The sequence below is a fragment of the Vigna unguiculata genome, chromosome 7 (assembly GCF_004118075.2).
Source record: "Vigna unguiculata cultivar IT97K-499-35 chromosome 7, ASM411807v1, whole genome shotgun sequence".
Classification (NCBI taxonomy): domain Eukaryota; kingdom Viridiplantae; phylum Streptophyta; class Magnoliopsida; order Fabales; family Fabaceae; genus Vigna; species Vigna unguiculata.
Genome location: NC_040285.1, coordinates 13,377,767 through 13,449,855, shown reverse-complemented (window position 1 = coordinate 13,449,855; position 72,089 = coordinate 13,377,767). Strand labels below are relative to the sequence as shown.

Here is a 72,089-nt window from a genome sequence, read left to right as displayed (position 1 = left end):
TATTCTGTTATAATAATATTAGTTTTTTTTGTAGAAAGTTTTTTTGTTTGAGGTGAAATAAATTTTCTTAGTTAACTAATTTCCTCATTTAATTATGGGCAACCGTCTTAGGACTGGTGTAGTGGGGTGCTAATATCTTCCATACACGTAACTGATTTACGAATCCATTTTGGCTTTTAGGACCATTTCTCTTTTAATAGGTTTTTCTAATATTTCCCTTGAATAAATATTGGTGGCAACTCCATTAAACTCGTTTTTTAAAAGATGGATCATGATCTCGTTGTGATCTTGGTTGCGACATTTGCCTTTTTTCTTAACTAGATTTTTAGGTCTCTTCTTTGTTTTCTTCTTCTTTATAATCCTTCTTGCTATAAGAACTAGAGTGAGCTTGATTTGTTTATGAAAAGATTTTCTTAAGCATTGTTGTTCTACCTTTATACACATCTAAACTAGATCATTCATATATTTATAAGGTAATAGCCCAACTCTATCTCTTATTTCAAGGTTTAAACCACCTAGAAATCTACATAATGCAATGTCCCCCTCTTCTACTATCCTTGCCCTCATCATGTACAACTCCATTTTTTTGAATATACTCTTCTATAACTAAATATATTGGAGCCTTTGGAGTTTGTCCATGAACTCCCTATTGTAGTAGGAGGAAATATGTCTCATCCTAAGGGAATATGTTTAGGTCTCTTGATGGCTTTATATGCTCCATGAAATGCACAGTTGAAAGTGGATTAGCAGAAGAAATGAAGAATTGGTTTGGTCTTGGTGATGGAAATGGTGTATGGTGAAGGTTCTTTAGAAAGGTTAGGGCAATTCTAGAGGAAGGAGGCTAGAAGAAGCTCTTGGAGAAGCTCTAGCTAGGTGGCTCTCAAGAAGATGAAATTCTATAGCAATCTCAACATAGTAACTTTACTAAGCTCAAGAGTAATTTACAAATGGGTGGAGACCTCTATTTGTAGGATATGAGGTCTCCAAATTCAAGATGAAAAAGGGAGGGATAGTTCAAATGAATCCCCTCATGTGCTCCTAGAAAGGTGGCAAAATTTATTGATCAAGTGTCATGTGGCACTCACACTTTCCATGCTTTTGCAATATGTGCAAAATGAGGTTAATGTGAAAGCTCTTTAGTTTATGACCGACCTATAGTTTTAATTGGGTCAATTGAAACCTTAGGTGTCCTTTTATCATTCATACTCAAACCCAATCCCAAATACATCGCCCAAGTGAAATCTAGTCTACTCTATTATCCACTAAAACTGAACCTCTTCAAAGATGATCTTAAGCCCAAAAAGACTGTTGAAGGCCCAATGGAACCCAAACGTTCTCTAAGCTCTTGATCTAAAACCCTAGCTCTTGCATAGCTCTTATTTACTATATGGCATGGTTGGGTGTATGTCATCAAATATCATGTGACATATGACTCAAAACAAAGGTTATGCACATTTAAAAGACTCACATGACATAAAAATTGTAGTTATCATGTGAACAAAACAAGAAGCATTTGGTCATGAAAAGGCTAGATCAAAATCAACATGGCCATAACTTGGCATTTCATTAAACACTTAGAAAATGAGATTATGATACTCTAACCTCTTGGCCAAGACAAATTTGGGCTCCAACGACACGTTCCAAGCCAAAACCGAAGCTCCAACAAGACAATAAAAAATCCAAACTCAAGGTTAGCACAAGGAAAACGTTGTATAACATATATATCCCAAGCTATGAATACCAAATGATGAAGATCCATTTTAGTTCTTTAGAGATATGGTGTTAATGGTGAAAAAACCCCATGGAAGATCCCCACTAGACATTAAGATAACCAAAAGGTTATGTAGATGTGAAGGATCACTTCCAAGAATTCACAAGAAGAAGAAAGGTTCAATTAAGCAAAACTAACAACACAAATGAAAGAAGAGCATTATAATTGAGTAGAATAAGGGATATATGAACCAAAATAAGAAAGAAGATGGAGCAAAAGATGAAAGACTAGAAAAGGGAGGGGGTTTATGGTGATGGTACGCCACTTGAGGGGGCATAATGACTCACCAACTCAAGATAAGTGGTTATTGTTGTCACTTGAGTCCTAGACTCAAGATATGAGTAAAGGGTGATAACACTTTCAAGAGAGCTCTCACAAAGGGTGGTCAAATATATTTTCAAAATATTCAACCTTTTAACAAGTCTAAGAGACCTCCTTTTATAGGTGGTGGAAGAGGTATCTTAGGAAAAACATAAACACAAGGACACAAAAACAAATACAAGGGAAATGCTGATATAAACTAGGTCATCTTAAAAGGAGACAACTTGGTGTGAGGCATGACCTAGCTTGCCCACCAAGTCTCTCATAGGTGCCTTTGACCTTCTAGATTGGAAGGTCAACTCCAAGCTCTACAAAAAGGGGGCTACATGTGTGTGGATCCAAGCCCAAGTCTCTCCTCCTTTCCAAGTTATTTTATCTCCCTCCAAGATGGTCATAGTCAATCCTACAAAACAAACATAAGAGTCAACAAATCAACTCAAGCAAAGTCAACAAGTCAAAACATAAGTCAACATAAAGAAATGTTAAATAAACTAATAGATGATGAATTAGAGGTCTTCCTGCTTATCATGTTGTTAGTAATCCTCCTAGGAAGATCCTCTCCACTCTCATGAGGAGTCATGGACTCATCAGGAAAGGGTTGAGATCATAGAGGAAGAAAGACAAAAAAATAGACATTGTAATAATTTTTAGAATGATTTATGATGCTTTGATATATGTATATCTTTCTTGGTTGGTATTCCTTATCAACATAGAGTACACTTATATGTCACAGTTCAGTCTACTTGGAATGGCTCTACTCGCAATATTCTTCGCTAAATTTATGAACTTATTAATATCTCTAATTTAATTCTTACAAATGGCTTTGATGTTCCTAATTGAAAGTTGGATAATATTGGAATGCTGACTCAAAATGGTCAGATAGTTTTATTTTTCTACTTATGATACAAGTGATGAATGGGTCAATTCTATATGGTCTTCTATTGTTCCCTGTCTAAAACTTTTTTGCTTTGAAACATAATAGATTTCCTACATATGATGCACTTCAACAAAGAGGTATTATTTTAATCTCTAAATGTAGTTTATGTCAATCAGTGAGACACTTGTTTCTAATGTTCCTCAATAATGAAAATTTGAACTTGGTTACAATGTCTTTATGTTGATCTTTTTATTGGAGGTCCATTTGTGCTAGTGCAGTTTATTAAAAGTCTTGTTAAACCTTTAGTCAAATTGTTGATGTTAGTTTTTTTCCATTTGGATACACATGCGAAGTTATGGACGATTTCAACAATTTATACACATTGACTTTGTTATATGAATGTTAAAGAATTTGTATATGTCGTTGGGAATACATCTAAAAAATCTATGCATAACAATATGGATGATTTTGTGGTATTGGATTTTTTTATGTTGTCACTCGACCTGATAAATCCACTTCCACTATTCAATTTATATGGCATCCTCCTATGGTTAATTGGGTCAAAGTTAATACACATGGTGTTGCAAAGGGTGTTCAGGATTGGTCCAAGAAACAAGGTGTAAAAAGAAAAATGGGTACATATTAAAAGTGGCCTTGAGCTATTAGCCCAACACGCAAATGAGGTGTGAAAAAAGAAAGTTTGTGGGATTGGATATTAAAAAAAGACTTGGGCTATTAGCTCAACATGCAAATGGAATGTAAAAGGAAAACAATGTGGTGTGGATAGAAAATTTGACTTGGACTATTAATCCAACGTGAAAATTAGGTGTAAAAAGGAAACGCAATGGATGAACGAACGTATTAAAACATGGATTGAGCTCTCTCCTTTATTTACTATCTTTCTTTTCTTTTCTTTTTTTTCTCTTTCTGTTCTTTAGTTTGTTTTTCTTTTTATATGAATATTTCTATTATTTATTTTTCATCATTTTTTTAAAAATGGAAATTTTCTATTTTTAATTTTTTTAATAAATTTCTTTTTGAAAAAATTTATCTCATCCATTTCTATATGCGTTTTTGAGATAAATTAACACCTATTTTTGTACATTTTTGAAGATATATTTCACTTACCAAACAAAATTGGGTATTTACAAATATGATTCTACTTTGGTATGTTTGGCTTTTTCATTTTTTTTTTCTTAGGTCTTGCAAGGAAGATAGAGGAAATGTTTACACTTGTATAAAACTATGAAGATTTACGTCTCTCATATTTTTTATATTTTTTATAATAAGTTTTATATACCCACTTTCACGGACGAATCTTATAGGGGTTGTAGGAGAGCTATGGTCCCTTTAAATTTTATAAATTTTTTAAAAAATATATGTTAAAATTTGTTTAATTTTTTTTAATTTAATTTTGTAGATAGATTTTTAATTCTTTTATAAAATATGATATTTATGTTAATAAATAAGATAATATAAAATTAAATATAAGAAGAATAATAAATTTAATTGAGATATTTTTCTTGTTCTTTCTCATTATTTTTCAAGTTTCTCACATATTGTATTCATCTTTTACCCTTGCATATCTTCTTCTATTTTTGAAAAAAAAAATTGAAAGTTAAATACAAATTCATTCTTTGTGCTCTCAATACTCATTCGTTCTCTTCCATTTTCTAAGATAAAAAGGTAACTCTATTGTCTATTGATAGTAAAATATTAGTTTGATACTTAGTATTTTTTTATCTCATGAGTTTTTTTATATTTATTTTATTAATATAGAAGGAAAAATTATGTCCTATGTGGTTTTTCATAATTTTTTAAATGTGACTTGATTATTATAGATTTTTTGTTTAGTTGTCACATCTCTCAATTTTCGATTAGATTTTGATAAATTATTTTTTAGTCTTAAGTTTTTTCAAATAAATATATTGATGAAGAATAAAATATTATATTCATTTTTTTAAGCATGATACTAAGTATCAATTATTGAATTAGATGAACCATTTCTTAAGATTTAAAAGAACTATAGGTGAGAAGTTTCATATTAATTCTTTGGAACTTATTCAAGGCAAATGTTCTCAAATATGGGAATATTCAATGAGTGAAAGAGATCAAATTAGAAAAGGTTATCTAAAATGAGTTTCATATCAAATACAACTTCAAAACTATCATGTTTCTAAAGAGAAATATACAAAGAGATATCAATAATAAATTATATAAACTTTTGTTATACTAGTGACAATGATTAAATATATAAATTTTGAGTATATTATTTTGGCCCATTTAAAATTTTTTATCAAGATCCGCTACTGTCCACATTCATTATTGTATAGTTTTATTTTTGGGAAGTTTCCTCTGTTTCATCACATTGGGTTTGGTTTGGTTCATGTTTCCTATTTCTTGTTTTTTTTTTGGTAGTTTCCTTGTTTCATCAAAATAACTCCTCAAATTGTGTTATCGTTTATCCTATAATATTCAATTGTCTTTTGTTGTTTTTCTTATGATTGTGAATGGTAATAAATAATCCTTTTTTATTTACATTTAATGTATATGTGTAGATGAAAGCTATCTTAATATATCTTTATTTATACTATATGTTCCTGCAGAGAACAAATAAGATGAGTTAGGCACGAGTGTCACCTTACCATGTAGTCCGTTATCTCTTCAATTGGTCTCTTCCCGGTTGGTACATGTCAGCTTGAACCCAGGAGGGGTTACCTGCAGAAGAGTCTCTGAAGCTCAAGTAAGTCAAAGCTCTTAGAGAGTCAAACTAGTGATTAATGAATGCGTACCTCTAATTATTGGGGTACACGTGTATTTATAAAGCATTAATGATGTCTGATTACCTCATGGGTCGGGCCTTAACTTGGGCTCTGGCTTGGGCCATGAGTGGGCTTGGGCCCTAACCCAGGCCCTTAAGACCTATTGAATGCGGGGGCTTCTATTTTCACTAAGTTTATTGGAGTTGTCGGTCTGGGCTCTAATCTTATCGGGTCTGCTGGAGTAGCCGGCTTGGACCGATTACTTACCTTGACGACTTACATTGGTTATACAAGGTGTAAGTTATTCTTCTAGATATATAGGTTGAAATCAGTACAAGTTAGGCTAACTCAGCCTAGGCTGAATACTTGGCTGCCTTGATATATGCATTGTTTGCTTATTTGGTCGAGTTTGGCGAGGTGTGGTACACCAGTCCCCTAGCCTTGTCCGATACGAGGTGTCGGTCAAGGGTGACATGTGCTGGCATGCTAGCAGAACCGACTAGGTGTGATACACTAGTCCCCCAGCCTTTAAGTGTGGTGAACAGTGTTAAGGCTAAAAAGTGGTAACCGTCAGAAGGTAGGTGAAGGGTTTGGCGTCGTCGTTTTTAAGTGTCATATCCTTCGCAATTATGTTGTCGATTGGTCTGGGGCATTATTTTGGCGGGAAGAGTTTTCGTCGTTTGGGATCGTGGACTATAAATATGGGTTTGAAAACAGGTGAGGGGTTACTTGTTTCATATGTGAGAGTTCTGAATTCAGAGATCTTGTGCGCGTCATACTGTCCGACTAGTTTCCAATTTCAACCGACATCTTCTCGTAAAAACGAAACCAGGTATGTCTAGTAGTGGTAGCGTGTCTACGTCTAGTAGTAGTGAAAGTACCGAGTCGGATAGAAGTAAGGATAGGAAACTTGGCGAAGAGGGTACGAGTTCTGGAGTTGTTACGAGCGGGATGCCAATGGAGGTTGTGAGGAAGGTTCGAGAGGATCCCCCCGAAGAGTTGGAGGAGAGCAACTGACCGGCAAAAGGCGGCTATGGGTGGGTTGTTGCTGACGTTCGTGACCAATCTTCTTTGTTCAGGTGGTCCCGTCTGTTGAACTCTTGGCTAAACTGCACACTCGTCATCTCCAAGGGTGTCAGTGGGGATATTGTTTCGCTAGAGCGGGTGAGTGCTATCGACCGGGTATGCCATGGGCAGGAGGGGGCTACCGAGAAGTTTTTCTACATGTATATGTGCCACTTTTCTCAGTTTCATGTGCGATTGCCTTTAGACGATTTTACCATGGGCGTATTGCGGGTGTTGAATGTGGCACCTACACAGCTACATCCAAATAGTTGGGCCTACTTGCAGGCTTTCCGCATTTTGTGCCAGTCTTTATACTTGGAGCCCACTCCCTATGCTTTCTTGTATTTTTACGACACCAGACCTCGGCGGCCGGCTACTTGGCTATCTTTAATTAGTCGCCCCAGCATCAGCAGACTGAATGCTTTCTCCCAGTCTTTCAAGCATTTCAAGGATGGGTACTTCAAGGTCGTCGTTAAAGAAGGAGGAAAAGCTTATTTTTTGAACACAAACGGAAGTGCCAAGTTCCCTTTTAGTTGGACAAACAATCCTTCTCGGTATAAGGACATGGGGATGGATGAATTGTCGGCTGGTGATAAGGAGGTTGTGGAGACCTTGTTGAAGTTTGTTGATAAGTTGCCCACTAAGGGCCTAGTTAGAGTTTATAATTCGGTGCACCCGATAATAGATATTGAAGGTATTTGTTTATTACTTGAGCTGTGTTAATAATACTAAGCGTTTTGATCCGAGTTGTGATGTATCATTGTAGGGCATATGGCGTAGTCTGGAAAGAAGAATTTGGTGCTTTTTCAGACGTTGAGGAAGGAAATGGCTGCTAAGGCCAAGGCGGCTGGGAAGATTGATGTTCCCAACTTACAAGAATCTGTGGTGGAGGTGCACGTGCACGGCGGAACGAAAAGGAAGGTTGAGCTTCCACCTCGACCCGGGAAGGGAAAAGATGTGAAGAAGGTAAGGGCGGCCCTGCTTGGAACAGGGTCGGCTAGCGGGGCGGGGTCGGCTAGTGGGGAGAAGGGGCCGGAAGCTGGGTTGATCGAGCTGCCGGAGATATCCGTGAGAAAGGATATTTCGATCACCCTCCCAGATACCATCGTAAATTCTATTGACAACATGGATGCAGAGCACATTATGAGAACAATGGTCGAATTTGGGAGCAAGGCTTTAGTTTTGAGCCAGCGTGTGGGGTCGCTTTATAGGAGGGAAGTGAAGGAGGGTGGCCGGGAAAAGGTGGAGGAGTTGTAGGGGAAGGTGGATAAGCTGGAGGAGGAAAAGGCTGCATTGGAGAAGGCAAAGGAAAGTTAGGAAGCGGAGAGGAAAAGGTTGGTGACATGGAGGGTTCGTTGCTTGGACTCTGAGGAAAAGTTGAATAAACGGATAGGGGAATTGGAAGAGGACTACGATGACTTGAAGGACAAGTATGATGGAGCTATTGGTGAGCTTGATGATTTGAAGAACAACATCATTTAGGAGCACATCAATGGTTTTGAGAAGGGATTGCGACAGGCGACCTTCTTTCATCAGGATGTGGACATCACGGATTCCAAGTTCGATGTGAATAAGGACGTTGTTCACGGAAAGTTGGTCAGGGAGGACGAGAGCAGTGCTGATGAGGAGGCGGAGGAGAAGGCGATAGAGGGGGAGAAAAGAGCGGACGATGTCGAGTAGGTGGCACCTGATGTAGCAGAATAGGATCTCAGTTTTAATTGATTCGAGAATATTATTTGAGCCTATGTCTGTAATATTTGGTACATTACGTTACATTGGTACATTCTTGCACTTATGTTTAAATGCAATTAAGGTTCTCTATGTTATTGTGTGTGTCGATTTTTGATGATATGTGGTGTATGTGTGACGCAATCGATTGTATGTTAAGGGTGTTCGACCCAGGCCGCTTACTTGTGGTAAGGGTGGGGAACTTAAACGAATTAAGCACAAGTTAAGGGTGTTCGACCCATGCCGCTTACTTGTGATAAAGGTGGGGAGCTTAAACGAATTAAGCACAAGTTAAGGGTGTTCGACCCAGGCCGCTTACTTGTGATAAGGGTGGGGAACTTAAACGAATTAAGCACAAGTTAAAGGTGTTCGACCCAGGCCGCTTACTTATGATAAGGGTGGGGAACTTAAACGAATTAAGCATGAGATAAGGATGTTCGACCCAGGCCGCTTACTTGTGATAAGGGTGGGGAACTTAAACGAATTAAGCACAAGTTAAGGGTGTTTGACCCAGGCCGCTTACTTGTGGTAAGGGTGGGGAACTTAAACGAATTAAGCACAAGTTAAGGGTGTTCGACCCAGGCCGCTTACTTGTGATAAGGGTGGGGAACTTAAACGAATTAAGCATGAGATAAAGATGTTTGACCCAGGCCGCTTACTTGTGATAAGGGTGGGGAACTTAAACGAATTAAGCACAAGTTAAGGGTGTTCGACCCAGGCCGCTTACTTGTGGTAAGGGTGGGGAACTTAAACGAATTAAGCACAAGTTAAGGGTGTTCGACCCAGGCCGCTTACTTGTGATAAGGGTGGGGAACTTAAACGAATTAAGCACAAGTTAAGGGTGTTTGACCCAGGCCGCTTACTTGTGATAAGGGTGGGGAACTTAAACGAATTAAAAGGAAAAACACATAGAAAGTCGTAAAGTAGGGAACCCTTCTTTTTATTTATTGAATAGGGGTGCCTCGTTAAAACCTCCCTGGCCAAAACCCTCCTTAGGGAAAAAAGACCAAGTGAGGAAAAAGAGTACACCCGGGGTTACAAGTATTGGTTCGATTACAATACACATTCAGCTGAAGTAGAACTTGAGGTGGGATACATTCCAAGTGTTGGGAATCTCTTCCCCCGATAATTGTTCTAGGCGATAAGCTCTTCCTCCTGCATCTTCTCGTATGCGGTACGGGTCGTCCCAATTGGCGGAGAACTTGCCATCCTTCTTTCTAGCACTGCTGGCCATTCTCCATACTAGGTCCCCGATGACGAATGATCGTGGATGTAGTTTTGCATTATATTTCCTGGCAGCTCGTTGTTTGATAGCTAAATTGCGTATCTGGGCTTTTTCTCTGAGTTCGGGTAGAAGGTCGAGATGTAAGGCCATGTTTTGGTAGTTGTGGGTTGGGTCGTATAGTTTTCGGCGCAGGGACGGTTCGCCAATTTCTATTGGTATCATGACGTTTGCGCCGTAGACTAAGCTGAATGGGGATTCGTTTGTTGATGATTGGGGGGTGCATCTGTAAGCCCATAGTACTTCTATTAACTCTTCGGGCCATCGGCCTTTGGCAGTGTCCAATCTTTTGCGCAGCTCTACGAGGATGACTTTGTTTGCCGCCTCTGCTTGCCCATTGGTTTGTGGATGTTCTACAAAACTTGTGATGTGCTTGATGCCTAGGCCAGTGTAGAATTTGGCTAACTCTTTGTCAATAAATTGTCGACAATTGTCTATGATGATGGTATGTGGTACGCCATATCTGCATATGATGTCTTTCCACACAAATTGTTGGACTTGCTGGGCCGTGATGGTAGTTAGGGACTTGGCTTCGATCCATTTAGTGAAATAATCAACGGCTACAATTAGGAATTTTACCTGCCCCTTGTTGGGTGAAAAGGGACTGAGGATGTCCATTCCCCATTTAGCGAATGGCCATGGGGACAGTATGTGGTGTAGTTGTTCCTGTTTCTGGTGAATAAGGTTGCCATGTTTCTGACATGGCTTGCATTTCCTGACATGATCTTGGCAATCTGCTTCTATGGTCGGCCAGAAGTATCCGGCTCTGAGAACTCTGGTAGCCATGGTGCGTGCACCGGAATGGTAACCACAAATTCCTTCGTGTAGCTCTTTGATGATATATTGGGCTTGCTCTGTTGTGACACACTTAAGTAGGGGTTGGCCATATCCGCGCTTGTAGAGGTCATCGCCTATCATGGTGTACCTGGCGGCCTTAGCCAGCCAAGTTTTGTCCGCATCGAGGGGGGATTACCAGTTTTGAGGTATTGAATGTAGGGGGTGGTCCAGTTTTGGCTTTGGGAGGGGGTGACGTTGTTGGCTGGGGTGTCGGTTAAATTTTGGCAAGTGTGTGTGATGGAAGGTGTGGATAGTGTTTGCTGTAGTAAGGATCGGTTATAGTTTTTGAGCTTAGTGCTGGCCAATTTGGAAAGGATGTCGGCCCTGACGTTGTCGGTTCTTGGGATGTGTTCGACGCGGACTTATTCGAAGGCGGATTGAATAACTGCACGGACCAGATGGTAATATTGTAGAAGGATGGGGTCTTTGATCTGAAACTCGTCATTTAGATGCCTTACAGTGAGTTTGGAGTCGGTTTTGCACGTTAACTTCTTGACGCCTACTTCGTGGGCTAGGGAAAGGCCGGCGAGGATGGCTTCGTATTCGGCTTGGTTATTTGACGTTTTAAAAGCAAAGTGAAGGGATTTTTCGATGAGGATGTCGTTGGGGCCTTCTAAGACGATGCCGGCGCCGGTACCCCTTGGATTTGAGGAACCATCTACATGAAGTGTCCACTGGTCCTTAATGGGTGTTTGTTGTAGGTCGTTGACGAAGTCTAAAAGACACTGGGCTTTGATGGGGCCGTGGGGTTCATAGCAGATGTTGAATTCTGACAGTTCCACGGCCCATGATGACATGTGTCCGGCTAGATCTGGTTTTTGTAATATTTTTTGGATTGGGTAGTCGGTCTTAACAGTTATGGTATGGTTTTGGAAATATGGGCGGAGACGGCGTGCCGCGTGGACTAAAGATAGGGCCAGTTTTTCTACCATTTGATATCTGGTTTCAGGATCTTGTAGTGTTCTGCTCACAAAATACACAGGATGTTGTATGCCTTCTATTTCTTGGACAAGCGCGACGCTGACGGTATAGTCGGTAGCCGTGATGTATACCAGCAGGGGTTGACTGGTGTCCGGCTTGTGGAGGATAGGTGGGGAGGTTAAGGTTGTTTTGAGTTTTTGGAAGATTTGTTCACAATCATCAGTCCACGTGAACAGGGTGGATTTCTTTAGGAGTTGGATTATGGGTTGGGTTCGTTCGACTAGTTTGGGTAGGAAACGAGAGATGGCTGTGAGACGGTCGATGAGACGTTGGACCTCTTTAACAGTAGTGGGGCTGCGCATTTCGATGATAGCCTTGCATTTTTCAGGATTAGCCTCTATGCCGTGTTGGGTTAACATAAAACCAAGGAATTTACCCCGGTCAACACCGAATACGCATTTGTCGGGATTGAGGCGAAGGTTATATTGGCGCAGCACGGAGAACACTGCTGATAGGTCTTCAGCGTGTTGGTGATGACTTAGGGACTTGACAACCATGTCATCGACGTATACTTCGACACAGTGCCCTGTTAGGTGGCTGAACACCTTGTCCATTAGCCGTTGGTAAGTTGCCCCCGCGTTTTTGAGGCCAAAGGGCATGACCCTATAGAAGTAGTTGGCATCGTCCGTGATGAAGGCGGTTTTGTGTATATCTGCTGCGGCCATGGGGATTTGGTTATACCCTGAATACGCATCCAAAAAACTAAGCACCTTGTTTCCTGTCGCGCCGTCCACGAGTCAATCAATGCTGGGTAAGGGGTAGGCGTCGCGAGGGCAAGCCTTGTTCAAGTTCGTGTAGTCTACGCACATCCGCCATTTGCCATTGGCTTTTTTCACCAAGACAACGTTAGAAAGCCAAGTGGTGTATTGAGCTTCTTCTATAAATCTTGCGATCAGTAGCTTATCGGCTTCGACCTTGGCTGCTTGCCGACGCTCTTCACCAAGCTTGCATTTTTTCTGGGATACGTAGCGGGCTTCTTTATATATGGATAGTTTGTGGGATGCCACCTGGGGGTCTACTCCAGGGAGGTCGGCTGCCGACCAGGCGAAAAGATCTGTATTGTTGATGAGGATACGTGTGATGGTGGCACGCTCGTCAGAGTTTAAACCGATGCCTAGGTTAATAGAGTGACCATTGGGAAGCTCTAGAGGAGAGGTGTCCTCAACTGGTTCGAGGCGGACATCTCGGCCTATTCTGGGGTCAAGGTCCTCGCCGGATAAGGCTATGCTAGAACCAGGGGGTCGTTCGATGTGGTTGGTTTGTTGGATTGGGAGTTGTGATCGCAAGCTGGCCATGTAGCATTCGCGTGCCAAGCACTGGTCACAGTGTATGGTCAGGATGTCGCCGGATGGGGCAGGGAATTTCATGGCCAAGTGAGGGGTGGAGACGACTGCACCAAGGGTATTGAGGGAAGGACGGCCCAGGAGGATGTTGTAAGATGTTGGCGCATCGACAATAAGGAAGCGAATTGGGATGGTTTTGGTCTGGGTTCCATCCCGAAAGATGGTGTGGAGGTCAATGTAGCCCCGGGTGGATACCTGTTCACCGAAAAAGCCATATATTGGCTCGTCATATGGGACCATGGCGGTGTTAGGAAGTTGGAGTTTTTAGTAAGTGGCCTAGTAGAGGATATCAACAGAGCTGCCCTAATCAACAAGGACTTTCTTAACAGCATAATTTTCGATTTCGACAATGATGACCATGGGGTCATCTTGTTGGTGATCGAGGCCGTGGAAGTCATCATCTGTGAATACGATAGGAGGCATACGGCGTCTGTGGTGGGAATAGGTGATGTGGTTGATGGATTGTATATGGCGGAGGTGTCTTTTTCTGGCAGAAGAGGTGGAGCCACCGCTTGCGAAGCCACGAGAGATGGTGTTAATGGTGCCTCGTAAGGGGGGGTCGGCAGGGGTGATGTCGGTGCGGGCGGGCTCTGGTTCTTGATTGTTGGGTTGGGCGGGGTGGCTGTTGTGATGGGAGTCATTTGGTGGACGTCTGTGGTCAGGTCGAGGGGGGTGACATGATCGAGAGGAGGAGGAATGGTCGTCTCTACGGATGAAGCGGCGAAAGTGGCCAGCACAGACCAGTTCTTCTATTTTATCCTGGAGTGCTTTGCATTCTTCTGTAGTGTGGCCATGGTTGCGGTGGTAACGGCAATATTTGGTCATGTCGGCGTTGGGGGGTGTGGTTGTCTTGCGTGGTGGAAGGATTAGATCGGCTTGGAGGGCTTCGTCCAGGATGCGGGAACGGGCTACGGTAAGGGGGCGTATTTGATGAAGCGAGGTTAGTGGGTTTCGCGTGGGCGGGTATCAGGGCGTGGGTTATGTTGTGGGGTGGGGTTGGCGGTGGTGGCTGCGTAGTCGTTGCAGAATTTAGTGTGAAGTGTTTGCATTTCCTCCATGCGAACATAGTCGGCTGCACGCAACTTGAGTTCGTGCATAGAGGCAGGTGGGTGGAGATAGACGTTGTTGGCGAAGGGGCCGGGTTATAGGGTAAGGGTCATGCATTGGAGAATCATCTCCTGGTTGAGGTGTGGTGTACGAAGGGCGGCTTTACTGAAGCGATCGATGAACGCTTTGAGTGATTCGTTGTGCTCTTGTCTAATGCCCAAGAGGGATATGGTGGTGGTTTGATGGGGACGGCTGCCGGCAAAGTGGGTGGAAAACATGTGGGAGAGGACGTCGAAACTTTCGATTGAGTAGGGCAGAAAAGTGGTAAACCATTCTAGGGCAGGGCCTTTGAGGGTGGTGGGGAAAGCTTTGCAGAAAACTGCGTCTTGGGATGTGTACAAGGCGACATGGGTGATGTAGACTTTAAGGTGCTCGTCGGGGTCGGTTTCGCCAGTATAGCGATTCAGGGTGAAAGGTTCCCACTGGGCTGGAAGAGGGGTGTTGGCGATAAAGTCCGTGAATGGGTGACGGCGTATGGGATGGTGAGAAGGAAGCAGGTGAGGTGGAACGGGGTGATTGATCATAGCGGGGAAGGTGGAGGTGATGTTGTGAGGGGGAATGTGGGTTGTGGGAAGGTATTGTGGGTTATAGGGTGGAATATGTGTGATGTATAGGGTGGTGGGTATGTTGTAGGGGATCTGGGTGGTAGGAAGGGTGGCGGCGGGGGTTCGGGGTGCGGTAAGCCCCGGTTGGCCAAGTGGAAAGTGATGGGGATGGGTAGAGGTAATGGTGTCTATTGGGTGGTGGTGAAGGTGTGAGGGGTGGGATTGTATTCACTTTCTTCCTCTGTGGGCTAGAAGGCCGGAGACTTCACAGCTTCAGAAGTTTCTTTGGCTTTTCCCTTCAGATTGGGATCAGCCTCGATCCTTCGCCTGAGGCGAGAGTTCTCCTGTCTCAATGCCTCCATTTCGTCGGCGCTGCGCTTCTTCAAATCTGCGAGTTCTTGTTGCATCTTTGCTTGGCCGTCTAGGATGGTTGCCAGATCAGGGGTGATGTTAGGAGGTCCAAAGGGACCAGCATCCGCTTGCTTGTTCACTCCAGCTTTGCTACGGGTGGAAACCATCTTCATAGAAAAACGGGTACTAAAGGTGTTCGTCTCGTGCCCCACGGTGGGCGCCAATTGTTCCTGCAGAGAACAAATAAGAAGAGTTAGGCACGAGTGTCACCTTACCATGCAGTCCGCTATCTCTTCAATTGGTCTCTTCCCGGTTGGTACATGTCAGCTTGAACCCAGGAGGGGTTACCTGCAGAAGAGTCTCCAAAGCTCAAGTAAGTCAAAGCTCTCAGAGAGTCAAACTAGTGATTAATGAATGTGTACCTCTAATTATTGGGGTCCACGTGTATTTATAAAGCATTAATGATGTCTGATTACCTCATGGGCCGGGCCTTAACTTGGGCTCTGGCTTGGGCCCTAACCCAGGCCCTTAAGACCTATTGAATGCGGGGGCTTCTATTTTCACTAAGTTTATTGGAGTTGTCGGCCTGGGCTCTAATCTTATCGGGTCTGCTGGAGTAGCTGGCTTGGACCGATTACTTACCTTGACGACTGACATTGGTTATACGAGGTGTAGGTTATTCTTCTAGATATATAGGTTGAAACCGATACAAGTTAGGCTAACTCGGCCTAGGCTGAATACTTGGCTGCCTTGATATATGCATTGTTTGCTTATTTGGTCGAGTTTGGCTAGGTGTGGTACATTATATATAATATATCATAATGTTAGACAATACCAATGGTTTCTACTTGATGAGTCCATAACTCCTCATGAGAGCATAAAAAACCTTTCAAGGAAGATTAATATAAGCATGCCTACACACATAAGGCATCTCCTTTGGAGTCTTGAAAGCAAAGGTTGACCTTTTTAAAAAGCCAAAGACACATGAAAGCCTTGGAGAGAAAGGCTAGGTAACGCCTCTAGTTTCTAGAAGCCTTCTTTAGGATGAACTAGTTTCTAAAAGCCTTCTTTTTTGTTTCTGTTAGCTTGTCCTTTGTTTTTGCTAAGAGGTCCATTGCATTACCTATAAAAGGAGATCTCTTTGTCTTGTAAGAGGGTTGAATATTTTGAGCGAAAACTCATCTATTTGACCATTTATGAGTAAAGCTCTCTCTAAAGTGTTTTCTTCTCTTAGGTTGTGTTCTTTTGAGAGAAAAGATCAGATGGAAAGGGAGAGGAAGAGATCGGAAGAATTAGAAGATGAAGTTGATGTTATTCTTTTTAAGGGATTAGAATGTGATCTTAGAGTGAATTAGAGAGTGAAGTTCATGAAAGTTTGTGATTGAATTGAGTGATGTGACATATTAAAAAAAAACTTTTAATATATAAAAAAAATGAGATTACCAAAATATCCCTAATGTTAAAAGTAATATAAAATGCTATATCAATGATTTAGAATAGTTTATTTAATTTGTATTGATAGTATGAAATAATAAAAATTTTATTTATAAAAAAATGAATAATAAAATTTATTTGGAATGAAATTAAATTTGCTATTTACCAATTTAATGTTTACATGGGAAATAATTCATTTAGGTTTTGTATTTTTTATTCTTTTTAATAGTATAGTCTTTAAAGTATGAACTTTTTGGTTTATTTGGTATGAACATATTTTTAATTTGATTGTGTTTGTTAATAATGTAGGTAATGGTTTTTAAGAAATTTTTTTTATTTTCTTCAAATTTTATATAATTATATATTATCTATATATTCTTAACTTTTAGATTTTTAGATGTTTATTAATAATAAATTTTTATTTAATTTTATTAATAAATTAAAACTAAAATTACATATATTTATTTGTTAAAAAAATAAAATTGGTAAATATTTATAAACTAAATTATCTAAAAATTTCAAAACAAATAATATTTTCACATAAATAAAAAAAAACATAACAAAATTTAAAGACTATAATAAATTAAAAACATTTTTTTAATTATTTTATTAAATAATTAGCAGATATTTGAAAACAAAAAACTTTGGACAAATACACGCTGATATAAAATTTAAGAAAACATAATTTTATTGGAAAATGTATTATCAAGATTAAAAGATAAATTTAGGTACAAATTAAAAAAAATACAAATAGTTTTTGATACATTAAACATAATTAATATAAATTTTAAAATAAATTTAAACAATATTTCAATGTAGTAAAAGATAGGTGTGGTAAAAAATAAATACAATGAGGACAAAGTGATCATTTCTTACCCATTACCTCCTAATCTCTTCAATAGTAGTGGGATGAAATTTTTTAACAACCTCGTTGTTCTGCACCTGCCATTCCCTTGCATCACCCTAAAAGGAACACAGTACTCACCCTCTATGCCTCGCTCTCCACTCCCCTTGAATAGTGAATCCGCTCAAGAGAACACAACCTTAGAGTGTGTTTGGATAGAGTATTTTAATGAAGCAATTCATTTTTTTGAAGAATTTAGATTTCTTTGTAATGAAATGCTTTGTTTGGATAGAGAAATTAAAAAGCATTTCAAATGCAAGCATTTTTTTTGAAGGATTTCAATTAGCTAAATTAGTAGAAATTCAAATATCCTCAAAATAGGTGGAATTTGAAATTCTTCTCACTCAACCTCACATTCTAGACGACCCGGACGGACCCGACAACCCAAACGGACTTGATGACCCAGACAGGTCCGACGACCCAAACGAGCTCGACGATCCAAATGGGCTCGATGACCCGGATGGGCCTGACGACCCAGACAGGCCAAACAACCCGGACAAGCCCAACGACCTGAACGAGCCTGATGACCCAAACGAGCCCGACGACCCAAACGGACCCTTGCAAACCGTCGAGCCCGACGATCCAAACGGGCTTGACGACACTGACGTTCCCGATGACTAGAATGAGCCCGACGACTCAGACGACCCCGACAACCCGGACATGTAGGATGATGCTGACAGGCCGAACGACCCGAACGGGCCCGTCGACCCAGACGAGCCCAACGACTCGTACGGGCCAGACTATGCAAACAAGCCCGACGACCCAAACATACCCGACGGTTTGAAAGGCCCTGTCCGGGTCGTCAGGCCTGTCCGAGTCTCGGGCCCGTTTAGGTCGTCAGGCCAATTTGAGTCGTCAAACCCGTCCAAGTCTTTGGACCTGTCCAAGTCTTCGGGCCCGTCCAGGTCGTCATGCCCGTCAAGGTATTCAGACCCGTCCAGGTATTCGGCCCCGTCCGGATCGTTGGGCTCGTCCAGGTCGTCGGGCCCGTCTTGATCGTCAGGCTCGTTCAAGGTCGTTGGACCTGTCTGGAGCATTGGGCCAGTAACCTAGACGAGCTGGACTGGGCCATATTGACGAACTTGACGGCACAATCGTCTAGTATGGGCCGTCAGGCCTCTAGATCATCGGGTCGACCCAGCCTGTTTGGGTTTCCCAATCGGTCCAGCTCGGGTGTGTCGTCGGGTCTAACCAATCCGGTTGTGTAGTTGGGTCAGCCTGGCCCATCTGGGTTGTCGAGCATGTTTCCAAATTTATCATGAACTCAAAACATAATTAAGCGTAAAATAAATATTGTTAAAATCAAATTTTATCTCACAATAAATTCAATTTTTTTTTCAAACAAGAAATTGAAATGTAAGGTATTTTAATTTCCTTATCCAAACAAGTTATTTAAAAAATGAATAGAATTTAATTACAAGCAATTCAAATACAAAGTATTTCAATTTCTAAGCATTGTTGAAATGCTCCATCCAAACACAAGGTTAGTCTTATCTTAAGCTTGGTCTTAAGTGGAGACATCCTCACTTATCTTTAGTTAGTTATACTTTGTTCTCTCACAAGTGGTTGTTAGATTATGAATATTAAACCAATTATGAGAAGTATCAAATCATCCATATAATCAATTTTTCCCAAATATTAAGAACAATTCCTAATACAATAGTAGAATGCAGAAGCGTACCTGAACAGTGATACCTGATCTTCCAAATAGAATCGAATTAATGAAAGATTAAGAGATAAGAAATTGTTTACATATGAGGCGATACTGCTCTCTTCCTGGTAGGAGGTTATCCAAGAACGTATTTCACATATGTGTTATTACATTGTCTCATGAAACTGACTAATGGAATATCAATTTTATATCCTTACCAGCAGAGACCAGGGACCTCTCAACAAGTTCCTAAATACTTAAGTCCATCACAGACCGTTCATTGAACAATCCAACCCATCACAGATTGTTCATCAGAAACCCAATATATATTATCCATAAATTAATAACAATTGTGTAGTATAATTAATATTTACAAATAATTTAATTTATTAATTAATGTTAATCCACAATAATAATAAAATAGAGAATAATAATTTTATATAATAAAATTATATAAAATACAACAATCTCCCACTTGGATAACATTAATAAATTAATTAATTATATCAGTTACAACATAAGCACAAATACCAATTAAGAATATAAGCATGAGTCATAAAGATAATATCCGATAGGGATACATATCATATGCTTAGATTTCAGAAATAATGGATAATAAATAAAATAAAAACAAACATAATAAATATGTGATCCCAAAATGGTTTATACATTTTATATGCCAAAAGAGATGTAATGAACATGACGTTATTGATAAAATTACATCTCATGGAAACCATAACAATATAAAGGGTACATTTCAGACTCCCACTAACTTAATACATCAAAAGACTTAACCACAACCATATGAGTTACATGATTTTGAAAATCTCCAATAGCTAAGCCTTTAGTTAGTGGATTTGCTAACAGATTGACTGTAGCAGTATGTTCAATCCTAATCTGAAAATCTAAAAATTTCTCTCTAACAAACATAGATTTTATATCAAGATGCTTTGAGCATCATAACGTATGTTGTTTTGAGAGAAATGCAAGGCAGTAGTATTTCCACAATATATTATAAGTAGCCTAGAAATACTTTCAACAATTTAAAAGCCAAAAATCAAATTTTAGGCCACACAATTTGACAAGTGCTTCATAACAAGCAACATACTGCCTTCAGGAGTTGTTGTAAGAGTTTGTTTAACCCTCTTCCAAGAAATACCTTCTCCTTCGATCATAAAACCAAAACCGGAAGTAGATTTTCGATCGTCAGGGCAACCAGCAAAATCAAGATTAGAACAACCAATGACTTGATGTTAAAGTTGATCATACGTTTTATAGGTCAACATGTGATCCTTGGTTCCCTGCAAATACCTAAAGACCTTTTAACGGCTTTTCAATGACCCAAACCTAGGTCGCTCAAGTATCTCCCTAAAGCATTTACAGCAAAAACAATATCAAGACGAATACAAACTTGAGCATACTTTAAACTATCAAACAACGGAAGCATATGGACTTTTCCATTTCAACTCTATCATTGTATGTCATTTTGAGGACATTGAGATTTAGAGATTTTGTCACCTTTTTAAGAGGTGGAAGCAAGAATGCATGTTAAACCTTGAGGACTTTATCAATGTATCCTCTTTGAGACAATTCAAGAATGCCACGTGACCTGTAACAAAAAACTGAATGCCTAGAACAACAAAGCCATAGATCCATCATATCAAAGTGGCTATTTAACATAAATTTTATCTCAATAAAAAGTTCAACCCTGCTACTAGCAAGAAGAATATCATCAACAAGACAAGAATGATGAATTGCTCCCACTAGTATTCAAGTTAATGCACTAATCTGAGGCATTTTCCTTAATGCCAAAAGAAGTGACCATCCGGTCAAATTTAAAATGTCATTGTCTAGAAGCTTGTCTAAGTCATAAATAGACTTCTTCAACCTGCAAACTAAATGCTCTTTGCCTTATTTAGCAAAAGCTATCAAATTGAACCATATAGACGTCCTCATGGTATATTTCAACACCATTAAACACACTATGTTTGAGTGTTCCAATTTCTTACAAGGAGCTCTCTAGACTATAGTGGACTTAGGAGTAATCAGGAGTAAAAGCGGGAGGCTCTTCTTCTCTTAAAGAAGAGTCCATATTGGTAGTTACCAACACAAGTCCAAAGATTTTTTTTAGTCCTCAAAATTTGTATTATTCAAAGTTTTGACCGAAGTCAATTGCATGGGCAATGAAGCCGATATCAAAACGACAAGGAAACATCTAATATGCACAATTATTATGCAATAAAATTTAATGTTTCTGAATACTCAGTCAAACAGGCCTATAATACCAATTTCTCATCCATTATGATCCCGCCTAAGGGTCTCGAATCATAATAAATAAGAAATATAATTAAGAAATAAAAGACAATGCACAACTCATGTCATAAAGAAATCTAATACTGATACGGTACAAGACAAATAATTGACATGATAAAATCCAAAGTACATCATATCATCAAGAAATAAAATAACATACGAGCATGATTGACATTAATGTAATATAAAATTAATTAACACAAAATTTCATATAACTGTACTCACGATAGGTGAGTTCACAATCATATAAAATTACATCGTCCATGCTTAACAAAATATAATAAAATTATTTTATGCATGAAAAACCCCTTAAATAATAACATTTCGAAATAAGGGTAACAAATCAATTCAAATATAAACATGCTAACAAGGATAGTAGATCATACTAACACGTCACCAAAATAGTAGAGAACTTGTACAAAAATTTCATGTCAAAAAGTCGAGAATATAATATATAAACTTAAGTTTTATTCATGAGATAATTAAAATTAAATTATTTCATTCACTTAAAATCTTATACAATTGTGCCCACGATAGATGAGATCACAATCATATAAAATTATATTACTCATGCTTAACCAAATATAATAAGATTATATAATGCATGAAATAATTATATTTAAAAGAAATATCTCGGCAATTTACTCAATAGAATGACACGATTTTTCGACGATATGATCGCCATCACGCGACGGTCAAAATCCAAAACAATTGAAATTAAAATGCATGGATAAAAACACAAACATTTAACATTTTCCACAAATTATCTCCTCAAGAGAAGTCACTTTGACGAAATCTTGATTCAATTTTCTCATAAAAAAATGCTAAACAAAACCAAAATTTGAATATTTATTTATTCCAAAACCAAAATATATTTATTTTATTTATAAAAAAAATTCCAAATGTAATTATTTCATAAGTCAAAAAGACACTCATAAATGATATATAAAATATATGAATAAAATTATGACCTTTTATAATTATATATATAATTATTATAATACCATAATTTTATTTTCAAATAAATGGAATTGGAATTATGCAACCTCGTCATAAGTTATCTACTCACGTAAGAGTAAATACCATCATGCATTGTTAATGGATATAGATATTAAAATCCCAAGCAGCACACATGTCCATACAATATACTTCATTACATGTGGAAAGCCTCATGCTAAAAAAAAAGATAATGATACAATGACCTAATTTTTTAACCTCTTTCTTACTCGCCTACGTGGCATCCATTATTTTATTTTTTTAAAAGGATAATGATAGAATGCCTCACTTATTTGACCCAAATTTTATCCGCCTACATGGCATGGGTTATTTTAATGTTTTGTAAATATGAAAAGAGAATTGACGTGTGAGATTATGAATGGTTTGTAGGTCACGCGCTGCACAGGAAAACTGAGAAAAAAGAAGTGAACGCTACGGTTTTGGGAAAAGCGAGAGTGCGGTTTTGGGAAAGGAAAACAGAGGTGGACTTTCTAGCTGTTGCAGCTTCCTCCACAATCGTTGCTAATCGCTGCCGCAACTTCCTCCACATTCGCAAGCCCTAATTTTGGTGTTCTTCTCCAAATAAAAAGCCAATTTGGTATGTTTTACTACCTCGATTGCAATCCCGTATTTTTGTGTTATTCTTCCCCAAATGAAACCCTATTGTCGTATGTTCTTGTTCCTCGATTGAAATGCCATTTTTATGTGTTGTTGTTCCCCAAATTGATACTCTCTCAATCCTAAATGTTGTTGTGGATTGTTAATTTGAAATGTGAACGAGTTTGTGTAAGCAAAAATGCTTCGAATGTACGAATGCTTTTGAAGAAGAAGCGTTTCGGCAGTTAGGGTCGGGTGGGTACAAAATGCGAACTGCAATTGTGTTGTTAGATGTTAGAAAGTGAGTTTGTTGGTTTCGACATTTAGGCTTGGATGGGTACAAAAAGCAAACTGGATTTGTGTTGTTGGATGTTAGAAAGTTAGTTTGTTGGTTTTTGACTATGTTGTGTGTAATTTCATTGATCTGTGCCGAATTTGTTTAATTTAAATTTGGTTAATGCGTTTTATGATTTTGGAGAGATTATCACATTTCCGGTGATCGTGATGTCCAATTCCGCTACACGGAGATATTATCATCGTGATGTCCAATTACGCCATCCTACCACTGAGTTTCATGACACAATCTTTTGTGTGAGGTTGACCAAATATCAAAGTCGAGGGTCTCATCTAATATATGTCATTTTCAAGTTTTTTATTTTCATTAACCAAATGTTAACCTCACATTAATTGGGATACTGAATTTTTTTAAATGTTTTTTGCCAATCAGGATCTTAACACCAAATTTGCTACCTTGATCAGGAGCAAGCATATCAATGAAGTCGTTCTTAGTGGTCCAAATAGTGTTGTAGGATGCAAACTTCTAATTTCAGATTCACTCCGCTCCACCAAGTTTGGGAAGGGCTGGAAGGAATTTTGCAATGAACATCAATTGAAAGAAGGAGATCGTGTGCTCTTTGAAGTGGATCACGCTGATGCCAATGAATTCATTACAGTCTTTGTCAACAAATGTTTGTGTGACGAGTAACTATGATGTTCAAATAATTAGATGTGATGTTATGTATGTTAAAGTTTTTTGTTAAATCTGATATTTGTGTTTTGTGGTGAATGGGGTCTTACTTTAATTATAAACAGCTATATTGATGTTTTAAATTATATGTATTCCTTGTGGTATTAGAATGAAGTGTACTTTTCTAATTGAATAAGTGTCTTTTTCAAGTCCAGTTTTGGTACGAGCAGTACTAGAACTAGTTTTCAAGTGTATTTTTACATAAAAACTGGTTTGGACACAATGCAAAAGCCATCCAAATAATTCCATTAACATGAATCATCAACAAATAACTGAAAGAAGTGAGTGGAATTGAAGACAGAAAAAAAAACCAACATTTCTAGTACTATAATGAAATGTATTTTTCTAAGTGAATAAATGTCTTTTTCAAGTCCACTTTTGGTACGAGCAGTACTAGAACTGGTTTTTAAGTGTATTTTTACATAAAAACTGGTTTGGACACAATGCAAAAGTCATCCAAATAATTCCATCAACGTGAATCATCAACAAACAACTGAAAGAAGTGAGTGGAATTGAAGATAGAAAAAAAAAACCAATATTTTTTGTACTAGAATGAAGTGTACTTTTCTAAGTGAATAAGTGTCTTTTTCAAGTCCACTTTTGGTATGAGCAGTATTGGAATTGGTTTTCAAGTATATTTTTACATAAAAACTGGTTTGGACACAATGCAAAAGTCATCCAAATAATTCCATCAACGTGAATCATCAGCAAACAACTGAAAGAAGTGAGTGGAATTGAAGATAGAAAAAAAAATCAACATTTCGGGTACTAGAATGAAGTGTACTTTTCTAAGTGAATAAGAGTCTTTTTGAAGTCAAGTTTTGGTACGACCAATATTGAATTGGTTTTCAAGTTTATCTACTATATATATAAGAAAATGAACCATTAGGTAAAATACATTTTTAACCCACTCTATTTTATTGACACCTGTCCCAAACAATGGTTTTTTTGTCATTTGTGTTCTTTGTACTTAGTTTACAATTTTACCCTTCTCTTAATCTCTTCCTACCCTATTATTATGTCAATTTACTTAATTGATAGCATGAATGATTGATGGGCATAGGTTACTTAAATTTCACGCTGCATCTTCTGCTAAATTTTTTCGTTTCTCTCTTCTTCTTCTTCATTTTGCATTACTTTCTCAGCCCCTCATCTTTTTATTCAGTCACCACGACTTTGAAGTTTGGGTGTTGTTGAACCTGCATTACTTGGTCCCAACTTCTTCTTTTTCTTCTTCAAAGTTTGTTCTTCTACTTTTTTTTCGGTATCAATTTGAAGGTTAGGTCTTCTTCAACCAAAATTCTTTTCGTCCCATGGTTCTTTAAGAAGTTGTTTTGGGTTGTTATTATGTTGTTCTTCTTAGCTTCGTTTTAGGTTTCATAGTATGGGGTTTTATTTTTCTAATACCTTTGTTTTTTATTTGTTTTCTTTTAACGAAGGTTTTATTGCACAATATAGATAAAAGTTCTTTCCTTTATTATTGTCTTATTCTTATTTTATGAAGTTTGTATACTTGCTCTCTGTTTTTTACTGATCTGGATTTTTTGGATACATATATTTGTCATAATAGTTGTATTTTTCATCATCCAAGTCATCAACAACTCCATTAGAACCTATCTTGGTATTTTGGGGTTTTTGTTCAGGTTTGTAGAATAGAAGTTAAAATCTATTGGACCACTTGGATATTAAGAACTCAGATATCAAGGTAATATATTTCTATTTTACAAACAATTATTTGGGATTTTCAAATTCTCAATGTAGTAGTTTATATTGTACGATTTAGTTTGTTTTGTTATATAGTTTTCACTATTTTGTGCTCTGCATATTGTATTTGCAGTTTTTGTGGTTTGTATTTTGGGTATTGTGTTAGTTCCTTAGATGCTTATGTACTTATTTTGTTGTTTACGTTGTTTACGTGTTGCTCATTATTTGTATTTATTTTGTAGCTTGCTGGTATTATGCTTTACACAAAGATTCTAGAGTGATCTACGGGAATATTGATGACAAGAGATGCAAAGGCAATCATGTTGTTATGGGCTGACTTAGCCCCAAATTACTTATATGCATTATTTGATCAATGTAAGTTAATATTTTTCTGTATTAAAATAGACTTATTGTGATTTTATTGACTATTAAGTCCAATGAATAAAGTTGTTTTTATTCCTTGAAGTGATGCAAGACCATAAAATTGTTGCTTTTGACAAAGCTTTGAAGCATAACTATGGTAAGTCTCCTGGTATTGGTTTTTTTTTTGTGCTCTTCATTGACATTCTGGTGCAATGGTGACTGATTAAGGAGTTTGAAAATGCATCTATTTCTTTTGGCATGTGCCTTGATGACTGCCTTTATATTTGGGTTATGTTAGATTGAGATGTTATTGTAATGGTGAGGTATTTTGCTATCGATGAATGTTGGTTGATTGTTAGAGACATTTAGTTTAGAATTGTTTCCTTCCATACCCATTAGGGTCCTTAATGAACTTATTTATTTCTTATCCTTTGGCAGAACTCTTCATGTAGTTTTTGGTTATGAACCATAATGAATTTTGTCGATTGAAGTTGTTACATTAGCTGAAAACACATGTTGACACAGAGGTAGTATGAAAAGTTCAAAGTGAGGGTTAATGGATTGGTATCAATGTTTGCAAGATATTAGTAGATGCTTTTTATCTTATCAATCTTGGAATATATAAAACTTTGACATTAGTAGTTTCTCAGTGAAAAAATAAATAAACAATCATAATATACATGTGACTGTACCTAAATAAGGTGTTATTTTTTTTAAGTATATTGACCTTTAACCATTAACATATAATTGATTGTTTGAGCATGTTGTTTTTCAGGCTATAAAGGACTAGAACAAGAAGTTCGTTGGAGACCAATTTTATTTCATCTTTTTTCACCATCACTATCATGATCTTCTTTAATTCCAGTTTGAGAATTACTACTGTACAAATATTTACTAATAATTAATCAAATACTATGAGAATTTCACAACATATTATATGTCTTCATCCATTAAAATAATAAATACCTTATTGTAATAGATATTTATAGATACATTCTCTACACGAGAAATAAACATAAAGTGTTTATATCTTAAAAAAATTACATTAAAGCACCCCTAAATCATACAACACATTTGATTTACGATAATTTTTAAGACTTATATAATAACTTGCTATTATATATATATATATATATATATATATATATATATATATATATATACTTTAATATTTTATTTATAAAAATTCATACAAATATTCCGCACATAAATTATTATGAATCATGAGTGGTATAATATTCTAATAATATTAAAAAATATTATAACCTATAATATATATATATATATATATATATATATATATATATATATATATAATATCCTAACACAAGTTTATTCTTTTCTATCATTCCATATAATAATGATATTAGAATCTATAATATATATAATATCCTAACACAATTTTATTATTTTCTGTCATTCTATATAACAATTATAAAAATTAGAGCAACAAAATGCACGTTGTTGTACCAAATCATTAACATTACTCTGAATATAAAAAGAACATTATTATACTAATTACATAGAATAAATTGTTTATACAGAAGAAAACACTAACATAATAAAATTCTACGATTTCTTTATAATAGTTACGTATATCATATCATATTAATATATATATATATATATATATATATATATATATATATATATATATATATATATATAATATTAAGTATGATAAATAAAAATTACTTTTTACGTAGACATGTCAAAATTAAATAGACTTAATTAGTTGGATAAATTACATGGGTTGCAATTAGTCACCGTAAGTTATTTAGTTTTGTAGCTTATTCCTTTTTTTTATATAATGGAATGAAAAGCTATAAAAAAATGGCAATGTCAGATAAGACATGTATTTAATAATTGAAAAGACATTCATTACCAGCACTAAGGCAAAACAATTTCTTGAAAATACTACTATATGCATTCGTCAAATAAACCACACCAATTATCAACTTTGTATGAGTTGAAAAACATTTCCTAACTCAGAAATCCATTGATTGCATGACAAGTAATAAACATCTTATATGATGTTACTTTTAACAGTATTAGTACTAATATAATAATATTTACATGTTCACAAATATCATGAGATTAGACATGTCTATATTAACTAAAAAGACATGTATTTATTATCCAAAATAGTTTCCCACTCAAAAATAATTTGCAAGAATTGGCGCTCAAAATCAACATTTGCATTAAGGAAAAAGTTTAACAAAATTATTACAATTGGCGCTCATCTGCAATCTTTCCAAGGAGCCAATAGCACTACTTACCTAATAAGCTTTTATTGTCACCAAGAACACCCTTAGCTACTGATCAAAGTTTATGAAGAAATAATGTCAAACCCAATATCATGGGTTGAAGAAGAACTAATATAAACATTATTTCTTACACATTGTTCACTATTATTGGTGACAAATTGTATTAGTACTTTGTTTCCTGTTATTCTTAACATTTAAATACTTGTTACATTGGTTCCATGCAATATTTATCATGTGCTAATGCTAAACTATATTGTTTTATGTAGTGAGATGGAAGATGAAAATAGAAATTGCAGTACAAGTTTGTCAAATGCAAGAATGAAGAGGAAATTGATACTTCAAGGGAAGAGGATTAAGGCAACATGTGTACAACACAATCGCCCTCCAAAGAGAACCAAAAGTTGTACACCCCTATCTGATATAACATCTTCAATCTTCAATCAACAGCTTCCTGAAATGGAAATACCAATGCATTGTCGAAGACAACAACCAATGGAATCATTAAAAAATTCAGTACATGCAACAACTACTGAAAAGAATAAGAAATCAAATAGACAAAATCTACTTCAAAAGTTTGTAGCAACTGTTAATATGGTGATAGAAAGTAGTGGACCACACCATATTCATGGTAGTTTAGGCATTAATTCCCCTACCAGTATACAAACTGAATCAATCCATTTGGAAGATATTGATGAAAATGGACATGAAGAAGATAATGTACCAGAATTGTGTTCACCAATAACAAGTACATGTTAATTTAACTAATATCTATGTTCATATCAATGATGCAATAAGCAATCATTGTTATTGATATATTTTTCATATGATAAGATGATATGTCATTCATCAATAGCTATTGAACAATTAATCATCATGAAGATGCTTTCATAAAAATCTTCGAAGTAGGTGTATTAATTAACCATGAAGCAATGGACCTCAATTCAAGATTAAACTCACTAACTACATTTACTAAACTACAATCATATATCATACATTCAACTGACAACTATGTTTATTTCCATAGGATATGAAGATATAGGGGATCCAATATATATATATATATATATATATATATATATATATATATATATATATATGTCCACATTGCAAAGCATTTATGTGGTACCAGGAACGGATCAATAAATATCAGAACAATATCAATCCCAACTTTAACATGTGTTGTGGTAATGGAAAATTTCAATTGTCAATATTGAAAGAACCACCTCAAGAGCTACAACAACTTCTATTTAAATTTGATTCCATGGAAAAATTATCAACAACATATTAGAACATACGACATGATGTTTGCGTTCACATCTCCTGGAGCAAAAGTAGACAACAAATTCAACAATGGACGTGGACCACCTAATTTGAGAATCCAAGGACAAACATGTCATAGGATTGGTAGTCTCTTACCACCAACTCGCCAACTTCCAAAGTTTGCACAACTCTACATCTATGATACTGATAATGAAATACACAACAAAATTCAATCTTTAAGGTAAGATATTGATATTCATATATTATATATTATTGTGCAATTTTTTTACATTGTTTATTAGAATTATTGTATCAAAATCCTAACAAAAAAGTTAAACTCATTTAAATATGGCAGAATTATTTATTTTACATCCAATCCCATTACAGGAACCACAATCATATTGATATTGAAATTGTAAAGAAGCTGACAAACATGTTAGATAAATACAATGTTCATGCAAAATCATTCAGAATGACAAGAGATAGTTATAGAGAGCAACCATTTGATTATCTAAAACTAAGGCTTATAGCGGATAGGACAAAAGATGGGCGAGTATACAATATCCCAACAATGTCAGAAGTTGCTGCATTAATAGTAGGGGATGTTGATACTGCTTCTCCTAGAGATATTATAATGGAGAGTAGAATAGGAAAGCTACAAAGGATAAACGAGTTACACACAAGTTATTTGGGTTATCAATATCCTCTATTGTTTCCATATGGTGAAGATGGTTATAGGCATGACATCAATCATCGTGATTCATTGCTTTTTAAAGGCAAGAAACGAAACCAATTAACCATTAGGGAATGATTTTCGTTTAGAATTCAGACAAAGGATTGTGAGGCAGCTACTCTTTTGAGATATAGGAGACTATTTCAGCAATTTGTTGTTGATGGATATACAATGATTGAGTCTAAAAGGTTATGTTTCATCAGAAACAATCAATCTAAGCTTAGGGGTGATAAGTACATAAACCTTTCTGAATCAAGTAACTCAAGCCAGAATGAAGGTTCACAAATAGGAAAACGATTTGTGCTACCATCAACCTTTGTTGGTGGGAGAAGATTTATGAACCAACTATATTTTGACGGAATGGCTATTTGTAGTCATGTTGGATTCCCAGATCTTTTCCTCACATTTACTTGTAACCCTAAGTGGTCAGAAATTTCCAGAATATTGAACTCTATGAAGTTAACACCAACAGACCGACCAGATATAATTGCAAGAGTTTTTAGAATCAAATTTGATGAACTTCTAATAGATTTGACGAAGAAGCATGTACTCGGTAAAGTGATTGCATGTAAGTATTGCATTATAAGTCTACAAATTCAATTCATTAAATTCATTTCTTATTCTAATTGTTAAACTTCTTTCATTGTAGACATGTATAGTATCGAATTCCAAAAACGTGGTCTACCACATGCTCATTTGTTGATATTTTTGCATCCTTCTAGCAAATACCCAACACCAGTGGATATTGATAAGGTAATTTCAGCAGAAATCCCATGTGCCCAAAAAGATCCACAATTGTATCATTGTGTCACAGAACATATGATTCATGGTCCCTGTGGGATAGCTAACAACTCATCTCCTTGCATGAAGAATGGATCATGTTCACGATTTTACCCAAAGAATTTTCAAAGTGCTACTACCATTTCAGAAGATGGTTTTCCATATTACCGTCGAAGAAATAACGGTTCAATAGTTGTGAAAATGATATTACATTAGATAATCGTTTTGTTGTCCCTTATAACCCTAGGATACTGCTAAAGTACCAAACTCATATCAATGTAGAATGGTGTAACAAGAGCAATTCAATCAAGTACTTATTTAAGTACATTAACAAGGGTTATGATAGAATTACAGCAGTTATAGTTCCTAATGACAATGAAGCATCTTTTTCACAACAGACTCCAGATGAGATAAAACAATATCTAGATTGCAGGTACATATCACCATGTGAAGCATGTTGGAGAATATTTTCATTTCCTATTCATGGGAGAAATCCAGCAGTGGAATTGAAGATAGAAATAAAACCAACATTTCTGGTACTAGAATGAAGTATATTTTTCTAAGTGAATAAGTGTCTTTTTCAAGTCCACTTTTGGTACGAGCAGTACTGAAACTGGTTTTCAAGTGTACTTTTACATAAAAATTGGTTTGGACACAATGTAAAAGTCATCCAAATAATTCCATCAACGTCAATCATCAGCAAACAACTTAAAGAACTAAGTGGAATTGAAGATACAAAAAAAAAACAACATTTCGGGTACTAGAATGAAGTGTACTTTTCTAAGTGAATAAGTGTCTTTTTCAAGTCAAGTTTTGGTACCAGCAGTACTGGAACTGGTTTTCAAGTGTATTTTTACATAAAATCTGGTTTGGACACAATACAAAAGCCATCCAAATAAGCCATTCATCAGTAAACCTCTGTCAATGAATGAACTAAAATTTAATACAATCAAAAATTAACATTTGCCTTCCTAAAATTAAGTATATTGTTCACCCTGTATAACTGTCTTTTCACAACAAATTTTGTTTGCCATCAATGGCATTCACATTCAAATGGTTAGATTACCATCAAATTATCAATAAATCTGTCAATGTACAAACTACATATTAACTCCAACAAATGATTCAACAATATATATTATTGTGCCTACATAAGTGGCTTTTTCAATGACACTTTTAGTTCAAACACTGCAAAACACATTGCAAGTCAAATAACAGTTTCCAATGTATCAGTTTTTATTTCATCCAAGTTTCAAAACTAAATATACAATAAGTACATTCATTTCCTGCTTCTATTTCATTCTAACTATACATATCTACAATTATCTACATCTCATTTCTCAAAAATCTTGTTATTGCATTCCATCAAAGGTATGCCCAAATTCATAATCTTAGTCTCCAAAACAATACAGTTATAGAATTATGTTGTATGCAAAAGCACAAACTTCTACATTTACAACAGCTATTTCTTCATGAGCATATCGTAGTGTTGAATAATGTCATCATGGTGGACATTATCTTCATGTAAAACCCAATCACAAACGAATTTCTGCCTAATTAATTGCAGCTCCTCCTAAAAAGAACATCATGATAATGTTACCAAATGTAATCTTCAAAGAAACACTATAAACAATAAAACATATTATATAGGTAAACTTACAGTAGTGTAGTCAAGCAGGGCTTTACCATCAAATTTGCTTATACCATCCCACATCTCTATAAATTTCAATACCAAGATCCCACAATCATGTCCGCCTTCAAACAGGGGTTTTGGACGATAACCTATCGGGCAAAGATTCCTTGTGTGAATGGTCTTTAATGAACCAAGAACTACGCCACCAAGACTGCGACCAAGCAATGCACTGAACGGTACCCACATATTTCTGGCGAATCAGCCGCATCCAACAACCCAAACCACTCTCGAGAAGTCCGCTCTCCGCTTCGATTGCTACCTACACCAAATATCAACAACATCAACCTTTGTGGAAGAAGAGCCTTTTGGGAAAGAAAAAACTCTGTGTTTGTGTAACCTTGTGGAAGAAGAACGTTGCGGGAAAGAAGAAGAAGAAGGGAAAACCGAACCAACGCAGTTTATTTTTTTTAAATGTTTCCACAATAATACAGGTATAATTCCTAAGTCAAATGGAGCTTGTCAAAATGTGGTTCAGAATATGTTTGTTTCCACTTCCATAACTATTTTTTTTAGATGTAGTTTATTTACAACAAAGTTGCAAAAAAAAATTGATTCACGAACAAGACATTTCGTAAGCAATTTTTAATTCGTTTGAAATACACATAATCTTGAACTTAATACTCCAAAAATAATTAAAATATCGTTCCCAAGTCAAATGGAGCCCCTATAAATGTGGTTCAATACGTGTCTTTTTACAGTACCATAATTGCCTTTTTAAGATGTAGTTTATGTACAATAGAGTTGCAAAAAAATTGATTCATGAATAAGACATTTCGTAAATAATTTTTAATTCATTTGGAATACACATAATCTTGAACTTAATACTCCAACAATAATTAAAATATCGTTCCCAAGTCAAAATGGAGCCCCTATAAATGTGGTTCAGTACGTGTCTGTTTCCACTTCCGTAACTACCTTTTTTAGATGTAGTTTATGTATAATAGAGTTGCAAAAAAATTGATTCATGATAAAATTGATTCATGAACAAGACATATCATAAATAATTTTTTTATTCATTTGGAATATATATAATCTTGAACTTAATACTCCAACAATAATTAAAATATCATTCTTAAGTCAAATGGAGTCCCTATAAATGTGGTTTAGTACGTGTTTGTTTCCACTTCCATAACTACCTTTTTGAGATGTAGTTTATGTACAACAGAGTTGCAAAAAAAAATTATTCCTTTACATGACATTTCGTAAACAATTTTTAATTCATTTGGAATACACATAATCTTGAACTTAATACTCCAACAATAATTAAAATATCGTTCCCAAGTCAAATGGAACCCCTATGGTTCACTACATGTCTGTTTCCACTTCCATAATTGCCTTTTTGATATGTAGTTTATGTACAATAGAGTTGCAAAAAAATTTATTTCTTAACATGACATTTTATAAACATTTTTTAATTCATTTCAAATACATATAATATTGAACTTAATACTCAAACAACAATTAAAATATCATTCACAAGTCAAATGAAGTCCCTATAAACGTGATTCAGTACGTGTCTGTTTCCACTTCCATAACTACCTTTTTGAGATGTAATTTATGTACAACAAAGTTGTATAAAAATTGATTCCTTAACATGACATTTCGTAAATATTTTTAATTCATTTCAAATACATATAATTTTTAACTTAATACTCCAACAACAATTAAAATATAATTCTCAAGTCAAATGGAGCCCCTACAAATGATGTTCATTACATGTCTTTTTATAGTACCATAACTGCCTTTGTAAGATGTAGTTTGTGTACAACAAAGTTGCAAAAAAATTTATTCCTTAACATGACATTTTGTAAACATTTTTTTAATTCATTTCAAATACATATAATATTGAACTTAATACTCAAACAACAATTAGAATATCATTCACAAGTCAAATGGAGCCCCTATAAATGTGGTTCAGTACGTGTCTGTTTGATGAAGGATTAACTTGTTTCTTTTTAGATTATTGAATATGGTGTGAGTTGATTAAGAAATCTAAGTGAAATCCCCACTGGACATTAAGATAGCAAGCTATCTAGATGTGAAGGTTCCTTTCACAAAGCTCAAAAGAAGAAGATGATAGATTGATTCAAAACAAATAGGAAATGGAAAGCACATAAACCATAGAAACCAAGAACAATTAAAGGAAGAAGAAAACATAAAACGGAAAGGAAAGAAATGGTAAAAATGTGAGAAGCACGCCACTACAAGGCTAGGCTAGAAGCCATGGAAACCTTGAAGATGAGTGGATGTGTGTCGCCACTTGCTATTGAAGATAAGGCTTAAAAGTATTCACTCCCTAGGGAGGAAACTCTCACAAATGGTTGAGACACAAGAGTGTTTTTATTTTAAAATCTTCAACCCTTTTAAATGTCTAGGAGCACCCCTTATATAGAAGAGTTTAGGGGCCTCTAAGCAAATAAAAGATACCTAAGGATGTCTCTAAAAAAACCTAACCCTAGTTTCTAGAAACTAGGTCAAATAAGGTTACAAAAATGAGAGACAAAGGACCTAACTATGGTGTGTGCAAGACTAATTTCGTTCTAGCACAAAAGGAAACAAAAAATGTGTCTCATATGTCTCCAAAAAGTGGCCAAAGTGTGCTAAAAACAAAGAAGACCAAAGGTACATAGGTACATTTGCTTCATGCCTTTTACTTTATGCTTTACTCTCTCCTCCACATCATTTATGCTCCCCAATCACCATGCGCCACCTAGCATTGCTTTCTTACTCCTAATTAACCTACAAAGCAAATAAACATAGATTAACATGTTGGCTTAAGTCAAGTCAACTATAGTCAACAAGTCAAACCTAGTCAAAGGTCAACAAGTCAACTAAAGTTGATTCAACTAAGTCAACTTTGGGAATCAAAAATAACAAACACAAATGAAATGGATGAAGGATTAGTGAACTTCCTTTCTAAACATGCTTAGTCTTCTTAAGCATGTGCCTCCATCTTTGGTTAGGGTCAATCCTTCATCACTGTTTCCACTTCCATAACTGCCTTTTTGAGATGTAGTTTATGTACAACATAGTTGCAAAAAAGTTGATTCCTTAACATGACATTTCGTAAACATTTTTTAATTCATTTCAAATACATATAATCTTGAACTTAATACTCCAACAACAATTAAAATATAATTCCCAAGTCAAATGGAGTCCCTATAAATGTGGTTCACTACATGTCTTTTTATAGTACCATAACTGCCTTTTTAAGACTGTGTACAACAGAGTTGCAAAAAAATTGATTCCTTAACATGACATTTCGTAAACATTTTTTGATTCATTTCAAATACATATAATCTTGAACTTAATACTCCAACAATAATTAAAATATCATTCCCAAGTTGAATGGAGCCCCTATAATTGTGGTTCACTGCGTGTCTTTTTACAATAGCATAACTATATTTTTAAGATGTAGTTTGTGTACAACAGAGTTACAAAAAAATTGATTCCTTAACATGACATTTCGTAAAAAAATTTAATTCATTTCAATTTATTTTAAGTACATAACTTTAACTTGACAGTGCCAAAATAATACAAATATCAATCACATGTCAATTGGAGCTCTGAATATCTGGCACAAGATATGTCTTTTTATAGTTCAATAAGTGTCTTTCTGATATGTGGTTTCTGTACCATAGAGTTAGCATAAATATTCTTTCCTGACATATTTTCTCTGCTAAATAAGTTCATTATAGAGCAACACAAACACTTCTAAAAAGTCAATATTCATGAACTGTAACATCACAATAAAAAAAACACCCCCTTACACAACAACACAAATTCTTCACAATTACATGTTTCATACATTTGCATTACAATTAACCGTTCTTAAATTACACAACTCAAAATGATATTTCATTTTCATCAAACAAAAAAACCAGACACATATTGTTGCAACTCCAACAACTATTTTGGTATCATTTTCTTCTTTGGACCATACCCTGCGAACGGACTTTGGATTACACGACTTTTGAACCGCAAGCGTGGATGATTCCTCATACGCATGTACATATTACTGTTTTTTACATTTTTGTCTTCTGCATTATTTGAATCTTGTACTACTTCAGCTTCACCTTGTAAATGAACTTATATTACTCAAATATAAATGAACTTACAAATAAACAAAAGTTAAAATACCTGACTTATATCACTACAATCTCCAACTTCACAACCTTCACTACCTTCGCAACCTTTACTAACGTCACTCATGTCAACTGAATTGAAATTACCAAACACATTAACCAAATTAAATTAACAGAAATTAGGCACAGTTCAATCAAATTACACAACAACGTCAAAAACCCTGAAATCAATAACAAATAATCAAACTCATTGCAAAACAACTTTAATCATACAATATACAACAAACCATCAAAATAACAACTTACACACACGAACAACTAGTTGTCCCTTCACTTAATGTTAAACAAAACTATGTTCTGCGACAAATCTACTAACCGTGTTCTGCGACAGATATTCTTACGCTCCAATATATTCACTTTTTAACATCCAACAACACAAAACCACTTCACTTTTGTAGCCATCCAATCCTTCGGTGAAACACTTCTTCACAACCCTTCGCACATTCAAACATTCTTTGTTAGAGAAACCCTCTCACTTTTTCTTCATAACAATTTCAAACTCATATTTTGGGGAACAACAACATACATGTTTTTTTGGGGGGCAGATTTCACAACTAAAATTACTTACCTTTTGGAAGAGATTACGGATTAATAGTCCACAACAACGTTTTGGATTGATAGAGTGAGAGCAACGACACACCTTTTCATTTGGGGAAGAAAAAGATAAGAAAATAGCCTTTAATTTCGGGAAGAAGAAGAGAAAAAAAATGGGCTTTCAGTCAGGGAAGAAGAAGATACGAAACCTCTCTTTCAAAAGCTAAAAACTACACTCTTTCTTTCTATGTTTTCTCACTCACGCGAGTAAGCGAGTAAGAATAAAATAAAGGATGTCACGTAAGCGGGTAAGAATGAGGTCAAAAAATCATGTCATTGTATCATCATCCTAAAAAAAATTGCAAACATACATGTACCAGTGATAATTACAATGCATTCTAATGATACTTAAAGTAAATTAATTGCACAGATACATACATGAAATACTTAATAGAGAATTACTTAACTCATTCAAACACACTCTGCACAAAAAACCCAAGCCCCCCTCTCTCTCTCTCTCTCTCTCTCTCTCTCTCTCCTCTCTCGTGAGTCACCAAAACCAAAAAACACCACCGTGACACACATAAGCTGCAGCCATAGAGAACTAGTGACTCCACAAAGAGTTGTCGCACTTGTGCCGAACACGCCACCGCGAACACCGTCACAGACGTTAGCAGCTCAAGTAGACTCACCGTCGCACCAGATCATCGTAGCCATTGCCGTGAGCACCTCGCCATGGACAAAGCAGAAGTCGCGAGTCGTCGCGACGAAGCCACCACTGGCTCGAACAAGAGTGCAAGTCCATAGCGCGAGCTCTGAACGAAGCTGCCGGTGACCACCGCGACGTTGACGAATAGAACGTTGTTGCGTGAAACGCAGCCATCGCGAGCTCCATGGAAGATGAGGAACAACACCTCCTCGTGACACCAATGAAGAAAAAGTCCAAAGGGTGGCACAAAAAAAAGATTCGTAGCGTCGAAACCCATAAGAACATAAAAGATTGGTGACCTATGGGAATACCAGAGAAGAAACGAGATTAGGATTTAATCAAAACAAAATTATGGTTCTTCACAACATTTGGGAAAACGGTTATAAACCCTCGAGAAAGATTAAACGTGGAGCAGGAAGACCAGATTTTGAGATTTCGCATGATTAGGGTTCATGCAAATTGGAAACATAATTTTAATCACAAATCTAACATGCTCTGATACCAATTGTTAGATTATGAATATTAAACCAATTATGAGAAGTATCAAATCATCCATATAATCAATTAATCCCAAATATTAAGAACAGTTCCTAATACAATAGTAGAATGCAGAAGCGTACCTGAACAGTGATACCTGATCTTCCAAATAGAATTGAATCAATGAAAGATTAAGAGATAAGAAATTGTTTACGTGTGAGACGATACTGCTCTCTTCCTTGTAGGAGGTTATCCAAGAACGTATTTCACAAATGTGTTATTACGTTGTCTCATGAAACTGACTAATGGGATATCAATTTTATATCCTTACCAGCAGAGACCAAGGACCTCTCAACAAGTTCTTGAATACTTAAGTCCATCACAGACCGTTCATTGAACAATCCAACCCATCACAGATCGTTCATCAGAAACTCAATATATATTATCCATAAATTAATAACAATTGTGTAATATAATGAATATTTACAAATAATATAATTTATTAATTAATGTTAATCCACAATAATAATAAAATAGAGAACAATAATTTTATATAATAAAATTATATAAAATACAACAATAGTATGATTGCACCTCTCCCGTCTCCCCCTTCTAGTCTTTCATCTTTTGTTCCATTTTATCTCATGTTTATATTCATTTTATGTTTCTTTATATCAGGTATGCTTATCTTTAGTTATTTGTGTTTGTGTTTTTACTTTAATTGAGCTCCTTCGTTCTGATGAATCCTTGAAATTGCATTTTCACATTTAGATAACCATTGATTATTTTAATGTCCAGTGAAAATCTTCTTTGAATTTTCTTCAATCTAAACACCGCAATTTTAAGAAATAAAATGAGTTTTCATCACTACTTTTGATTATAATTTGTAATTTGATCGTGTATGACAATATGAATATCATAAAATATGAAAGCAATTAATTATTTAGTAATTAAATTTCTGATCTTAAATTCTACTATATTAATTTTTTATATAATTTAAGAATTATATTTAGTATTATCATAATAAAATTTTCAATTATTCATTCTATTAATATAAATAATTATATTCAGTTAAGTTAATTAAGATATTAAAAATAATTACAATATTAATAAACTATTTATTTATTAAATTTTCATTCTATTAATATAAATTTTATTAAAATCTTAAAAAGTAAAAAATAAAATTATAAAAAGTATTTAAAAAAATAAAAAGCGGAACTAGTACTCATATATATATATATATATATATATATATATATATATATATATATATATATATATATATATTAACTGATGTCTTCGTAGATATGATTTCAGTTTTTTTAAAATGGTCGGTATCTATGAAGATTTCACCATGTTCTGTACTATTTTAGAAGTCCCATCCTAACTAAATTAACTTCAATAATACAACACTCTTGACATAATATGTACAACTAAAAGGAGATTAGTGAATGAAGAGCTAGGTGTTTTCCTGTTTTACATTTTGTCTTTACCTTAATATAAAAATAGTAAAAAAGGTAAAAATTAAAAGCAATCCAACTCAGCAGTGAACAGTGGTATAGATGGTAAATTATAAGAAGGCGAATGGTTAATTTTGCAAGCGGAAGAAACCCATAAACATAGTTTTCAAATAATTTTCATTTCTTCTCTGAGTCATCATCTTCCACCACCACCTCCGTCAATTCCAGTCCCCACTCCTTCCCTCCACTCTCTTTCTCTCTCCTACCGCAACCACTTCTCTCAATTTCACTCCTCAATCCACCATCTCACTCTTAACTCCTAACTCCCGCATTCGCTTTCGCATTTATTTACTCTTGCATTTTCATTTCATCTGCATTTCGCAGCTTCTCGGCACCGATACTGATCTCCATGCGGTGGTGAATCCGGGAACGGTTATTTCAGATCTACACGTGGCCACGCCAGATCCGAACGCTGCGCGATGGAGGAAGCGCTTGAGCTCGCACGCGCCAAGGACGCCAAGGAGAGGATGGCCGGCGTGGAGCGCCTCCACGAGGTTCTCGAAGCTTCTAGGAGGAGCCTAAGTTCCGCCGAAGTCACCTCGCTCGTCGAATGCTGCCTGGATCTCTTGAAGGACAGCAGCTTCAAGGTCTCGCAGGGCGCGCTTCAGGCGCTCGACTCCGCCGCCGTCCGCGCTGGCGACCACTTCAAGCTCCACTTCAATGCGCTCGTTCCTGCCGTCGTTGAACGGTTAGGTGACGCCAAACAGCCCGTCCGCGACGCCGCCAGACGCCTCTTGCTCACTCTCATGGAGGTAAATAGCTTCGATTCCTGGAATTTTTATTTATGTATCTGTATCTTTCAGTGAATCGTGAGTGCGAAACCTCGGAAGGAAGAGAGTCTGGTAACTGAGGTTTTTGCTAAGTAGAGAATCTCGAATCTGTTATAAGGAAAGTGAAAAGTTAGTGCCATGAGTGAATAGAGGTGAGAGCGAATAATAATTAATTGATAAAGTTGGTTGTCGGTTGAAAAAGTGAGATCGGGGAATAAGACTTTGAGTGTACGAAGGGGAAGCACGTGGTATTTAAATCTTAGCAATTGTGCATGAACGTTTCACTCTTCATTTCTGGCAAGAAAAATCTGATGAGTGGGGATAATTGATTGCTTGGATTTGAGGTTAGTACTCGTTTATTGACTCTTCCTTGACTTCTAAATATATCACTAGATCTTTGATCAGAATTTTGCGCTTAACTGGAGGATCTCTCAAGTGTTTGTTGTGATCATATAGCGTTTTTGTTTTAGTGTCATTGGAGTCCAATGCCAGTGTCATAGCTTCCTTATGTTATCCTAGTAGGTCGTTCGATGGATGAAAGATCCTGAACATGAGATTTATAACATTCGGTTATTTTGTTAATGAGCCAAACCATATTCAAGCTTGTGGTGCTAACAGTTACATGTGAGTGAATTTCAATGACATGATAGTTGCTACTGTCAGTGATAATTTGAGTCCTGTAACTTTTGTCTATATAAACTAAAAATAGTTTATTTTGACAAGATTGAAATATAGCGTGTTGAAATAAGCTAAAATGAATAAGCTCTTCCAAACATTGACATGTTTATATGCATTGAAGTTCATTGTGCACAATATTAATTTAACACTCAACAATATTAAATGCAATAGACAAATCATACTTTTTAAAATAACCTATGCATGAGGATAGTATAACAATTAACAAGTTAAGCTGGAAGCTATTAGAGTTGGTGATTGCTATGCATTGAACATATTTCTTGACTCATTGCAAAATGTCGGTGTTGGCATTTGGTTATTATAATATATTGCCAAACAAATGGAGTCTTGCATGGCTAATCCATGTAAATTTCAAGTCAGAATATATTTATCTGTATGCCCTTATTGTACCTTGAATGTTTCTTTTGTAAATTGGAATACAATTCTGTGTTTACCCTAACAGCAAAATCTTCAGTACTTTACAATGATTCTGTTTTAAGTTTTGGTATTTATTTATATCCATTCAAATTTGAAGAAATATTAATGTTCCCATTGTCTGATTTTGTTGCAGATTTAAATTCTGTGTTTGGTTGATTTTCCTTTTATATTTTATTACTATTATTTTCAGGTTTCATCTCCCACAATAATTGTTGAAAGAGCAGGGTCCTTTGCTTGGACGTGCAAAAGCTGGAGAATCAGAGAGGAATTTGCACGAACTGTGACTTCTGCTATTGGTCTATTTTCAGCAACCGAGCTTCCTCTTCAACGTGCTATTCTTCCTCCTGTATGTTCATTGAATTTCTCTACAAGCAATATATGTGCTTTAGTTATTCAATATTTCATGAACGTGATACTAACTCCTTTTCAAAATTGATCAATATCAGATTCTGCAGTTGCTTAATGATCTGAATCCCGCTGTTAGGGAAGCTGCTATTTTGTGCATTGAGGTAAGTATGTCTTGCCATTTTATATTGCTTGAACTGGCTTACATGTTTGTATCAGATCTCAGTGTGATACTACAACAGGGACTTGGATATTATTGAGTGCCTCTGTCCTACAAATAATATCAAATGTTTGGTGGAGTGCTTAAGTGGCCTGATTCTTCCCCCATTGCATCTAGCTTTTAAGGAGGGGGGGTGTTTCAAGTGCTTGGGTTTGGATGCTTATATACTTTTCAACTCCTGCATCTTGCCAACTTTACATGGCTTAAAATTTAAGAATTGATGCAACCTTGTTCTTTGAGAGTTCGGAGTGCTGTTTTATTTCAAGTATCAACAATTATGTATAAATGGATTAGTTTTTTTTAATGTTTAATTGACTAGGAGATTGATATTGGTATCATGATAAATTAGGCCTTGAATAATATTATATGTATACTTAAGCATAGTGGTTAGCAGTTTAAAATTTAAGAAGGATCTCAGGCATTCCTTTAAAATTATGTCTCTTCTCTTACAGGAGATGTATGCACAAGCTGGGTCCCAGTTTCGTGATGAACTTCAGCGCCACAATCTCCCTTCTTCTCTGGTAGCATTAACTTTTATCTTTAATATGTTGTACTCATGAATGTCTGTGTTTCACTTCTGTAATTTAGATATTGAAGATCCTTTAACATTTTCATATCAACTACTATGAGACTTTAATTTTCTTTTTTCTTGGAATCACAATGATTTCAGGTGAAAGCTATTAATGCCAGACTTGAGGGAATTCAACCAAAAGTTCAATCTTCAGATGGTATTGCTAGTGGTTATATTGCTGGGGAAATCAAGCCTGTGGGTGTTAATCCCAAAAAAAGTAGTCCAAAGGCTAAAAGTTCATCAAGGGAGAGCTCTCTTTTTGGAGGTTAGAATATTTATAGTTTTTGGATTGCAAAATATTTATTTTGTAATTTAATATCAATGTATTTTTTTGTAGTATGGCTTATACCTTATCTATAAATTTTTCTTCTCTCCTGCATATTTGCTTTGTTATTGCCTACATGCCTTATAATTGCACTTTAATTGTTCTTTATATTCCTTTTTTACTTGATCGTATGTTTAAACTTTAGTTTGAAGTCAAGGAATAACAGATTTATGTTTTGCATAAGAAATTTTGCTTTCATTTATAATAGTTTGATGTACTTTATGTGATATTATCAAACAGAACATTTCGATCATGCTGGAATTGATAAAGTTTCAAATTTTGATTATAAAGATGCTATTCCAATCAACAATATGTGGTGATTTCCAAATTTTTTCTTTATCAGTTATCAGAACTTTTGGGATATTTTAGGTAGCATGTTTTGGGCTATTTCACATGTTTAGCTCGCATGATCATTGGGTGGAAGCAGGGAGAATAAAGACTTTGAATATTACTGTTGAATATGATAAAAAAACATAAAGTACTTACCCTTACTCTAATACTGGATTACAGCACTAGCTAAATTAGCTAAACAGGGAAACATATCACAAGATATACTCTATATTATTCTTATAATGAACATAATAATATATTTGTCATATTCTAACATAATACTCATTTTCTTGTATTAAATATAAATGACAGGAGAAGGTGATGTTACAGTGAAAGTCATAGACCCCATCAAGGTGTATTCAGAGAAGGAGTTAATCAGAGAAATCGATAAGATTGCTGCTACCCTTGTACCAGAAAAGGACTGGTCAATTCGTATTGCTGCCATGCAAAGAATTGAAGGTCTTGTTTTGGGAGGTTGGTATTTTCCATCCTCTTTTCAGGAGTAAATAATATATATGTACTTAATTTTATGTACTTAGAATCCAATCGTGAAATCTTTTATCTAATTTTGTTTCAAAGGGAAAGAACATTTGTTGTAGGTATATCTTTAACATGATGTCATTATGAAGGTTGTTTATGGTGATCTTTCTTGAATTTTGGTATAGCTTTTGCTTGTAGCGGTGAATTCAATGAGTTTGTGTTAAACTGAACTATTACATCAAATAATGGAAATAAATATCCTTGTAAACTGTTGGAAAGCCATCTTAATAACTCCCTTAGCTTGTATTAATTATGGCCTATTAGAGTTAGTTGTTAATGTCTCATAAAGGACTACTTACGGTGGGGTTGATCAGAAAACCTTAGTGAGGCATTGTACTGTGCAGCCATTGGGACATTGGCTCTCAGCTTATTTACATCCCTTAATGAATACTATTATTACTTCAAAAAAGTTTATAAAGCTTTGGACATCCTCACTTTCCAAATAAGTTTTATGGTGTTGAGTTAGACTCAAATTCTAATTTAAGTATGGATTGAAAGTTGTATTTTGGGGCCATAAAGTATAGCTCTATGAATAGCTTAAAGCTGTGAGTTTTTGAGATTCTATTTGCAGAAAGGAAGGGGGCCTTAAACAGTTGTTGCATTGTAAATTAGTAAGAGTTTAATGTTGGCATGATTACATTTCAATTATTTATTTGAAGTCTCTACTTTGTTTTATTGTTTAAAATGTTTTTTTACTGTTACTTTAGGTTGTTGTTGTATTGTAATTTTCACTGAGATGTTAAAATCCAATGCAACTTATTCTGTTTGTCTGTGGCATGAATGATCAATATCTCTTAAATATTTTGCATTCCAGGTGCTACTGATTATCCATGTTTCTTTGGACTCCTGAAGCAGCTTGTAGGGCCTTTAAGTACACAATTGTCAGATCGAAGGTCTAGCATTGTGAAGCAGGTTCGTTGACATTTTCATTGGTTATGGCTATCCATCTTACTTTAAGTGAGATGCAACTTTTATTTTCAGGAAGGACGTTAAGATGCCATATCGGCTGGGTACATGGGCAAAATACCTCTTAGGGTGTTCAAAAGAACTAAATTGAACCAAAATAATAATTAATTGAATTGAACTAAACTATAAAAAACTGATATATTTTTATTATAAACTAAACTGAACTTTTTCAGTTCAATTTTTAGAAACTTTTTTATTATAAACTAAACTGAACTTTTCAGTTCAATTTTTAGAAACTTAACTGCTGAGGGAATAGTTCAGTGTGCTACGTACATTATCATGAAATTTGAAAACAAACTTTATATAACCATTCATTACCTTTTCTTGAAGTAATCCATTCTTTTAGGTGAGTTTTTAACTATGATTTTTTTAACAGTAAAATTATCTGTTATAGAATTGATTTGTTAAAAGTTGTTTCAACATTAAGAATGTATTCTAATAGATTAATAACTACATTTCACTGTCTGGAACAAATGGCAGTACCTTCTATGCTCATATGGTGAAAACTTTACCTTTCACTAATGATTTGTTTCCTTCCATATTAAAAGACTCTGATATTTATATTACTCTATTAGATACAATTTGTCTATAAAAAGTTGGTGGCTATACATCATTAGTAAATGAATTCTTGTTATGAATTTGAGTTAAAGAAATACAGCAATAATTCTGTTTTCTCTTGTGTGTAATATAAATGCAATTCAGATGATTAAATTACTTCAATTTCTCAAGAAAAAAAGTAGTTCAGTTAAAAACATGTAGAATGTAGTCAAGCAAGCTAAAAAATATTTTAGTTTGTTTGAACTATTTTTTGGTTCAGTTAATTTAGGCAAACTGGTTTTGTAGTTTAGTTCAGTTTTTATAAAATTTAAATCTATTCAAGTCCTTTAAACACTCCTATCCCTTATAATGCTTGAGCTAACACCCTGTTCCCTACTCTGAGTTTGGCATAATATGCTTTTAGCTTGCATATGGTGCCAGGTCTTTTATGGCCAAGTTGTCAAAATTTTTCTTGTACTGGTAGAGAAATTTAAACTACGGACAAGGTAGTTGGGATTGAGAGCATTACCCACACTTAAAGCCCAGAATATTGGCTTGAAATTTTAGTTTTCCACTCATGTTTGAATGGGTAGTGTAGCTTAGATTAGAATGCTTTATTGCAAGTAAGCATGATTATTGATGCTCGATCTCTTTTAGATTTTACTACTAACACATGGATACTTTCTGTTTGCTATTTACTTTATTCTAGGCTTGCCATCTATTATGCTTTTTGTCAAAGGACCTCTTGGGTGCTTTTGAAGCATGTGCTGAATTGTTCATACCAGTAAGTTCAACTTTATGTTTATGATGATCATTTTTTGCATATTTCTAAAATCTTATTCTTTATCTGATAATCAGGTCCTTCTGAAGCTAGTTGTGATTACTGTGCTCGTAATTGCAGAATCTGCAGATAACTGCATAAAAACGGTAATTTGGTATGCTTATTAATTTTCTGCACATATATGACTTTGAGTGCTGTTGTGACTTTTATCCTCTACTTCCCAGATGTTGCGCAACTGCAAAGTTGCTCGTGTGCTTCCTCGGGTAGCTGATTGTGCAAAAAATGATCGTAGTGCTGTACTTCGTGCAAGGTATGGATTATCTACTTTGGGGATAGATGTGTGAGAGTTTTGGTTTTTAATTAACATAATTTTGCATTGTAGGTGTTGTGATTATGCTCTTTTGATACTAGAACATTGGCCTGATGAAGCAGAAATACAACGATCGGCTGATTTATACGAGGATATGATAAGGTGTTGTGTTTCAGATGCAATGAGTGAGGTAACCCCTATAATTCTAGGCTTATGTCTTTGATCAGTGTTGACTGTACATATTTCTACTCAGGCTAGCTTTTTGTAGGTTTGCTCTTTTTTCCTTAGCTATTAAGAAATTGTTGGTTGGCTTTGCCCAATAAAATTTCTGAAAGTTTGCACAATAAAACATACGGTGAAGCAAACCTGTTATGCTTATCTGTTAATTGTTGTATGAAGTTCTTTATATTTTATTTCTTGCTAATGTGATGTCAAATAATTAATTGACCAACATATCTGTACTAAAAGATGTATTCTCAAGAGCGATTTAGATGAATTGCTACCATCTTCAGTCATCTTGTTTCTTATGGACTTGGAATCAATGACTTTGGGATCCTGAATGCATATATATATATATATTATTTATCATTAGCTATGCAAATTCTATTAATTTTTAACCTTTGAAGGAACGGTGTCCAAAATGACATAATTACTACATTACTCTGTTTCAGTGGTAATCATGTTTGGTTGGATGTTCTAAAGTTCTCATGCACTTTTGATTATTTGTTGATTAAAAGTTATGTGGGTTTACTTTAAAACAGAATCTTGTCAGTGTATTTTGACTTGGCATTTTTCATTTTGGTGCCAAGCTGTGTGCATAAAGATAATTACAGTATTAAACTTTATAGGTGCGGTCAACTGCAAGGATGTGTTACAGAATGTTTGCAAAGACTTGGCCAGATCGTTCCCGCCATCTGTTTTCATCCTTTGACCCTGCTATTCAAAGGGTATATGTTTAATCGAAGGTGTTGTTTGTCCTTTATTTTGTTGCTTAGTTTGTTTCTTTAACGTGAACATAACTTGCAGTTAATTAATGAAGAGGATGGAGGAATGCATAGGAGACATGCATCACCTTCTGTACGTGATAGAGGTGCATTGATATCAATAACTAGTCAAGCTTCAGCTCCCTCTAATCTAACTGGTTATGGAACTTCTGCTATTGTTGCAATGGATAGAAGTTCAAGTTTATCATCAGGGACTTCTATTACCTCTGGCTTTCTTTCACAAGCCAAGGGTACTGAACGCAGTTTGGAAAGTGTGCTGCATGCAAGCAAACAGAAGGTCACTGCTATTGAAAGCATGCTTAGGGGATTGGATCTGTCGGATAAGCATGGTACATCAGTTCTCCGGTCTTCGAGTTTGGATCTAGGTACCAAATAAGTTTACTTGTTAAATAAATACATACTCTTTGCACTTCATTTTTATGGACTTCCAGCCATTCAACAAATGATGGTGATTAGTGGAATGGTATGTTTTTAAACTTTTGTGAGCGGCTAAATTTATCTCTTATTGCCCCTAGTGCAGGAGTTGACCCTCCCTCATCTCGTGATCCACCATTCCCTGCTGCTGTCTCAGCATCTAATCATCTGACTAGCTCTTTAATGACTGAGTCAACTGTTTCTGGTGCCAACAAAGGTAGTAACCGCAATGGTGCTTTGGGTCTGTCTGACATAATTACCCAAATTCAAGCTTCCAAAGACTCTGGTAGGTTAGCATATAGTACTAATGTTGGTATTGAGCCTTTATCAGCATATTCATCATACTCAATTAAGAGACCTTCTGAGAAATTACAAGAAAGAAGTTCTGTTGATGAAAATAGTGACATCAGGGACACTAGACGATATATGAACCCCAATGTAGATAGGCAGTATATGGATACCCATTACAGAGATGGCAACTTTAGAGATTCACAGAATAGTTATGTGCCTAATTTCCAGAGGCCACTATTGAGAAAGAATGTAGCTGGACGTGTGTCTGCTGGCAGCAGGAGGAGTTTGGATGATAGCCAATTATCTCCTGGAGAGATGTCAATTTATGCAGATGGACCAGCATCTCTTCATGAAGCTCTGAGTGAAGGACTTAGCTCAGGTTCTGATTGGTCTGCTAGGGTTGCTGCCTTTAATTATCTTCACTCTTTGTTGCAGCAAGGTCAAAAGGGAATTCAAGAAATAGTCCAGAATTTTGAGAAGGTAATGAAGTTGTTTTTTCAGCACTTGGATGATCCCCATCATAAAGTTGCGCAGGCTGCTCTCTCCACACTTGCAGATATTATTCTGGCATGTAGAAAGCCCTTTGAGGGTTACATGGAACGGATGTTACCCCATGTGTTTTCTCGGTTAATTGATCCCAAAGAGCTAGTTAGGCAAGCCTGCTCAATGAATTTGGAAGTGGTTAGCAAAACATACAGCATAGATTCTCTCTTGCCTGCACTGCTACGCTCGCTAGATGAACAAAGGTCTCCAAAGGCAAAATTGGCTGTTATTGAGTTTGCAATAAGTTCCTTTAACAAGCATTCAATGAATCCGGAAGGTGCTGCTAATATTGGCATTCTAAAATTATGGCTTTCCAAGTTAGCTCCATTGGTTCATGATAAAAATACAAAACTTAAAGAAGCTGCTATTACATGCATCATATCTGTGTACTCTCACTTTGATTCATCTGCAGTTTTGAATTTTATTCTTAGTTTGTCAGTTGACGAACAAAATTCTTTGAGACGAGCCCTTAAACAGCGCACCCCTCGTATTGAAGTAGACTTAATGAATTATCTGCAGAACAAGAAAGAGCGACGCCCCAAATCTTCCTATGATCCATCTGATGTAGTTGGAGCATCACCTGAAGAGGGATATACTGGTTTATCCAGGAAAGCTCATTACCTTGGAAGGTATTCAGGTGGTTCACTGGATAGTGATGGTGGCAGGAAGTCAAGTTCCCAAGATTCCTCTCTGATTAAAGCCAATCTTGGCCAAGCAGTTTCTGATGAATCTGAGGAACATACTGATTCTAATAGTGGTATTTTTGGTTTAAAAACTAAAGATCTTGCTTACACAGTCAATTCAATGAGTCAAAACTTTGGCTTTCAAACTAGCCAAGTTGGACATGTGGATGGTAGCATGAATTTTGAAGGTCTATCATCTGATATGGATATTAATGGTCTGATGTCATCAGAACATTTAAATATTGCTGAAGACTTTGGACTTGACAAAGAACATCCCTCTGAATTGAACCATAATCATCAGTCAGTTGAAGGTGTGAAAGAAAACTACATGACTGACACTGGACCCAGTATTCCTCAGATTCTTCATATGGTGAGTTATGCAACTAGTATATGGATTGGTACAGTAATTTTTATTTTTGAAAAAAGAAATTCATTAGAATGAAAAGCGTAGTTAATTATGTAAAGTATCATCTAAGAGCAGCAACATATACATCAGAAAAATATTTAAAGCAAAAACTTTATCAGCCTAAAAAGTCAACAAAAATCGCTTTGGGAAAAAAAGATACAAACCCCAAAACCTAGCATTATGCTGAGTTAATGATGTCACACACCAGGTTAGTGTGTACAGTACCCTATATTTTTGTGAGAAAGCAGTCAGTTTGGAAATGAAAAGCTCTCTAAGATGGTGGAGCATATCCAAAACTAAAAGATAATGGGCAAGAGCTTGTGTGAAGCTGTCAAGCTACGCCATGGTGTAAGAACAAGTGGTGTCTAGTTGATCTGTAGTGGAACCATTTTGTATGGGTGTTATGACCAAATATTGTTGCTGATTACTATGTGACCAAATATTGTTGCTGGTTCAGCCAGCCTATTTAGTGAGACAACACTATTTGGTTGTTGTAATAATCATTCTTTAAATTTATTAAGAGAGTTATGTATTTGCACTATCGTTTAAATTTTTCTGGTTCAGTCAGCCTATTTAGAGAGACAGCACTACTTGATTAATGTTATAATGATTATTCTTTAAATTTATTAAGGGTGTTATGTCTTCGATTTGTTTTCACTAAAATATAGTTTTGATTTTTGTGTAGATATGCAGTGACGGTGCTGGAAGCCCTATTTTGAGCAAGCGGACTGCACTTCAACAGCTAGTTGAAGTGTCTATAGCTAATGATCATTCGGTTTGGACTCTGGTACTTTTAATTTAACAATTGTCTCCTTCCTATCCCCAAATTATGTGATTGTCAATTGTACTTCAAATGAAAGATTTAATCTAATGAACTTCATTAAAAAACTAATATGGTTTCTTATTGTCATATCTTTTTATTTATTTGGTGATTAATATTAGTATTATAAAATGCTATTTGTCTTTATATTCTAAAATATTCAATGACATTTTCTCCAAAAAGAATCAGTTGTATAATAGTGAGTTCTTCTGATTCTTTGATTGCTATTAGCTGTGAGATCAATAGTTAGAGAAGTTTTGATTATTGAAAGAAGGAAATCACTAATTTATCAAACAACAGTGAGCGTCTGTATATTTATATAGTTAAATGGTGTAATTGCAGTACTTCAATCAGATTTTGACAGTTGTGCTTGACGTGCTGGATGATTCAGATTCCTCAATCAGAGAACTTGGTCTGTCTCTGATAGTTGAAATGCTTAAAAACCAGGTTCGTACTCCATTTTTGTGCCATCTTTTGTTGGATTATGTCCTCACTTATATATATATATATGTGTGTGTGTGTGTGTGTGTGTGTGTGTGCGTGCGCACGCGCATGCGTGTGTACTTGAAACTTTGTCTGCATGTATGTCTCTTCATATTCTTTTCGTAGCATAATAAGAGATTATTTTATTGATTTGTGTATTTTTTCCAGAAAGATGCCATGGAGACTTCTGTTGAGATCGTTGTTGAAAAGCTGCTTAATGTTACAAAGGATATTCTTCCCAAGGTAGGCAACTTTGTCTTTTTTTGTTTTTTTATATAGTTGCTTTCTTATCAGTCTCTGCAATGTCACCCCTTCTTCAGGTCTCAAATGAAGCAGAGCACTGCCTCACCAGTGTTTTATCTCAGAATGATCCGTTTAGATGTTTAAGTGTATGCATTTCTTGATTTTTTTACTTTGTCCATCCTTACTACTTGTAAAATCTTTAGTTGGATTGGAGGAGGGCGCAGGGATTTGTGTTATCAGCATAAAGTTAAAGCTGATGTTAAAATTTGAAATGTTTCAGGTTATTGTTCCTCTATTGGTTACTGAGGATGAGAAAACTCTTGTCACTTGCATAAATTGCTTAACAAAGGTATTGTCTTGAGGAATCAATTTTCAGTTTTTCTCGATGTGATGGTTTCTTTCTGCAAAACCTCATTTTTAATTAACTCTACTTTCTAATATACACACTTCTTAGAAAACCTTGTTCTGTTATGTTACTGACCTGTGAAGCCACGGTTCTTAATAAAAGGGAAATAATCCCTATTGTACTCATCCAATATTTATATTATTGCTTATAAAGCCATATCCTGGAAGTATCCTACTTATATGATTACTTTAAATTATGTATATAGCTTAGGTACCTCTTGTTTACTTCAGCAAACGTGTCATTTCTTTTAATTTTAAACTTAAATCAAAATTGTCCTGAATACAAATACCCTGATTCTTTCCTTGATGAATGGCAATTGTGATGTCATACTTTATATTGACTATATCCTAGTCTGTCATTTTCATTCTCAGGAAAAACATAATATCATATCAATTAGTGATAGTAGAAATGAATAAATCATACAACCAGAACATATTGAATTTAATTTGTATCATATTGGAGGTGTACTACTTACGAAGTTTCCATTTATGTGCAAGAATTAAATTTGCTTCATGAACATAATCATATTTAACTTCATATTATACACTTTTTCAGCTTGTGGGGCGTCTCTCTCAAGAGGAACTGATGGCTCAGTTACCCTCTTTTCTGCCTGCTTTGTTTGAAGCTTTCGGAAACCAGAGTGCTGATGTTCGCAAGGTGCTTAAGATATTCTGTTTGCATCCATGAATTAATTTCCTTCTTTTCACATATTTAATAAACATTTGCTGTTGAAAAAATTCCTAGTATATCAATGACTATGGTGATTTAGTCCCAGTTCTAATCCGCTAACCAATTTCAAAATTGCGATTGAATATAGAATGTATCTATTGGTGATCAAAAGCCATAGAAGCATTAAGAGAGAAGCAATCACATGAATTGAAAGAAATGAACTGGAATCAAGATGCAAGAGAATCTGAATTACTAGAAATATAGATTCGGAGTCATCAGCAGCCCCTGACCTTGAGAACTAATTATCCATACACATGAAGAAAGAGGCGCAATTGGGAGAATATAGAAATTGAGAATCAAGACTTGATTCCCCAAATTTCAACTCGAACCCTATCCTCACAGGAGTAAAAGTTCCTTCTTTTGATTGAATCTAGCTATTTATAATTTTTAGATAGTTGTTGGGATGGCCATGCTTATATCTAGCATGGCAATATGCAAGCTTAAACACCTCAATATTGATTACTTATCACTTTGTGTGGCCATGTTAGGTTTTGGTGTGCCCATGCACACTAAACACGATCATCTTCTCCCTATCAGGTTTGGGCATGGCCAGTGGTGGAGCTTAACCAAATATATTGTGGGGAAAAAAATAGTTAAATGGTGTACTCGAATATCTTGGGTATGGATATTTTTAGGGAGTATAAGGTGTTACTTATATATCCTTGGCTTGAACCAAACAATCTTCTCCTATTTTGTTATTGTAATCTATTTGCTCACATTCAAGTGGAAGAATGCCGAAATTAAACTCCAAACATCCCTGCAATGATGGATAAATGAAGAGTGTGAATAAAATATTACTAGGAGAGAATAATCACAAAATTACGAAATGCAAGCATCAAAACAATCTAGAATAATGAATTAAGAGAAGAATCAAGCTTGAGATCTCTTCCCAGCTGATCTAGTTAATGTAAAAAGCCATCCAAGTGTGGTATACAAAAGGTTGATAAGAAAACCTACACCCTGGGACCCTATATGATTGATGGGCGGGCTATAGCAAAAACAAAAACAAACAGCTCTACGAAGTATTCTAGAAGACAATAACAAACTTCTTCTAACTCCACTTGTTGAGTTGGAGCATTGATAAACTTTAAGTCGCCTCAAGTGTATACAAAACTGATTCTTCACTAGTGTAGTATCGTGTGAAACCAAAGATCAATCCTAGGAAAGACAAAGTGGATTTGACTGATTTTTGAGTGTGTTTTGTGTTAATGGAGGAAATCTAATTATGTAATTAAACAAACTAAAATTAATCTAAAATGCAAATTATCTCATAAAACTGGATGAATTTACGAACAGTGGTAACCAAGACTCATGCTTCTAAATGCACTAACATGTGGATTTTCATAATGCAGCTATGTAAAACCTAATCTATATGCTTAAACTAACTCTAATGCACTATATAAATTGAATTCAAACTACTGGAAATGAAAACAAGAGGTTCTAATTAGAAAATCAAAAACTGGAAAAATGTATCTGAAGGTTCATGAATGAAAGTGCAGGACAGGTACGAATATGGATGTGTAATGGATGAATTGACGATTTGGTGATTCAAAATTGTTAGAAATGATCTTAATTGACTATAGAAACTGGAATCATTCAAAACGATTAGGTAAAACTCGAAATCCCAAATCAAGAACCCTAATTAACTATAACTACTGCGAAACACAAATGGAGATTTAACTAAATTGAACACGAATTCACCATGAAAATGCATCAAACAAATCACGAATAACATTACGAAACTATCATAACTAATAAACAAAGCTCAAAAACAACTGAAAACAAAAATCGAATTGAAATTGAATAGAATAGTGTGCGTATGTGTGGTTCTGATGAAATGAACTTAATGAATTAAGTTTGAATTGCTTGTTTTTAGCTGATTCTTAATCAAAAGACATTTGACATAGGTTGAATGACTGTGCATTCTTTGAAATTCGACATGTTTCCAGGTCAAATTCAGTGTTGTATCGAATCAACAAAACTCAGTCAATTAAACATGCTTCATGAACTCAAATCAGCAAAGCAACAGGAAAACAGAAACATTAATCGGTGAAAACAAAATGAATACACAAATTTTATTGAATAGAAACATGCTTACAACCAATGGTTCGGTGGAAGTGGAATGCAAACTCACTGAGAAGGAAAATCTTTGGTGCTAAGCTTACTATGCGGTCTTAAGCTCCAAGAATGATCCAAAAAGTGTAGAAAAGTGCAGCAGAATGATAGAAGAAATGGTGTCTTTGTGGGTGATGAATGAATGGATCTCTAATGGTGTATGGATGATTGGTCCCTAGTATGAGAATGTTTCGTGCATATAACTATTGTACCAGAACCAATACAACCTATTACAAGTCATCCTAACTCCTAACTAACAAAACTAACTAATTACCTATACTAACTACTCTAACTTTGACCCTTAACCTAGGTAACCTTATTCCAACATCTGCCATTGGCTTGTGTAGGTCAGTCCTTCTATTCATTGTTGTCTAACTCGAGGATAGTAAGTGGATCGGAAAGGGAATGAAAACTCATAACTCGAGGATCGTAACTCGACTCATTAGAGTTACTACTAGATAAAAAAATTATATTATTTAAATAGATACATCGTTTAAAATAATATAAATGATAAAAACAACTCATTATGATTCATAAAATGAGTTCATAACAATTAAAATAGGAGAAGAAAGTGTTCGTGACAGGTGAAGCTCTTTGGGTATCGTATGAGTTTCTTTTTTTAAGGTGTGAAACTGGTTTTTCTTTTGAGCTGAAAAAGAGTTAACCTAACCTAAAAGAAAAGGAGGGAAACAAGTTGGGTTTTGGGCTGGGTCGGGTCTGTTTTTACCAAAACATGGAGCGGGTCTGTCTTTTACTAAAACATGAAGTGGGGGTCTGTATTTTAATAAAATATGTTGTCGTTAAACCCTAATCCCATTTTTTCTCCTTTCGAACCTATCTTCAACCTCACCATGAAAGATTGACAGGGAGCACGATCCTCTGATCTCGCGAACAAACTCAGAAGATCACTCTGATTCAGTGAACTTCCGATCCAGCTGGCATGGGGTGTGAAAACTCGCAGGATCGTGTGAGTTTGCGAGTAAAATCGCAATTTTGACAACATTGTTTCTATTCCTTTGGACTCTTCAAACTCCTGTCATGTTGTAGAGGGTAAACAAAGCCAACAGACTCATAGCAGCTTCAGCTCCACTTCTCAAATAGCTTTTCACGTGCTAGGCTTGTGTGGTATCCTTTTGACCTCTTCATCATGGTTCATCCAACTCAACAACCTCTTTTAGGTTAGGAACAACTCCAAAACCTCCGCACACACTCCCCCTTGCATGCAGAACCACAAAAATCAGATTAGAATTAGTATGCTAAAACTTAACTACACTAGTCAACTAAGCAAGTGCAAATTGGAATTAGAGATTGGAAAAAGTCAACTGTTGGTCAACTATGCTGAAAAAGTCAACTTTGCATTATTTGATGAGGCTTGACTGATTTGGTTGCTTTCAATAATCATTTCAATGCTAACTTTGCATCTTTTGGCTGCATTAGACTTACAAAACTCAAACTAAGGTTACTCAAGCTAAGGACTCTACCTAATGACACTAAACTAGGCAACCTACTATGCCATATTTCATTTAAGCACTAAAACTTCACTAGACATAATACTAACTTGCTTCAAAACTGACTCTAAACTCACAATTATTAGAATGCACACAAACACAAATCTAAACCAACTAGACTAATTAGCTAAGAACATTAATTCTACTTTATACTACATATTCTACCATATGGATCACTACTAACTCTGTCTACTCGAACTAGAATATTAACAACCTATCTAAAATACTATCCTCTAAACTAAACTCGGTATCCCTAAAAAGGCTTAATTAAGCTAATTTCACAAAACTAGTCTAAAAAACTAATGAAGCTAAATCTAAGCTAAATACTCTCGTTTACAACTTAAATCTTCCCAAAACAGTACAAAAATCCGAGAAAAATTATAAAGATAAGGGACCTTTCAAGCATATAGATTGTATTCACCAAGTTTGGAACTTATGAACTCAATTGAGGTCTCCTTATAAAGACTTGGCCAAAATATTCAATTTCTGTGTTTGATTTTCTTGGGACACAAAATTAGAGATAATTTGATGTGCTCTTTGATTATCACTATACAACTTCATTTGATGAATCCCAAAATTTCAATTCTTGGGGAAGTTGTTTGAGCCACGAGTTTGCTTGTGATTGAAGCCATGTCCTTTTACTCAACTTCAAGCCTAAATTGAGCAACTACATTTTGTTTCTTGATCTTGTAAGAAAAAAAATATTGCCTTCCAATAGATACAAATACCCAGTAGTGGAACTTTTATAGATAGAGGTCCCAGCCCAATCAAGATCACATGACCTCAAAATTTTGGTATTTTCTTTATGCTTATTGGAGATCCCATAACGAATAGAAATAATGTGAGTTTAAAGTATATAAGTGGCTGTAAACCTCATTTTACAATTCGGTTTTGTAAGGTTGAGTTAGGTTTAAAGTCCACTTTTTAACATGGTATTGAAGCCATGAGTTAGAGCCTATCCTAATGAGAGTTTGTTGGGCCTATCGTGCCACCTGCTATCAGATCATTATTGGACCATCCATTAATGTCTAGTCTTATGCTTGAGAAGTATATGCCTTGACGTGAGGTGGGGGTGTCGGAGATCCCACATACCAAAGATAAGGTGGGTTTAAAGTATATAAGTGGGTGCACATCTCACATTATAAGCCGGTTTTGTAAAGTTGAGTTAGACTTAAAATTTATTTCTTAACAATGTGCATAAAAAATCCTTGTCTTGGAGCCTTCTTTTGGTACTTGAGAATGAGTTACAATATTCAGTGATCGAAATGAGGGGCTTGCACAAATTGACTAACAACTCCAACTGAAAAAAATAGGTCAGGTCTAGTAATCATGAGTTTAATGAGCTTCTCAACACGTCTTCTATATTTCTCTTTGGATCTAGAAAAGGTTCTCCTTGTTTTGTCTGACTTATGATTAGGGTCCACATGGCTATTTATTGACCTGCATTCAATTAGTCCTATATCTTTGAAGATATCTAGATGATACCTTCCTTTAATTGAGCCACTTTAGGACACAATATTTTAAGCCACTTTAGTTTGGAAATGGTTGCATAAATGTCTTTCCACCTGAGAAATTTTAGGCAGTATGTTTTTTTTTTTTTAATAACTGTCATCATCAACATACATGATTAAGTCAAAGACATTTACTAGGAAAAGTGTGACAAAAGAAAATTGAATGATTTGCCTCACTACACTTTAGTCTGGAATTTGCACAAGGTAATTAAATTTCCCAAACCAAGCTTGTGGGATTTTTTAATCCCATAGAGAAATTGATGGGCTTTAAAGACTAAGTCACTCCCTTGTGTAATGAAGCCAATAGGTTGCTCCATATAGTCACCACGGAGATAAACATTTTCTATATTTGATTGATGAGAGGCCAATGGTGAACGACTAACAGATCCTAGAAGAATCATGCAATAGTATTCTTAACCATAGAGGAAAACGCATTTTGATAATAAGTCCATATTTTTTAGTATACACCTTGATTACATTTCTAGCCTTAAGACAATCCAGTTGGCCATTGGGCCCTACTTTGACTATGTAGACCCATTGACATCCAATTACCTTTCCGAGGGACCAACTATCATGCCACTGTTTACAAGAGCTTGCATTTCAATAATCATGGTGATGTCGCCGTTCAGGATGAACAAATGCTTCATTTATATTTCTTAGAATATGAACAAAAGACAAAAGATGGAGAAAATATACATATCAAAGGGACAATCAATGATTGCTCAAAAATTACAAATATAGTGAGGATGTCGTGTAATTTTTTGAAAAACAAACGGTCAATGCAAATCTTCATCACATATGTTTGGATAGGTCATGCATGCATGGAGAAGGGCATAAGGTAGAATCACCATACACTTGGACCAACTCCTTGTATTTTCCATTGGTAAGTAATGAGAGTTGATGAAGGTGGTAAAGGGTGTGGAGTTGGTAGGAGAATGACTCAAACTTGTGCCTAGTTGGGAATTTTAGGAGAGAAAATCAATGAATGGAATAAGACCTGTTGAACAAAAGTAACAACGTGCGTGGAAGAAGAAAAAGAGGAGTCTCTTCAAAGAAAGAGACTGTAGCAAACAAGTTATACTATTTTGTCTTTTGAGAATAGCAATAATAGCCCTTTTGATGATGAGAATAGCCGTGAGTAGCACATATGTTCGAAATAACAGGTTGATAGGAAAAGCTACACCCTAGGACCCTATATGATTAACAGGTGACAGCAAAAAAAAAAAGCTTTTTGCCGAGTATTCCAAGTATTCTTGAAGACAACAGCAAACTTCTTCTAACAAAAACCTTCGGGGTTTCTTACCTTCTACTCTTGCAATACTCTTAAGCATACAATTCGCTCTTCAATTAACTGTAGTTAAACACAAATATTGCACTTACCAATAACATTTATTTCACGTGGCAAATCTGGTCAGTAAGCTGTTTTCTTTGGTTTTCTAGGTCTGGATATTGAGCATTAGTTTAGTTGTTTTCAACATGAAAAAGTAATAATGTAAAAGAGGTGATTAACATGTTTTTAACCCTTTTCCAGTGAAAGGGTATACTTTAGAGGGTGAAGAGCAGTTATATTTTCCATTGATTAGAAAATCAACAGTGGAGTATGTGATGATATATATGCAAGTGTTTCAAGTTTTTAAATGAATAACTGAGCATGTGATAAATTATTAAGCTTTGAAAATCGCCACAATTATATTCCAATCAATGGCTATATATGTATTTTATTCTCCAAAGTACACTTGTACTTGAGAGGGACCAGATAAGATTAATATGACTTCCTTTGCAAGATAAGTTTGTTTGAATTGGAGGATTGCAAGAAGTTGTCCGCATGCTTTTGCTCTCATGTTTCTCCATTTTCATAACTGGTCTCTTTCATTATTCTCATTTATGTTAATGGTGGGTGGTACAGACGGTTGTTTTCTGTCTAGTGGACATTTATATCATGCTTGGGAAAGCATTTTTGCCATATTTGGAAGGGCTTAACAGCACACAGTTGAAGTTGGTCACCATTTATGCAAATCGAATCTCACAGGCAAGGACAGGAAAAACACTTGATACCACTCAAGTCTAGTGGTTCATTCAGATGAAAATTCGTTGGCTTTGAATGCCTTTTTTTTTTTTTTTTTATTCATTGTTGTGTATTTTGTATATTGTGTGCATTATTTTTTTTAGGTGGGTTTTCATTTTGTTTCTTTCTTTCCCCGCCTTTCTCCTATATTTTTTGTCTTCTTTTTCCCCTGCCAATGAATGTTAGTTTTGGTGAGTGCTGGTGGTGGAATACAGTGCGATTGTAATTTACATTATTTGATTATATTAAATGGTTTTCCATAAGGACTCATTGTCATTGGTTCAGTTGCTTATGTTTTATATTTAATGCGATTATTTTGGTCAGCAGCTTTTTGAGATTTTTGTCACTCCATTTCTGGGCTGACTGAGTTGTTATTTATGTCATATTGACTCCATGCTACAGTTTTTTTCTCTTAATAAAAAACTGTTCATAGAAGTGTGATGCAGTGCATTACTTTAGAAAATCTAGTACCATCGTGCATGGTTGCTTCATGGCTGCAAGCTGCACCTCTACAATTTGAGAACTATTTTTGAGTTGCACGTAATCTCAAAAGTAAGGGTCTTTCAAAGGTTATCGATTTTATTATGTTGTACCAAGGAGAAAAGAGAGGTCCTCACGCATTTTTGGCTTTACCATGGTTCATGCTAATTTTAGAGGAGTCGATATCTAAACTGAATAAGTAAATACATCAATCGAACGACAGAACGTACGTAAGGATGGATTTCTGAAATGAATTCACCAAGTCCAATACTTTTGTAAATCTATTCGCCTACTGAATTCTGCCAGCCGGGTTCTGTTTTCACATAAGGTTATAGTTAGTGATATATCTTAATTAATAATTTTGAGGTTTAAAATCATATATTTAAATTAAGTATAGTTTTAATGTTTAATCTTTATTTAAAGAGTTCATTTTTCACTGGTTGCAAGGTACTGGTTTTTCATGTTTCGTTACTTTTACTTTGTACTTGAACAAGCAATATGAAACAAATGTATTATTTTTAATCACTACTACTGATTTTGTTCTCGAAGAAAAAAGTTTGGAAAAGATAGATTTGACGATGGGGTTTAAAGTTGAGACCGAACTGATCTAGGTCAATCTTGAAAGTTTGAAGTGCATGTTAATTTTGTTGTAAGCTTGCAAGTTGAATCAATGTTCAACCACAAGCATTATAATTTGATTGCTTTAAAAGCAGTGCAGATTTCACGCCATAAATTCTTGTGGATCTATATGCATTGTGATAATATAACTTTTTCTTTTTTGCTTTCTTTTTTTCCTGTCGCTGCATTTAATGAACACATGTAATTTTCAAAAGAAAAAGGTGTTAAAGTTTAGTATTCATATAATTCAAATTCAAATTATATCAATGGAAACCATGTTATAGAACCACATAAGAATGAATAGAGATACCCTTTTTCAATATATACTACCCTGTAGCGTGACATACTAATAGTTGATAAATACATTAAAATTTCAGATTCGCAGGTTTGAGATTAGTAATACAGGGATTCATCGAATTCCTTATGCCGATTGCAACATGCCAACTTAAAAATTATGAATAATGCTAAGAGACAAGCAAGGTGCACAGAAGGAAGGAAAAGACACGTTGGAAGTGTTGAACTGTTGAGGAGCAACACAAAAAATGTTGTACACTATTCTTCCAGAAAAGAAGACAAAGAGGTGCTGGACCTATGACCTATGTAATCCAATATTTGTTCCTTTAGTAGTTGGTACCTACTACGTAGTATTGCTTTTCCTATTCTTCCCTAAAACTGCATAACATGTCCGAAGTGTGAAAATGTTTGCTATCCACATTGACTACAAGTCCACGAGTCCATGTCTATGTATGTTGGCAGAGTCGTCGGCAAGTCTCCGCTGACATTAACAACGATAGCTCCCTTCCAAAGTTTTCGCAACAAAATTACCACTCTTCAATTTTCCTCTCTTGCACAATATCATTATCAAACCTTGACATCAGAGTATCATTTGACACGATTTGTCTCTCATGAAGTGCAAAATATGATTTATATAATAAATTATTATTTTTTCTAATCAACTATGCATTATACGGAAGTAAATTCTCATTGGCATGTGTATATACACAAAAAAAAAACATTGTACATTGAATACATAGAACAAATCACACATTCACCATATAAAACAATTGTGAAACTCACATCAATACGATAACTAATTGACAGCATGACCATTGAACTCTATTTACTAAGTTAATAAAAATGTAACATTATATTTAAAAGGTTGTATATTTGTAGGTTTTATCTTATAATAGAAAAGAGTAACATTTTATCTATCTACATGACAAAAATGCTATAATAGAGTTATCAACTCATTCTTCTGAATTTTGTTAAATGAGTTGGTGATATTGAAATCAATTTCGGCACAGACATAAAAACAGGTATCGTGTGAAATGGGTATCGTGTATTCGGCTCTATTACTTTTAAATTTTAAAATCCATATCAAAATTAAGAACCCTGTCGTCACTACGCATACAATTTTGAAATATTTAGCATCGGTTAAGTTTTAATTTTTTGACATGTGATTATTTTAATCAGAAGGCCAAGTTTTATTGAATTTGATGAGCTGTGACAGTGATACATGTTTTCAACTATATGAAAAAACATCAAAGGGACAAGATCTTCAAAATACTATTTGTAGGATCAGACCTTAGTCGAATTTGTTGAAACCTAAACGTAAAATGTTAATAATAATAATAATAATAATAATAATAATAATAATAATAATAATAATGATATAATTTTGGTAGAAAAGTGTTCCAAAAGAGAAAAAAAAAGGGTTGAAAGAAGGAGACAATAAATAGCTTAGGTGAGAGAGTGAGAGTATTAAAGAAAGGAGGAGTTGGGTGGTGTGAGAATGGAAAAAGATAGAGTGAGATCTTATATGACTTTATGAGTATGGAAGTTAAGCTCTTAATGTCTCTCTACTCCCAACATCTCACGCTCTTACCTTTCCCATGCTTCTTATAATATATGCATATTCATCTACTACAACCTTTTTTTTTTTTTTTTCATTTTTCAATCTTCTTACACTTCTCCATTTTCTAAACATAACTTTAGGTTATTGTTTACACTTTTCAACTCACCGAATATAATTAAGTGATTAAATTAAAATAATTATTACAACCTTATTTCATTATCATTCATACCTATTCCTAGACAATCCATCTTTGATTATAAACAATTAATGAAGACTTTTACCTAATCAAAGTCACATTATTTTGTTTTTATATTAACACAAACTTAACATATTTTCGAGTTCATATTTTTTATTGGTTTTTTGGTATTATTCTCTATTGAGCATTGAAAATACACTGTATTGGTATTTTAAATATTTTTTTAATATATTTTAAAAACGTCAAAATTAATGGTAATCAATGTATTATAGAGACACAGTAGAGAAACAATACAAAAAAAAAACAGCAAAAAATCTAAATTCCATATTTTCATATAAAGAAACAAATTATTCTAGCAATGTTAACAATATTCAAAAACTCCATAAGAAATAAATTGATCTTAAAGTCAATTAAAACACACGAGAAAGTTATATAGAAATATGATTAAGATAATTCATTTGTCATGAATTCTTGCATTATTTATTAGTTTTATAATTTGAAGACTAAAAGAAAACTTACCTTCCATGAAAAAGACTCTCATCACATGAATGATGAAAATGAATGATACATTTTGTTCAAAAGTGGAAAGACTACAATATCAAACACACAGATTTTGAATGTGTTCGATTTGTTTACTTACTAATTTATAAACTAGATTGACTAACTCAAAATGTTTAGTAAGTACCTTATTGTAGGAATTTCTAACTTGTAAGCTACAAGCTGGTTCAACTAACTTATAGTCTGTATTGTAACTTGTAACTTATTTAATTTTATTTTATTACCATCCTTTGTATTTTGATACATTTTCTTATTATTCTTTATTTCCTTTTTATCTAATATTATTTATTTCAATTTTATAGAGACAAAAAAAAGATTTAATATTTTAAACCAAAGTAATTAATACAAATTTTCATACAATAAAAATGGTAAAAGAAAGTAAATTCATTGTAATAATATTTTAAAGTGATAAAGAAAAGAATTTACATTTATAAAAACAAATAAAAAACAAATTTGATCAATATTAATGACATTAACTCATTTAAATAAAATAACTTGTCCAAATAAAGAAAAAATATACAACTTTCAAAAAACGTTATTAGAAGCACTAAAAAGTTTAATAAGTATTTAAAAAAAATCTAAAATTATAATTACATAATAATATATTTTTGTCTAAATTTTATTTATATAATAAAATCTATGTAGGTATATCATTTTATTTCATTTTTCAAAGCTTTGTAGGTATACTTATTAGGGTTAAATATGTTTTTAGTTCCTGAATTTAGATACGAAATTGAAATTTGCCTATGTTCCAAATTTTGATATATTTTAGTCTCAAAACTTTAAAAATGAATGGATATAATTCTTTTAACACAACAATATTAGCTTTTTTTTTTTACGTGTTAAATGGTGTTTTAGGCTAATATTTAAGCTATTTACACCATTTGATACATTTAAGCTCAAATGTCAATCTAAAACACCTTTTAACACGTAAAAAAAAGTTAACATAGTTGGGTTAAAAATATCATATTTATTTATTTTTAAAGTTTGGGAACCAAATTGTATTAAAGTTTGAGATAAAAAAATTCTAATTTCACATCAAAATTTAAAAACTAAAAATATATTTAATCTTACTTTTATTATTATGAGAGTGTGCGAAATTTTTATATTCATCACTTCCTAAAATTATCTAGATATGAGAAAATCATCAACACATTATTTTTCTTAGAAGAATGTCTTTTATTTCATACTCAAAAGTGACTATAAAAGTACTTCAATTCCTAATATCAAGGAGAAGTTCAAGAAGGAATATACTCATTTATATATTTAAGAATGATTTATGTACTTTTTATAACAAAGAGTAGTTTATATATTGATTTCTTCTAGTTATATGTTTTTTTTTTTATTAGAGGAACTTCTTAAGTGTTAACCAAGAGAAGTAGATGTGACTAAAAAGTTGTCATGAATACGTAAATATTTTGTTGTGTCGTTGTAATTGTCTAGCCAAATGAAATGATTTAACAATTTACGAAAGAAGCCTTGAAATTCTATTTAATTCTCTTTTAAAATAACTTGTTGCTTTAATATTAAAAGTGAAAATATTTTTTTGTGAGAAGACTTGTCTATGTAGAAAAGAAATATGACTATAAAGAGTGGTACAATTAGCGTACAACAGTAAAACTTTGTCATTTTTTTAATATTAAATGTGACTACAAAGGATTGATATCGAATATAATAATGACAACAATTGTTATGATGGTCATAACAGTAACAGTGATTTTTTTAGTACTTGGGTACCAAATATTGGTCAAATCTACGATTTTGTTTATGATATGGTGTTTGACTGGTTTCTACACTAAACCAATATCACAATCTCAATCGCTCATATTGAATAATTTGCAATTATTTCTCTTCATTTTCTATTATTATTTTTTATTCAAACAATTCAACTTTTCACTCTTCTCTCTTTTTTTTTTTTTCACTCCTTAATCTACTTGTCAAACAAAAGATTTGTAAAAAAAAAAAAAACAACTCAAATATGTATTTTAATTATTTATGAACTTGATTTTATATAAAGAAAGTACACAAGTTTTTATTTTATTATACGAAATAATATATAATACAATAATTACATTTTCTCTTCTAAATTTTCTAATAAGAGAGTATGAAATAAAAATATAAATAAATAAGCATAACCTTTAAAAATTAAACATACTTAATACTTTTTTGATACTACAAATAGAGACATCAGTGACAATATTTTATAAAATCCAAAATTAGTGTAAATCAGTGTGGCTGAGAGAACCTACCTACAGCCCCTGAATTGATTCGAATCATTTGGATTTCCCTCTTTAGACGACAATCACCTGCATTCATAATTGTGTTTACCACTAATTAATAACAATTCACTCTCTGCCAATTCGTTAGGTTTGCATAACAAATACACTTTTCATGCAAATAACAAAAAAATATCCATCATTTAAAACCTATTAGAAAAAAGTAATAATAATAATATTAAAAAAAATATTAGAAGTCTCGTATCAACTAAAAAATTATATCAATTTATAGTATATATAAACCTAATCTTATAAATTAATTTTATAAAATTGAATTATGTCTAAAATTTAATTCTTAAAATGATAGAGTTATGAATTAGATAATAAAATTTCAATATTCACATATTTTTAATTATTTTTCACTTTTTAACAAATATTAATTCTTAACATTTTTTTTCTCCTATTTTGAATCTTGCGATGAAGAAAATGGTTGAGAAAGTGAAATAAATGGTGGGCATGTCGACTTGATTGGAGGTTAAGATGAAAGCACCTGGCTAATGTTAGGTAATGTCAGAAAGCCACTCATCATTGCATAATCATAATACTTTTCATCACAAATGTCCAACCAATTCAAATTCACTACATTTTTCTTTTCCAATCTTTTCAAACCTTCAAATAAATAAATAAACATAATGTCTTCTCTTTAATGTTCAAATCATTTCACCTGTTCACCAATAATTGTAAGAATCATGTACAACTTGCACATCTACATCTTTTATATTTTTATATATATTATTGTGTGATAATCGTGTATCATATTTCTTTTTCTCTCTTTCAAGTTTTTCAAGTTATATGATTGTGACAATTGTTTAAATACAAATGTTCTAAAAAAATAATATTGGTTTGTTCAAGATTTAAAATAATATTTTAATGAGATAACCTTTCTTAAATAATTTACGTATTAGTTTTAATTTATGAATAAAATATATTTTATTTTAGTTTTTTATTAATTAAGAATGTTAAGTCTTTCAAGAAGGAGATTCATTGGGGATACAACACCAAAAAACCTGAGTCTAACCACATAAGACATTGTCAATTTCAACCCAAAACCTTAAGACAATGGATTTATGCGTCTTCCTCCATATATGATGCTCAATTTTCTCATTTCTACCTAATGTGGGACTTAAACTCACACTTAGATTCCAAACAATCTCCCCCTCAAAGGTGAGTCCCTTTCACCACATTGGTATACTCCCCCTCTAGCGGAAGCATTCGAGTATCCCTTCTCGTATCGTTGTTCTTCTTAACGGGACACGCTTACCTAAAACCATTGTCAAGAAGACTTTCGATATAGGGACACTATATTCGTGTGAGCTAGTAACCAAGACTAACCATCAACTTTGATACCACTTGTTGGACTCCCTTCCTATGTGGAGAAAAGACCCAACACTTGAGAAGCCCATGTCTCACTTAACCTAGTGGAGATGGGGCTGCAAAATAAATAGAGATACAAAACAATAGAGTCAGAACACAAGGAAAACCCTAGCACATAGATGGAAAGGTAGAGGGAAAAATCTGTTCACGTTTTTCACAGAGCTGCCACCGTAAAATCGGCATTGCGAATTCGTTCACTGTTGGATCAGACTGAAAAGTTTACAGCAGGTTCATAACACATTGTTCTTCATTATGATCGGTCGGATCGTCGATACAAGGTCTGAGTTGAGAGAAATTAATTTCGCATTGCAGTTGCGATTTTATAGATTTTTCTTCTCTTTGTTCTTCTCTATTTGAAAGCTTTGTTGCTTTACTATTTGGTTGGGTGTTGATACTAATTTGTGCAGTTGATTGAGACTCATTTGTATTCTTGTTGATCATAGTGAAACCATTTCTTTGGTCTGGACGACTAGTGATTTTTACTCTTGATTTAAGGGGTTTTCCACGTTAAAAATATTGGTGCCTTTATTTGTGATTCTGGTGATTTATTATTGCTACTCTTTGATAGTTGCTCGTTATAGATTCTTGCAAGTTAGGAAAAATTAATCCGTTGGATTCTCTAGTATATTGTTTATGTTGTTGTTTTTCCATCGAAGAAGAATATTCAAACAATCATTATTCTTAGGGTGTGTTCATCCGGTATGATGAATTTGGAGAAAAGTGTGAAGATGAATTTGTGTGTATTTGAGAGGATGAATATGTGTGTTTTTTTGTGTGGACTTAAGAGGTAAAGTAAGTGAATTTGGAGATAAATTGTATAAAAGTTAATGAATGATTTGAGTGATGTGACAGATAAAATAAAAAATTATAATAGATAAATTTATAAAATTAATAAAATACCCTTGATATAAAAATATATTAAATAATTTTTATATTAGTTAAAAATATTACATTTTAAAAACTATTATTCAATAAAATTTAATTAAAATTAATACCAAAAATTATATTATATTATTATAATTATTTTTATAATAATTATTATTACTTAAGAGTTATTAGTTAATAATTAATATTACTACTATATATATTATTTTTATTATTTATTGTTATATTTAATTATTATAATAATTAAATATAACAATAAATAATAAAAATAATATATATAGTAGTAATATTAATTATTAACTAATAAATTTAAGCAATAATATTATTATTTATTATTATTTTTAATTACTATATATTATTATTTATTATTATATATATTATTAATAATTTATTAGACATACGTTATTAATAATTATAAATATATTATTAATTCTAATAATTATTATACATATAAATATATTATTTATTATTATTTTATTATATATAATAAAATAATAATAATAGATTAATTAATTAATTAATAATAATAAATATAATAATAGTATATATAATTATTAATAATATATATGTAAAATACATATAATTTGAGAAATAATATTTTTTGAGGTATATTTTGTTATCACAAATATATGAATCATTATGAAATGAAAAAAAGAAGCATTTAAATGGAGATGCTTAAAATTGCAAAATCATTTATTATCTTTGCAAATCCTAGTCTTTTGTGAAGATGAAGATTTCATGCTATTTCGAAGATCAATCTTAGCATTTACTTTGAGTCATTAAAAGGGAATACGAAAAACTTTAATAATCTATATGCACAAGTTAGTGGATCCGTAGAATCTGCTCGAATAAACATGCATTAGAGGGTAAATTGAATGGATTTGGACATAAATTTTATAAAAGTTAGTGAGTGATTTGATTGATGTGATATATTAGAAAAAGTTTGAATAGATAGAATTTAAAAATTATCTAATCACCTTATGATAAAAATAAAATTAAATAATTTTTAAATAAGTTAAAAATATTAAATTTTAATAATATTTTAATTATATATTTATATATTATTAATTATTATATACATATATTATTAATAAATACTAATTATTATATATTATTAATTATTATATTATATATATTTATTATATATTTTTATTATTCACTACTAAAAAAACTCATATTTCATGCCAATTTTGCTTTGAAATTTTTATTGTAGGAAATACTTATAAATTTTGTTATGAAAACAAATTTGCAGAAAATTACTGCCAATTTTTTTGCAAAATATTTTGTATAAAACACTTTTTACATCAAATTTTGTAGGAAATACTTACAAATTTTATAATTTTGTAGGAAATAATTACCCACAAAGGAATTACGTACTAGTTAAGATTCTTAGAAAAAAATAGTAGGAAAAAGTCTTTTCTTATAATTTTTTTTTAAGAAATTTGTAAGAAAAGTCTCGTGTAATATGAGAATTTTTAGTTGTGATTATTACACACAACACCGGTTATGAAACTGGTGCACACACACACAACACCGATTACGTAACCGGTGCATACACACTCACACACAACACCGATTATGACCGGTGCATACACACTGGTTTCATAGACAATATCCCCTTCAACACACACTAAAAAACATACAAACACACACACACCCCTATGCAACACATACTCAAGAACACACACACACACACACACACAATCCTCTACAACACACATCAAGTAACAAATTTGTGTGAAGCAGTGGCAACATGGTTCATGAATCTTGCTAGCAGAAAAGGAAAACCATGTAACTCAAAAATATTAACCACGTGACAAGGTTAAAGTCGTAAAATGACAATGAACACTCTCAAATCTGCGCATCGTTGCCATGATTAGATAATCCCTCCATCCCGCTTTTCCACACTCTAGAATCCTCACATTTACAGTTCTAGAGAACACAATCCATAGTTAAAATCCGTCTTTGTAAATTTTCGTCAATAGTGAAATCATTACAAGCGAACACACACTTACTGTGACATTAAATATAATTGTTTTTCCAATATACTAAGTTTTTTTTCTCTCTCTACATCTTATGGAGTGTCAATTTTCATTGAAGAATAATATTTTGTTGAAGAAGAACATTGATGTTTTTTTTATTTAAATTTTTTATACATGTATTTTTCTTTATACATTGGTTCCTTTTTATTAGCAAGTTTTAAGAAAATTTTATTAATATTAATATATTAAGTTAAAATAAAGAAATTAAGCACCACGCAATTTGTGATATAAACTAACAAACCTAATCTTAGATTTCTAGTTCTTTTTTTCGAAATATTTTTTTACGAGTGTTGTGATCATCTAATATCATTTCATTTTTTGAATCACATTTAAAAATTCCTCTTAAAAAATTATCGAATAGAAATAAAGAGTCACTGAAAATAAAGTCAACGAATTAAACTATATTTTTTAAATGATATTATATTTGGTTTTTTTTTATCTTTTATACTTCTGTTTTTTTACTTTCCATTTTTAATCACTTTTAACACAAATATTTGTACCTATTATTTTTTATTTTTCATTATACATATATACTTCTTCTTTCATGTATCTCAGGTACATTTTTAAAGTAGAGAATACAATTGATTCTTTTTCTTATTTCTTTTCTCAGTATTCTTTGTTTTATTTTCTCTCCTATTACTTTTTTTCAGGTTTTCACTCTAGTTTATTGTTTTCTCATTGTTATGATTTGATTTCATGTGTATTACAGTTTAAGAAACAACAAAAAGTCTAAGATTGTATCAGAGTCTTTCAAAGAAGAGCTCTACTACACATCTTTGAAAGCTTTCTTGTTGATCTTCATATGGACACCCTTGATACTTGACAACAGCACATCATTTTTGAACTCCAAGTTGGTGAAAAACACCTTCACCAAGTCTGGATGGATTTTTCTTGAAAGTTCAAGGAATGACTTCAACCTTTGATGCTTGAGTTGTGGAAATAGGCTCTCAAAGCCGTCAGCCCTCAACCACGAAAACCTCAACACCTTAGGAATGCTGATTTGCTTCTTGTTCATCTCAATGAGGAACACTAGGATGTTGTACTCATGATCTTCGAACCATGCTTCAATTCTCCCTTGATTTTCTTGGTTTGGAGACCTTGGGGTAGGAGGAATGGAGTGCTCACATCAGATTAGGTGGCTCTTTGTTGACGACGAGGCATGATGAATGTGAGTATGGCTGTTTCTAAGAGATGTATGATGCAAATGCAGTAATTCAAGTGTAGTATTTATAATTGAATAGGCTGATTTTTCAGAAACAGTCGATTAAATGGTGCAAAATTTTCTAATTAATTCGTTTTAGGTTATCCAAACCAGATTAATGTAATTCAATATAGTATCTCACACATTCATGGTGTTTACAATGTGTTTTTATGAGTGAATCAATCATTTGAGATCATGTAAGCTGCATGCACATTGAAATTATACACTACACGTGCTTTTTGGTCAAACAAATCTGTAAAAACAACACATGGCTGGTGAAATAACTGTTAGGAGCAGATAATACCTGACAAAAAAGATGCTTTCTTTGACTAGGTCAGCTTTGCAACTCAATTCGTTAGTAAATGCATAGTTTAAGTAAAATCAACATGTTGAAAAGCAGAATTAGTCGATTAAAACAACATTAGAGCATCAGAGATTAAAACCAGAATCTGGTTAAGTGAAATTAGCTGACTGATTTTGAAAATCAATCGATTGAAA

At 34.2% G+C, this 72,089-nt stretch overlaps 1 protein-coding gene and 1 pseudogene across 2 annotated transcripts; both read left to right on the top strand.

Moving 5' to 3' along the window:
* Positions 1 to 29,400: 29,400 nt before the first annotated feature.
* On the top strand, positions 29,401 to 31,547 carry LOC114191180 (annotated as a pseudogene).
* Positions 31,548 to 40,159: 8,612 nt separating this feature from the next.
* LOC114189722 (CLIP-associated protein-like) lies at positions 40,160 to 60,376 on the top strand. Of its 2 annotated transcripts, none has more exons than XM_028078380.1 (21): positions 40,160 to 40,829; positions 42,151 to 42,306; positions 42,407 to 42,469; positions 42,978 to 43,046; positions 43,196 to 43,361; positions 44,064 to 44,225; positions 45,106 to 45,203; positions 46,504 to 46,578; positions 46,653 to 46,721; positions 46,800 to 46,885; positions 46,958 to 47,075; positions 47,734 to 47,832; positions 47,912 to 48,254; positions 48,410 to 50,190; positions 50,912 to 51,013; positions 51,389 to 51,493; positions 51,698 to 51,772; positions 51,850 to 51,918; positions 52,053 to 52,121; positions 52,734 to 52,835; positions 59,948 to 60,376. In XM_028078380.1, the coding sequence occupies exons 1-21, from the start codon at positions 40,497 to 40,499 to the stop codon at positions 60,107 to 60,109; spliced, it is 4,302 nt and encodes a 1,433-aa protein (XP_027934181.1). In that variant the 5' UTR covers positions 40,160 to 40,496; the 3' UTR covers positions 60,110 to 60,376. The 2 variants fall into 2 exon arrangements, with proteins under 2 accessions (XP_027934181.1, XP_027934182.1); XM_028078381.1 differs by lacking the exon at positions 59,948 to 60,376 and adding an exon at positions 54,857 to 58,732.
* The last annotated feature ends 11,713 nt before the right edge of the window (positions 60,377 to 72,089 follow it).

What these genes read in the sequence shown, in the direction of transcription:
- LOC114189722 (XM_028078380.1), top strand. Translation starts at nt 40,497, where the DNA reads ATGGAGGAAGCGCTTGAGCTCGCACGCGCCAAGGACGCCAAGGAGAGG. An exon ending in ATCCGTTTAGATGTTTAAGT is followed by an intron (nt 51,919 to 52,052) that starts GTATGCATTTCT and finishes GAAATGTTTCAG; the next exon opens with GTTATTGTTCCTCTATTGGT. An exon ending in GCATAAATTGCTTAACAAAG is followed by an intron (nt 52,122 to 52,733) that starts GTATTGTCTTGA and finishes ACACTTTTTCAG; the next exon opens with CTTGTGGGGCGTCTCTCTCA.